Source organism: Clupea harengus, chromosome 13 (assembly GCF_900700415.2).
Source record: "Clupea harengus chromosome 13, Ch_v2.0.2, whole genome shotgun sequence".
Classification (NCBI taxonomy): Eukaryota; Metazoa; Chordata; class Actinopteri; order Clupeiformes; family Clupeidae; genus Clupea; species Clupea harengus.
Window position 1 is genome coordinate 28,930,250 of NC_045164.1, and position 53,990 is coordinate 28,984,239.

The 53,990-nt window shown below is 40.4% G+C and overlaps 3 protein-coding genes across 3 annotated transcripts; all 3 read right to left on the bottom strand.

Annotated features, from left to right (window-relative positions):
- Positions 1–7,161: 7,161 nt before the first annotated feature.
- LOC122133439 (zinc finger protein 135-like) lies at positions 7,162–8,575 on the bottom strand. The gene has a single exon (XM_042709660.1). It carries the CDS (start codon positions 8,496–8,498, stop codon positions 7,347–7,349), a length of 1,152 nt encoding a protein of 383 aa, XP_042565594.1. The 5' UTR covers positions 8,499–8,575; the 3' UTR covers positions 7,162–7,346.
- An 11,503-nt stretch (positions 8,576–20,078) lies between these two features.
- On the bottom strand, positions 20,079–24,421 carry LOC116223147. The gene is made up of 2 exons (XM_031578731.2): positions 24,340–24,421; positions 20,079–24,187 (listed from the first exon to the last, which is right to left on the bottom strand). The coding sequence occupies exon 2, from the start codon at positions 23,833–23,835 to the stop codon at positions 20,188–20,190; it is 3,648 nt and encodes a 1,215-aa protein (XP_031434591.1). The 5' UTR covers positions 23,836–24,187; positions 24,340–24,421; the 3' UTR covers positions 20,079–20,187.
- A 25,675-nt stretch (positions 24,422–50,096) lies between these two features.
- LOC122133442 (zinc finger protein 3-like) lies at positions 50,097–52,001 on the bottom strand (the record flags this gene model as incomplete). Its single annotated transcript, XM_042709664.1, has 2 exons — positions 50,097–51,363; positions 51,790–52,001. Coding segments are annotated over 2 exons (606 nt in total), but the record flags the coding sequence as incomplete, so codon positions are not given.
- Between the last annotated feature and the right edge of the window lie 1,989 nt (positions 52,002–53,990).

Consider the following 53,990-nt stretch of genomic DNA (forward strand, 5'->3'; position numbering starts at 1 on the left):
AGAACTACAGTGTAGTTGTACTGTTGGCGATTTACACTTCTACAGTATGCTTCCAAAGAATGACACACATAATCATTCCGAGCATCCCAGTACCAGTCAGTTCAGTTTTGTTTTGTAAAGGAAATCCAGTCTAACATTCCTTCAATGCACGGAAAATATAGTTAAATAAAGAACTACAGTAGAGTTGTATTTTTGTTGAATTACACTCATAGAGTATCTATACAAGCATCCTAGTGTTAAACCTAACAAAACTGAATTACACACATGCAGTATCCATCCAGAACATCCCGGTGTCTACCTAACAACGGTGAGTTCAGTATCCATCCAGAGCATCCCAGTTCCTATCTTACAAAGGTGAGATCAGTATCCATACAAAGCATCCCAGTGTCTACCTTACCTTGGTGAGTTCAGTATCCACCCAGAGCATCCCAGTGTGTACCATACGATGGTGGGTTCAGACTCCCCTAGGTTTTGTTAATATAGTGCATCTTCTGTCTGACCTATTAGCTTCCTGGATTCAAGCCTAACCAATCAGGAGCTTTTGGAATGCAAATTAGAATGACAGAGGAGAGGCTTGGTCAGGGTTCAACCTGACAACACAAAGTAGGGTAGATGGGTCATTCCTGGATGTGTGAACTGAAAGGTGTTTGGGAAGGGCGGGGTAGTTGGGGCGGGTTGGAGGTGTGAACTAAAAGGTCATGGGGGTAGGTGGGGTGGGCTGGTAAACTGAAGAAACCCTCCATTGCTCTTCAAAGCTTTTCATACTGTATGTTTGTGTGTGCATTTAGGTAGGCCTATATGTATGTGTGTGGGAATGAATGTAAGTTTTCTAATAGTTTATAACTTGATATGAGGACAGAGGATATTATAAGACCTTTATATAAGCATCCAATCTTCATTAAAGCTTTGTGTGTTTGTGTGTGTGTCAATTCTGAATACTTTTTATTTGTTTTTTGTTATGACTGTGAACGGCAGTGGAATATCGTGCTCAACTACAATCTGCACTCCTATTATTAGGTACCCTACATTAAGGACACAACATAAATGAATACAATTCACATGAGTCAATTTACAGAACTTTGTTTCTTTTTTTCGTAGAACGTCCCATAAACAAACAGGAAAAGACTCTTATCCACATACCCATACAACAGCATACATTCAATTATAAACCTGCAGGTAAATAAGCCATAGAGACACCATAGACCCAATTAATGGGTGCCTATGTCTCATACAGACCCCTCGGTAGCCTGACCATCAGTGATTCAGTACCGGTGAAGAAAACATCACAATTAAACAGAACTAAAATAATAGATTATGATGAAGTACACACAGGGTCATATCCTGGCACCAGTATCCCAGATATTTAGCCCTGTTAACACTGGACACTTTTAATTTGTTAGTTTTCTTTGAATGTTGGAGACAGTGGAGTATCTTGCCCTGCTAGAATGTCTGCACTCCTATGCTTAAGTACCCTACATTAATAATAGAACAGAAATAAATACAGTAAACATCATTAAAAAGGGCATTTTGGCAGTATTCTCACTGAAAACAGGAACAGACTTGTACCTACATAGAGATTCATCAGCAAACAATAAGAGATAACATACACATTCAGTTAAGTGCAGAGCCTGTTTTCTCGAGGTAGTCATGTTTTTTTGTGTCTACCCTTTTCAATGACAATACTGTATTCCCTCCCGCCCTCCCCATGTCCTCTTTCTTTCTTTCTTCCCCGTCTCTGACACTCAACACATCTTTGAGCTGTAGACAATCTTCATATGAGGTGCTGTTTAGGCCATCAATCTCGAGTGCTCGCACAAACACTACTTTTTTTTGTACAAGCGCTAACTGCTGCTTGTCAATTACATGTTGTACACACCCAAACACAAATCCCCCCCACCCCACACATTTTTGTACTCAATTTTTATTTCAATCTCTACCACATCACACGTTTCAAATATGAAGAAATAATACTTCATTATGTACTTCACATTTAGTTTAAAACTCATAAAATCCAAAATATTACAGTAAGTGATACTCGGGTTAGCAGCATTTCATACGTCCCCATCAGTAGCTTGATCATCAGTGATTCATTGATACATCTATATATAATATGGCAGCACATCATATGAATGGATCCTCTGGTACTTCTTGAGATGAGACATTCGGCGAAAGGCCTTTCCACACTAAGAACACTGATGTGTTTTTTCAGTCTTTGCATATATCAAGTATTTTTGTAAGGTTTTTGTGCGATAAGCCTGTTCTCCTGCTTGCGTCCTCTGATGAACAGTCCTTCATTTCTTACATCGCTTAGAATGAATATGTAACAAACAGCTCATAGTAGCCCATGGTAAAGACATTCCCATAGTATCTCTCAAAAATCTGTCCTTTAGTTCGACTAAAGCACAAGTTGAAGTCAACAAACTAAAATTCATGCCCTTAAATGTTAAAAGTAAAAAGGTGATGGATTTATTCTTCTTTAATTTCCATCAAGAAATTACTTTTCTTCTTTGCAGGTCAAGGTTGCTGGTAATTGGTCGGTGTATATTTCAGTCATTGCATATATCAAGTATTTTTGTAAACTTTTTCTCCGATAAGCCTGTTCTCTTGTGTGTGTCCTCTGAGCATCATTGCATCATTGAGTTTTAATGGCGTCGGCCTTTGTACAGAAATCCTTTTTATTTGTTTATGTTTTGACTGTGGGTGGGAATGGAATGCTCAGCTGAAGTAGAATTGAAGGGCCTTTTCATCGTGTTACTGACTTTAAGAATACAACAGGAATAAACACAGAACACAGAATGATAAAAAAAGCTTTATTTGTGGTGGTGATCTTACTAAACAAACAGGAACAGACTTTTATCTACATATAGGTTCACCAGCAAACATAATATAAACATGGAGGTAAATAGGCCATACAGCCACCAAAATAATGATTGGGAGCCTACATTTCATTCACACCCATCAGTAACCTTATAATCACTTACAAATGTGAGTTCAGTAATCTGACTCCACTCTGTGCTGTTAATATAATGCACCTTCTATCTAACCCATTAGCTTCTTGAAATCAAACCTAACCAACCAGCTGCAGGAGCTTTCTGGAATCTAAACTTGCAAGCCAAAGGATTATGGTTAGGAATTCCATATGTATGAGCACTGTTTACACGTCTGATGGTCCTCAGGTGGGCTTGGTCATAGCTCAGCCTGCAGAAATTGCAGAGAGAAGGAGTGTAGTAGGGGGGTGGGGGTGTGAACTGAAAACTGATGTGGAATTAGAAGACAGGTGGGTTTGGGAACTCTATTGAAGTTACCCAGCTATAGAAACCCTCTTCTTCAGTTTACATATATTTCATGATGGATCCAGCAATTCACCTAATTTAAAGCTTTATTTTTTGCAGTAATCCCACTAAAATCACAGACACAGACTTACCAGCAGACATTACAATATAGCCATGCAGGTAGCAGAGTAACACAGACATCACATGCATGAATGGGTGTCTACATTTCATACGTCCCCATAAGTAGCTTGATTATCAGTGGTTCATGGATACACCTGTATTCAGCCATGTGTTCCTGCCCAGTGACTACTGACGTTACCCAGCTATAGAAAGCCTCTTCTTCAGTCTGCACCAGGTTATTAATCCAACCTACATCAGAGAACATATCACAAACATCAACACTGTCAACTGTTACAGCTTTCAGCATAATTAGCGAATATGCCAACATTCATGCTGCTATATTAATGAGATGATGAGACGCTGTGTCATGATTTATTGTAATAAAGACTGAATTTACATAATTACATCAGTTTTCCTAAATGGAGGTTTCAGAGAGAGATAGTTTCTACACCTGTGAAAGAGAGAGAGAGAGAGAGAGAGAGATAAAGAAAGATAAAGAGAGAAAGAGATAGAGAGAGAAGGCGAGAGAGAGAGAGAGAAAGAGAGAGAGAGGTTTTCCATCAGCCACATGGTTTTTCTTTGTTTTTGAGTTGTTGAATTTTTTCATTTAGTTACATTGGAGATACAGGAGAGTCCAGGTTATTCTAGTTTGTGTAGTTCATCAGTCAATGGTTCTTGAGCAGGATCTAATTTATTTTCCCTGTAAAGGTTTTTAAAAACAATATCATATTTTCAATTTGAATATTTGCTGTGAGGTTCACCCTCATATTGAGAGAGATTTTTCACAGAAATTTGAGAGTTTGGAGAGAATGAGGAGAGGTGTTTGTTTATTGTTTCAGATGATGTTTCAGGGTTGTTGTTCTTTTTTAGACATGATAAGACTTGGATCTGTGACTGCATGAGCTACTGCACTACTGCTGAGAGGGGAGCAGTAGGCAGTGGTGGACAGTAACGAAGTAGATGTAATTCGTTCCTGTACTTAAGTAACATATAGATGTATCTGTACTTAACTCAAGTATTTCTATTTGGTGAGACTTTATACTTTGACTGCACTACATTTCAAAGTGAAAATTCGTACTTTTTACTCCATTACATTTAGTCAAACCACATCGTTCCTTTTTGCCAAAGCGAATCAAATAATGAGAGGTCAAAGCGAGTGCACAATCACACCAATCAGGGCTCAGCGCGCGATTTGCTCTGCTCTGCTCGTTCGGTTTTGTCAGTTTCGTTTATTCGTTGAGCGCAAGCTATGTTGAATTCGTTACAACGCCACTGCAGCATGTTGAGGATGTTTTATGCTCATGCTTACTTAATGCTACATGAATGATGGAAATGATGGAAGAAACAGCTGACACTTACTTGCCTGAACACCCTTGGCCTTATTTGGGCGAACTTTTTGAATTGGAAGAAAGGAAGGACTCATTTTATTTTAAGTGTCTTTTCTGCCTCCAGCCCTTTAGTGTGGTGGAGCAGCCATCATTTCAAGATCTCTTGCAAGATCTTCAGCCCAATGCCTCCCTGATGTCAAGGACCACCTTGCGACGCAAGATAGAGTGTTTTGTTTTGACTTTCGTCTGTGTTTGTACCTAGGGTTGTGTAGGGAATATCACTACTATCACTAGTCTTCAGCACAAACTAGTATAACACCACATTCTCTGATTTTGTGGAACTAGTTCCTGTAATGATATTTATCATTCTTTGAAACATAAATCAGGATTTATGAGTTTAAGGGTAACACAGACATACAGATATGATATAGTAAATGAACTTATGTTTTACTCTACATTTTTTAGAATTAAATGTGCAACTAAGTTACAAATAAATGTAAAATTAAATAATTGTTCTCTAGTGCTGTTATTTCATAACCACTTGGTCTTACCTAATGGCAATAGATAGCTTTCAATGTTTTGTGCTTATACTCTTTTTAATAGACAAATGTAAGACACTATTTAAAGAGTGGCATTAGTATTTTCACCTTATATCAGTTGATTGAGCAGGAGCTTTGATGTGAAAATGATAAAAGGCCATTAGAACCATAATTCATTAAGGTACTTTTACTTTTAATACTTAAGTATATATGAAGGCAAATACTTTTATGCTTCTACTTTCAAAGTGCATACTTCCACTTTTACTGGAGTAATATTTTACACAAGGTATCTATACTTTCACTTAAGTACGTAGTTAGTGTACTTCGTCCACCACTGGCAGTAGGTGAATCTACCCAGAGAGTCACCTGTCCTTCCACCATAAGGAATTAACAGACCCAGGCTTTTACAGAGCTGCAGTAAGTGTTTGAAATTTCTGTTTACAATACTGTCATTGCTCTCAAGTGGTCATTTAAGATGTTTGCTTTGATTTATCTTTAATTCTTACTTTAAGATTACAACAGGCGTAAACCCTATTCATGTGAACAAAAATGATCAAGGAATGATCATCTTTCTTCTCTTTATATTTTTCTAAACGCAGAGCAAATGTCCTGTTTCTGAAAAGTAGGTCTCCCTGATGTTGTTGTAGTTATTACATTCTGTCAGGAAAAGACACTCATCATCCACCCCATTAATACAGTGAGTGCAGAGCCTGTTTTCTCGAGGTAGTCATGTTTTTTTGTGTCTACCCTTTTCAATGACAATACTGTATTCCCTCCCGCCCTCCCCATGTCCTCTTTCTTTCTTTCTTCCCCGTCTCTGACACTCAACACATCTTTGAGCTGTAGACAATCTTCATATGAGGTGCTGTTTAGGCCATCAATCTCGGGTGCTCGCACAAACACTACTTTTTTTAAATAATAATAATAATTTATTTTATTTGTAATGCACTCTTCATTCAAAAGAATCTCAGAGTGCCAACATATTAAAAACTAACTATAATAATACAATAAAATAAAAATGAATTAACATAAGCATAATAGAAAACTTTTTAACATTTTAACATACGATTTAACACAAGGCCAGAAATGCCTTCCTGAATAAAAATGTTTTTAGTCCAGCTTTAAAGGAGTCCAGCATCTGCGTTGCCCTTAGGTGGTCAGGGAGGCTGTTCCATAAGCGTGGCGCTGCCGAGCAAAAGGCCCGGTCGCCCATGGTGCGGAGCTTTGTTTTGGGGACGCGGTGGAGCGAGCTGTTTGAAGACCTGAGGGTGCAGGTGGAGGTTTGGGGAGTAATTAATTCTTGCAGGTAGGGAGGTGCATGCCCATTTATGCATGTATGGGTGAGTATAAGGACTTTGTAGTCAATCCGGAAAGAGACAGGGAGCCAGTGTAGTGAGTGTAATATTGGTGTTATGTGCTCATATTTCCGGACCCTCATCAGGATCCTGGCAGCGCTGTTTTGGATGTATTGCAGCTTCTGGATGTTCTTGCCAATGATCCCATAGAAAAGCGAATTACAATAGTCCAGACTTGAGGAGATAAAGGCGTGGACAAGCTTCTCTGCATCTGATAGGGTTAAAGTGGGCGGAGTTTGGAGATGTTTCTTAGATGATAAAAGGAGGTTTTGCACAGGTGTTTTATATGGTCATTAAAGGTCAGGTGAGGGTCAAACCTAACTCCGAGATTAGTGACTGTGGAGGAGAGGGGGATGACCTGGCTGTCGAAGGTGAGATGAGTTAAGGAGGATGACTGAACCTGGTGTGGAGTGCCAACAAGAAGGGCTTCGGTTTTGCTACTGTTTAGCTGGAGAAAGTTGTTGCTCATCCATGCCTTTATCTCCCCAAGACAGGCGGTGAGACATGACATGGCTGCAGTGGGGCTTGGGGCAGTTTTGATATAAAGCTGTGTGTCGTTAGCATAACAGTGGAAAGACATCCCATGTCTGCTGATGACATGACCGAGGGGTAGCATGTAAATAATGAAGAGGACAAGCGCTAACTGCTGCTTGTCAACTACATGTTGTACACACCAAAACACAAATCCCCCCCACCCCACATATACTGTACATACTTGAAAAAACACTCAAATCATTTTTGATTTGGCTTTTCCCCAGTATGGATCCTCTGGTGTCTGATGAGACTAGTCAAATGGGTAAAGGTCTTTCCACACTGAGAACACTGATGTGGCTTTTCCCCAGTATGTGTCATCTGGTGGATGGTAAATTCACTGCTACTCCTGAAACCCTTTCCACATGTAGTACACTGATATGGCTTTTCCCCAGTGTGGATCATCAGGTGTGCCTTGAGACTACCCATTTGAGTAAAGGTCTTTCCACACTGAAAACACTGGTGTGGCTTTTCCCCAGTGTGGATCATCAGGTGTGTCTTGAGACTACCCATTTGACTAAAAGTCTTTCCACACTGAGAACACTGGTGTGGCTTTTCCCCAGTATGTGTCATCTGGTGGATGGTAAGTGCACTGCTACTTTTGAAACCCTTCCCACATGTAGTACACTGATATGGCTTTTCCCCAGTGTGGATCATCAGGTGTGTCTTGAGATGAGACATTTTACTAAAAGACTTTCCACACTGAGAACAATGATGTGGCTTTTCCCCAGTGTGGATCCTCTGGTGTATCTTGAGAGTACCCATTTGACGAAAAGTCTTTCCACACTGAGAACAATGATATGGTTTCCCCCCAGTATGTGCCATCTGGTGGATGGTAAGTTCACTGCTACTTTTGAAACCCTTCCCACACTGAGAACAATGGTATGGCTTTTCCCCAGTGTGAATCATCTGGTGTTTCTTGAGACTACCCATTTGAGTAAAAGTCTTTCCACACTGAGAACAATGATATGACTTTTCTCCACTATGGACCCTCTGGTGTTTCTTGAGACTACCCATTTGACTAAAAGTCTTTCCACACTGAGAACAATGGTATGGCTTTTCTCCAGTATGTGTCATCTGGTGGATTCTAAGTGTATTGCTTCTCCTGAAACCCTTTCCACATGTAGTACACTGATATGGCTTTTCCCCAGTGTGGATCATCTGGTGTTTCTTGAGACTACCCATTTGACTAAAAGTCTTTCCACACTGAGAACACTGATGTGGCTTTTCTCCAGTATGTGTCATCTGGTGGATTCTAAGTTTATTGCTACTCCTGAAACCCTTTCCACATGTAGTACACTGATATGGCTTTTCTCCAGTGTGGATCATCTGGTGTCTCTTCAGTTCACCCATTTGACTAAAAGCCTTTCCACACTGAGAACACTGATGGGGCTTTTCTCCTGTGTGTGTTCGTTGATGAATTGCAAGAGCGGAAGGTGCAGCAAAGGTTTTGAAACATTGGGGACATTCATGTTGTTTCTTCCTTGCGTTCGATTGCTGATGTCTGATGACATTCTTTCTTCTTTCCTCTGTACTCCTTTTGCTAGAATGGATCCTTTGAACGTCTCCTATAACATAATAAGACAGTTTTTAAATAATATCCTCACTCTACTTCATTTGTTACATTAGCACTACAACACTGAAAACACATGTATTGTATTTTTTGTAATGTGTTTTTCAATGACTGGCTATTTGCTAGAATAGTACTTGGAAGTCCTTTAGGATAAAATTATCCACTTACAGACTGCACTGTAAATGTAAGCAGAGATTCAGAGACATGTAGAGATCTGGAGACAAAATGATGGCAGACATTTTAAATGTTTTAAATTTAACATACTCCAAATGATTTCCCATAATTAAGGTACTCCCATGGTATCTCTATTCTCTCAATAGGTCTTACATTTCATTAGGTTAGGCACAAGATAAAGCCAGGGGGGTTTATTTTTGTTTTTCAATACATTTGTAACTAACCTTAGTTCCAATGGGTTGAAATATTAATACATCTTTTATTATTGTCATTATCATATTAAATTGTATGCCAGTTATCCAGCTGATGTTACAGTCTCTTCAATTTTACTCCTTAAATTATAATTGGTAGAAACCCTTGGGGTGCCTGTGCAGCTTCATATTGACACAAGTTCACATTTACAGATATTAACACACGCTAGCAGCAACCAGATGTTTCCTTAAGCTAGAGACAAATAGTTAAAAAGTTCCCTTGCAGCTTCATATTAGCATGATGTCATATTCAATTCATTTTAACTATCACATTGTTCTAGTTTTTCATGATACAAACTAATGTGCAACTTACCTGTAGGAGTAGAGTCATGGTGACCATATTCTCTCAAATCAGATGTTTCCTCCTGTTTAATTTCCACTGGTGAATACTCATCTTCTTTGTGGGTCAAGATTGGTGATGTGTATATTTCAGTCTTACAGTCAGCTTCAAGTCCAGGCTTTTCTTCCACTTTCGGAATTGCAGAAAGATACTCCTGCAGGAAATCATCAAATTCTTCTTCTTTGATCTCTTCCTTCACTGACATGAGCAGTTGTGATGTTTCAGTATGTCCTGACATTTCAGACTTCAGTTCTGTTTTTCAAAGAAAATCAAGTCAAACCCTCATTCAATTCAAGGCATTTGCATATAGAGAACATGTGCAACAAAAGAACTACAGTGTAGTTGTACTGTTGGCGATTTACACTTCTACAGTATGCTTCCAAAGAATGACACACATAATCATTCCGAGCATCCCAGTACCAGTCAGTTCAGTTCTGTTTTGTAAAGGAAATCCAGTCTAACATTCCTTCAATGCACGGAAAATATAGTTAAATAAAGAACTACAGTAGAGTTGTATTTTTGTTGAATTACACTCATAGAGTATCTATCCAAGCATCCCAGTGTTAAACCTAACAAAACTGAATTACAAACATACAGTATCTATCAAGATTATCCCAGTGTCTACCTTACGAAGGTGAGTTCAGTATCCATAATACAATTATATAATACAAGGTTAGAATAAGGTCACCACACACACACACACACACACACACACACATGATGAATTGCAAGAGCGAAAGGTGCAGCAAAGGTTTTGAAACACTGGGAGCATTCATGTTTTTTCTTCCGTGTGTTGAATTGCTGATGTCTGATGACTTTCTTTCTTCTTTCCCCTGTACTCCTTTTGCTAGAATAGATCCTTTGAACGTGTCCTATTACATAGAAAATATTTTTACAATATTATCCTGGATTCTCGATCCTCAATATTCTCAATTTGTTAGATTAACACAACAGCACTGAAAAAAATATATTTTTGACTGACTGGCTATTTGCTAAAATAGTATGACACATAGTATGATCACTTGGAAGACAAAATGATAGCCGGCATTTTAAATGTCGTGATTTTCCTAAAACAATTGCCTGTCATTTCTTCAGTCATGATATTTATTGATAATTTCAAAAGATGACTTTTCGCACACTAATAACAATATATGTCAATTATGTAACACAAGAGGAATAAATGACATAGGCACATTTTTTAACATGCCTATGTGACTTAAGCAATTTGAATGTGAAGATGGTTCCTTAAGCTAGAGACAGATAGTTATAAAGCTACAATAGGTAGAAACCCTTCAGGTGCCAGTGCAGCTTCATATTAACATGATGTCATATTCACTTCATATTTACTATCATATTTTTCAAGTTTTTCATGATACAAACTAATGTGCAACTTACTTGTAGGAGTAGAGTCACCTTGACCATACTCTCTCAAATCGGAGTTTTCTTCCTGTTTAATTTCCAATGGTGAATACTCTTCTTCTTTGTGGGTCAAGGTTGGTGATGTGTATATTTCAGTCTTACAGTCAAGTTCCAGTTCAGGCTTTTCTTCCACTTTCTGAATTCCAGACAGATACTCTCGCCTAGGTCATCAAATTCTTCTTCTTTGATTTCCTCCTTCACTGACATGAGAAGTTTTGATGGTTCAGTAGATCCTGACATTTCAGACTTCAGTTCTGTTTTTCAGAAATCCTTTCCTTCAATGCAAGGCTAATATAGTGAACATGTGCAAACAAAGAACTACAGTGTAGTTGGAAACTTACACTTCAGTTCTGTTTGGCAAAGGAAATCCTGTCTTACATTCCTTCAATGTAAGGATGATGCAGTTAAACAAAGAACTACAGTATAGTTGTATTGTTGTTGAATTACACACATACAGTATCCATCCGGAGCATCCCAGTGTCTACCTTACAAAGGTGAGTTCAGTATCCATCCAGAGCATCCCAGTGTCTACCTTACAAAGGTGAGTTCAGTATCCATCCAGAGCATCCCAGTGTCTACCTTACAAATGTGAGTTCAGACTCCCCTATGTGGTGTTTATATAGGGCTTCTTCTGTCTGACCCATTAGCTTCCTGGATTCAAGCCTAACCAATCAGCAGCAAGGGCTGGGAAAGGGATTATGGGAAGGAATTCCATGTCTATGAACACCGTTTACACCTCTGATGGTCCTGACATGACCATAGCTCAACCTGCTGAAACTACACAAAGGGGTATAGTAGGGGGTGGGGTGGATGTGTGAACTGAGAGGTGATGGGTAGAAAAGAGTAGGGGGAGTGGGGTGGTAAAAGCCTTTATTTTTGGCAGCAATCCCACTTAAAACACAGGAACAGACTCAAACCTACATAGAGATTTACCAACAAACATTCTAAATTCAAATATGCAGGTGGCATCATAAGAATAAATGGGTGCCTACTTTTCAAACAGAGGCAGACATGTTCTGTTCATCAATGATTCATGGACTTTTGAAGTTACCAAACTATAGAAAACAGATATCAAATGAATGGATGTCTACACTTCAAAAACAAACCGACACACAGGGGCAATCCACTGATTTTTACTAAATATGTATGGGATTAGAACGCACCTTCAGTTTATAGACCTTTACATGAGGGACACTCATACATGTGGTGTCTTCCTTTCCTGCAGAACAGTCTAGACTATCCAGATCTTTAATCATTTTATATGATAATACATATCATACTTTTTTTTATTTAAGTCCATATATGAAGTGGGGCAAAGATTGTACCTTATGACATTGTATCTCATCTTAAAAAACTGGCAGGAAAGATATCTTGTCATCATTGTGTAGGAGAGAACTGTGGTGGTGGAATACTTCATGAGTTAGTGATTAGAAAAAATGTGAGCTCAGTGCCTAACATAAATAATTTTTGTATTAATTCTTAATTGTTTTATTCACTGAAGTCTCCTCACTGAATCAATGGATGAAAAATGTTAAACTGAGCTGAGCTGAGGTGAGGTGACCAGAGGTGACCTGTGTGCACAGTTGACCACAACTTTTAAAACAAGCCATTAATAAATGTCTATGCAGGGGCGGTTTTAGGCACGGGCGACCCGGGCAGCCGCCCGGGGCGGCACTTTTTCATAAAACGTGGGGGGCGGCAAGAGCACTTTAAAAAAAAAAATCATCTGGGCCACGAAGCGGTTTTCTATTATCTATCATATCACTGTGTGTGGAATTGGCAAATTGGCGCCCCCTGCAGCTGCCGTGGACAGATCCTGAGTGAGAAGGGAGAAGGGGGAAGGGGAGAGGGCGCGGGGTACAGTTCACCTCTGGGTCTCTTTCTTCCAAATAACGCACATTCATAACATTATAATTACAGGCCTATAATTCCTGCACGTTTTCGTTTTTCTGAATTGTGTGAAATGGCTAATACAAATAGGTAATACAGAACGATTATGTGGTCACCAAGGGCAAGGTGAATTGGTGGAAGGACATCACTGACTGCTTCAACAGCTCAGAGGGAGTTTCGCCCGGGGCGTAATTCCATGTAGAACCGCCACTGTGTCTATGTTTCACCCAATGTCAGCATAAATTCACTTATCTGGCTGGTTATGAAAGATTTTCTCAAACCGAACGGAGCCCTGTAAAATGTATGGTTGAAAACATGGCATTGATCAAAATCTATAATATTTCAGCTGATGTCAGCAATAAGTTTACATATCTGGCTGCTTATGAAAGTTTTTCACAAACCATTTGCTCACATTGTGCCTAACATTACGACCCACTCTATGGACACTTATCCGCTATATTTTGCTTAAGTAAATGAAGGGACAACCAACACTGTGGATTATTTACATTCCAGCTGACTTTCTGTTGTGTATGGATACATTAAAAGTGACAAGGAATGTCTGAAATGTAGCATAGCTAGTTGGCTTAATCAGTTCCAGCTGAGAGCCTTTTAGACACTACAGCACAGGTCAGTTATGAACTTTACCATTCAAAATGAAAGTCACATACATTTTTATCAACAGATAGCCCATAAACAGTTATGTAGCAAATGACAGCTTTGCCAAGCTACTAGCATGTTGAACCACTTTGTGTGGATTCCAATTTTTCCCTATTTTTACCATTGGAGCAGACACACACACAGACACAAACACACTTACACAGGAATACACACAGACACACACATACTCATGTACACACACATTGTTCCTGACTAGTAAAAGTAATCTCCAGGCTGTTCTTTGTATATCTGAACTCCTCCACCCAGCTGGTCATTGGTAAAAATATTTTTTTCATACAAAGCTGCAGTACTTAGCCAATGTGGCACCCCAAGCCACTCCTTAACCACCTTATTCATGACTCTCTCAAATTTCTCCACTCTGAAATGGCAACTTCATATACAGTCAAAGACCACCTTAGGCATGGTAAAAGCCCAAACTGTAAGCCCCTCAATTTCAGTTTACCAAGCAAGACGGTGTTATCACTAGTGCTGATCGCCTAAACACCTTCTCAGGTGTGGACAATCAATCAACTTATGCCCATTTACCACCCAGAGGCTGTTGCACTGCCACTGCAAAACCAGTGGGGGTGCAGAGGGGCCTAACAACGCTCACAAGTGATCAGTGTTTCCTTGATGCTCCCTAAAAGCTGGGTCGGAATTTGCACAGAAAGAGTATTTTCATTATTTTTTGTTTTTCAGGCTGGATGATTTTGATAGGGTGCAGTGTGTCTCTTTTCTTGTGTACTGCACTGGTGGGGTCTTTCTCTAGTATGTATTTTCTGATGTACCTTGAGACTAGATATTCTATTAAAGGCCTTCCTACACTGAAGACACTGATAAGGCTTTTCCGCTGTATGCGTGATCTGATGAGTGGTTGGATGTGACCTACTCTAGCATGTATTTTCTGATGTGTCTGGAGATTGCCCTTGGTATTAAAGCACTTCCTACACTAAGAACACAGATGTTTCTTTTCCCCTGTATGGATCTTCGGGTGTGATTGAGATGAGATGTGTCATGAGATGTGGATGGTAAGCGCTTTGTTACTCCCTGAACCATTCTCATCTACACTGATATGGCTCTGTATGGATCTTCTGGTGTGATTTGAGATGACCCAAATATGTAATAGTATGTAACTTGATAAGAGGATTAGAACTATATTTTCCCCAGTTAACATTTTCAGTCTGTGTGGAACTCCTTAAAAAAAACACATGAAAATGAGGTGCAGTGTAAACTCTACCAGGTAAAGCATGAATGGGTCTCTCTCTCTCTCGGCATGTGTGTGTTTGTGTGTTTGTGTGTTTGTGAGTTTGCGCAAGTGTGCATGGAGGGGAGAGGGGTTTCAAACAGTGAAATAGTATTTATGCTTGAAATAACATTCCTACCTCAAACAACAGGTTTTAAATGGCTAGGAGCCCTTACACCACAACCTCGTGTTATTTAGTTTCACACCGGAGTTAATGAATGAATGCTTTCGGTACACGGATGAGGTCAATACATGGGTTTGTTTTATAAAATTAGATAAAATACTGTTATATGGTTATATAAAAGTTTGCTAACTGGTGTCTTTTGGTGATATTGTTGACAATGTCTTTCTTTGATGACTTTTCCTACAGTTTTTTTCATTTTGACAGGGTGTTCAGTCTCAGACCACAGAGCTACATAGTTCTACAAGATGATACCAAAAGTAGTTGTGTCACAGAGTACCGTGCCAATAGGGATTGTGGATCATTTGTGTTTTACTATATTTTATTCATTTCTAGCAAAAGCATTTGTGTAATTTATAAGTTTTTAAGACAATCTATACAAGCTATCCTAGAAAACAAAAAAACAACAAAAACAGCAATAACAATATTATTATGGCTTATCAGCTCATTTCAGCCATTCTAGAATGTTATTGAAATGAAAATGAGTTATCATGAATAATCCTGCACTAATGTCTCAGAGCAGAAAACATCATTAAAGAAAATGTGCTGACTTATATATTCTACTCACTCAAATGACCCTTCAATATACATGAATTAGTGAATTCATGAACTAATATGGAAGGTTTAACTTCTGCACAATGTATACGGTAAATAATAAAAGTTGCAATGTTGGGAGGAAATGCAGTAAAATGCTGATTTTGTGGAATCGTACAAAACTGGGGCTGACGTGTGACCTGATGGACAGTGAGTGCTGAGCTCCTTCTAAATCTCTTCCCACTTGTATCACACTGATACGGCAAGTCTCGTTGTGGATTCTCTGTGTCTCTTCAGATGACATGTTTGATTATATGCTCATATCAGCCATACTAGAATGTTATTCAAATTAAAATGAGTTATCATGAGTAATCCTGTAATATTATTTCAAGAAAACTGAGCAGAAAACATGACTAAAGAAAATGTGCTGACTTTGCGATATTCTACTCACTCAAATGACCCATCAAGATGTTACTTTGTGTGCAATTAAAGTTGCAATATCAGGGGGAATGCAGTAAATTGCTGATTCTACGGAATCGTACGAAACTGGAACTGATGTGTGACCTAATCTCTCTCTGTGGATGGTAAGTTCTTTGCTACTCCTGAAACCCTTCCCACATGTAGTACACTGATATGGCTTTCCCCCAGTATGTGTCAGCTGGTGGATGGTAAGTGATTCATTACTCCTGAAACCTTTCCCACATGTAGTACACTGATATGGCTTTTCCCCAGTATGGATCATCTGGTGTGTCTTGAGCTTAGACATTCGTCTAAAGGCCTTTCCACACAGAGAACAATGATATGGCTTTTCCCCAGTGTGGATCCTCAGGTGTCTCTTGAGATCACCCGTCCGAATAAAGGTCATTCCACACTGAGGACAATGATTTAGCTTATCCCCAGTATGGATCATCTGGTGTGTCTTGAGATTAGACATTTGGCTGAAAGTTTTTCCACACTGAGAACATTGATGGGGCTTTTCTCCTGTGTGTGTTCGTTGATGTTACAAGTTACAAGTTACAAGTCTTTTATTGTCAGATGCACAGAATGACACAGGGTCAGACTGGGCACTGAAATTCTTAGGACAAGGCACCACACAACAACCTACCATAGCATAACATAGCAAACATAATATAACATAACATAATATGGGGAATGCAGTAAATTGCTGATTCTACGTAATCGTACGAAACTGGAACGTACACATACACTCTGTACAAGTACTCTGAACATAATTTACATGTTGTAACAACCCGGCTCTTAGGCTTGTTACAAGAAACCAACAACACAAAAGTTTATCCGAAACGCCAAAGGTTTGATTTACAAAGTTCCAAAGTTTCAATCAAAGTTATCAAAGTTCACACAATCAAAGTTCTCATAATCAAAGTTCTCACAATCAAAGTTCTCACAAAGTTATCCATCAAAGTTCTCAAACAAAGTTCGTTCTCTTGCTCTTAGTTCCCCCGAAGTCAGGAAGTGCCGGTCCTTTATAGTGGAGGGACACGCCCGCCCAGGTGGTTAATCACTGGCACCTGGAAGACAGATTCAACACCCACACACGTATGCACTCAATTTACACACATTCGTTGGTGGAAGGAAGAGACAAAACAAGCAGAGCCGACGAGCCCAAAAGGGTTCGTCACACATGTAATAACATATAATAACATTACTAAATATACAAGATAAATATACAATACAATATGCTAAAACATATACCAACCTATACATATAATACTAACATATATACATATAACCAGGGCTGTAGTGGAGGGTAAACGCACGTAAACGCCGTTTACGCACCTCTGGAATTTTGGAAATAGCGTTTACGCACCTCTAAATAGCGTTTACGCACCTCTAAGTGGCATTTACGCACCTCAAAGTTCCCTGCGCCTTGTATTCTGCCGTTGGAATAATCTGAAATAAATTTGGTGTCATTTTAAATCACCTAAAACTAAATTTCATATTGTTGAACATATAAACACCGTAATCTGAATAATTTTCATCTGCGCTGTATTATGGTCTGTGGCCCTCCAATCAGTGCCTTGCAGCTGTGGCGGCGACACCAATCAGGATCCAGGAAGTATGTAAACACATACACGTTGTGGATTAGCCTGCCTGACTACCCGTTCGGAATGAATTCATTAGCCATGGATATCAGGCGATTTTTGAAGAGACCATCAAGTGCTTTCACTCACACAGATGCCCGCAAAGTAAGGCTGAAGAAGATCAATTCACATTTTAAAACGTTGTTTTGGTTCGAACAACATCGTATTAAGACAGGGACAAACACTTACGCATATCGCTGCAGATAAGGCTATTTCATTGAAAATTGTAGATATATTCTTTGCAAGCCAGTTAGACATAGCTAAGTGAAATGTTTTAGCTATAGAATCTTCGCGGTCAATGTCAAATATAAGTGTAGAAGAAGAGCAACAGCAGAACAAGCATAAACCCAACCAGTGGGCTCTCGCACGCTCCCTTCATTGAGGCAGAGGTACTGTTTGCCTCCCCTTCGAGGCTTTTTGTCAGATCAGCAAGACTAAATTGATTCTACGCATGCGCTCAACCCAGTTTGTGAGGGATTGAGCAATCTGAGATGAGGCACAGCTCGTCGCTGCCTAACCGTCTCGCTGTCTCCTATCTGTTTGAACAGGACATGCGCAAATTCAGCGATTTTAATTAAAATATTAATATTTATTTGATCGTTTTTTACTTTCATGATGACAGGTGAGGCTCTGCCTCCACTGACCGCATGTCCTATATGGCCTATATGCTTAATCAATACGTTATTTGAAGGCATGAAAGGTGTAGAGTAGCCTGTAAGCGAAATACACTGGAAACATAGATTATTTGAAGTCAGTTCTCAATGTGAAAAAAACATGCCTGTTCAATCCAACACAGTATGTGAAGTCCTGGCTGGTAAAGCACAGGAAAGCCAAGATCCCCAGAACACGCCCCTGCAAGGCAGGTTTCTCCACAGGGGAAGTGTTTAATTGCAGCATGGTTTCTTTTTATATTAAACTTTTCAGGTGTATCACCCTGGGCCTGTTTCCCGAGGTCCTATAGAGGTCCTTTCTTTTGTCTCCCCCACCACCCCCTTCATTTTTGTGAGGCCTACACATACTTTTCTTTACTGTTTTCTTGAAATTTAATAAACTACAAACTCATCTATTCACTGTCATTGATTTAATGTGACTTTAACTGATGTGACGCTTTGTGTTGCGTTGCTTCGCGTCGTGTTGCTTCGCGTCGTGTTGCATCGCGTCGTGTTGCATCGCGTCGTGTTGCATCGCGTTGTGTTGCATTGTGTCGTGTTGCATCGCGTCGAGGTCTGTCTGATCCCAAAATTCATAGTTTACCCACCTCTAATTTTACCACTACATCACTGCATATAACATATAATACACATATAGTAACATATAACAAACTAAACTACAGACAAATGGGAGTAGCAGGTAGTGCAATAATTCTGAGAAATATGTATTTGTCGTGTAAGAGACAGTATGTAAGTGTAAGTACAAGCAGTGATTTGAAAGTGACAGTGTATGTAAGTGACGAGTGCAAAAGTGTCGATAGTGTGTCAATGTCCAGTTAGCAGCCTGATGGCTCTCGGGAAAAAACTGTTCTCCAGTCTGTGTGTGCGAGACCGGATACTACGGTACCGCCTTCCAGAAGGCAGCAGGGTGAAAAGTCTGAAGGCTGGATGATAGCAGTCCTTTAGGATCCTGCCAGTTTTCCTGAGGCATCGTGTACGGTATGTGTCCTGCAGGGCTGGGAGCTCCTTACCGATGATGAACTCCGCAGTCCTGACCACACTACGTAGGGCCTTGCGGTCCTTGGCTGTGCAGCTCCCATACCACACTGTGATGCACCCAGTCAGGATGCTTTCTATTGTGCATCTGTAGAAATTGGTGAGGATGACTGAATCCATGCCAAACTTCTTCAGTCTCCTCAGGAAGAAGAGGCGCTTCCGGGCCCACTTTGACCACCTTTTCTGTGTGAGCAGACCAGGTGAGGTCGTTACTGATGTTGACCCCGAGGAACCTGAAGCAGCTGACCATTTCCACTGCAGAACCGTTGTCAAGTTATCAGGGGATTTTTTAACTTCTGCCCAAACTTGAAAAAGGCCTTGGCCATCAACAGGGTTAAAATGGTAACGACTCAGACGGTTTCTTCATTCTTCTTTGTTTTATTTGAGTTAAAATACTTCTTTTCAGCAAACACGTCTTTTCAGGTTGAAAACCTTTACAAGAAACAAAACATAAAACACAGCACTTACAAACTGCCCTCCATCAAATACACAAACAACAACAGTGCATGTAAACTACCACAAAACTCAAACACTAAAGCACACTTTTGCAATAGATTACCAGATAACATCAAACATTGTCTTACCAGTAGCATCCCTGGTAGTGGCCAGCAAGTTAAGTCCCCCATTAGCAGTCACCATATGCTTTACAAACACTCACACTACCTGTGCTTAAGTGACTTGACTTCCTGTATTTCCTGTCATGAGGACCACTTCCTGCTTCACAATAAAAGTTGTATTTTCAAAACAAAAGTCCCTTCCCGGTTACAATCTGACAGCACACCTCCCACTTGAGCTCCTGGTGCCAGAACCCAAGGAGGTCACGTCACTCTTCTCTGGGGTGCCGCTCTCCTTACAAGAGATTCGGGCCTGCCAATTGACACCACTTCTTCCAGAACTTATTCACCTCCGACTGGATCACTCTCAGCCTTTTGTAGGGGTAACCCTCAAACTGGAAGTCTCCTGGGTCTCCTCTCAAGCTCGCCCCAGCAGGAGAGAGTTTGGAGTGATATACTCCATGCAATCCTCTTGACTTTGTGCTCTCGCATCTACAGGCCTCTCATTGGCCATATTGGCCGCCATATACACAAAGGTCTGGAATCCTCCCCATGTGAAGACTCCATTACCACCTACGTTCTGGAGGGCTCTCTTTACAGTCCGCACTGCTGCTTTAGCTGCTCCATTTCTATGAGGTGAGTCTGCAGGATGGATCTTCCAGGACCATTTTGTGCCATTCTTGGCCACCTTTTCCTCCACTCCTGACCTTTCCAGATTCTCCAGGAACCGATAGAGGTCTTCAAGGGCAGGTTTGGCCCCGACAAAGTTGGTGCCTGGGTCAGACCATACCTTGCTGGGGTGTCCCCTCAGTGATGTAAATCGTTGATAAGCAAGCAGAAATCCTTCTGCGGACATGTCACTGACAATGTCAGCATGAATGGCTCTGGATGCCATGCAACTGAACACGATACCCCACACCTTCAGCCTCACTCTCTTCTTCACCTCATCTTTCACTTCATATAACCCCTCTTCTTTTGAGGGTGATGCCTCCCACTTTGATTTCTTTGGGGTCTGGTCTTTAAGGCCTAGCCAGCTATCAGCAGCCTGTCTTACCCAAGCAACGACATTCACCAGCCTGGACAAGCAGCTAAATCTCTTGACCTCCAAAAGATTTTTGAAGGCTGAGTTTGAAAGTGCTACTCTCAGCACAACTTCACCCTGTCTCATTTCTGGATCAGTTTCCGATGCATCAGGGCAGACAATCAGGTGGGTTGGGTCAGTATCATTTTTTTCAACAGAGTCTTCAGCTTTGGTGTGGTCCTGGGTGGTGACCCCTCGGCATCTCTTCACTTGACCTCTTGTCATTACTGCTGAAAAGGCCTTCCTCTGCAGCTTACTGATGCTGTCCCTGGCGTCAGTTACCACTTCCTCAGCGGACTGACTTGGCAGGACAAATGTTTTGTGCGTCTCAGAGGGCGTCCTCGTTGTGGTGTCTGCTACTCCCCTTTCCTGCCTCCCACTTTGCGTAGACTGGACCCATGGCTTCAGAGAAAATCCACCTGCTTGTAGAATTTCCTCAATCTCCTTGGTCACTTCGCTCAGTCTGTTTGAATTATTGTGGGATGTTAGGACATCATCCATGTAGCTGTCTTCCTCCAGTACCCTTCGCGCCTCCTTGCACTCAAGGACGTCACGGTGAGTTGCAGCTGTATGCCTAGCTTCACCGATGGTGTCTTGCATGTGAACTGTCTTGGTCATTAAGGGGACCTCAGCAGGGATCTCCTCATATTTGATGGCAGCTGTTCTCATAGAACGAGCAAAGTGTGTCTTTGACTCATGTGCCGTCATGTTTACTTGCTCAAACAGATCAGGGTGCGCTCCGCCCACTGTCTTTCCAAGAGGGCTCTCCCACAAGACGAGATCTCCAACAACTTTCACCCTTTGTGGGGCAAGTCTCCCTTCTCTGTGACTTATGAGCAACTCAATCTGCTCAGGTCTCCTCAGCTCCTCAGGTTCAACTTCTGGGAAGAATCTCGTCAGCTCTTCAGGCTTGACAGCTCGGTGAACTTTGGCGATCTCCTTCAGCCCATAACAGATTAGTTCATGGGCCCTCTCAGTTCCCTTGGAGGTTTTGATTCGAACTCTGAGGAGGTATCTTCTTGTGGCTACTTTGGTAGCCATTCCACCCACTCCATGCACAATTAGTGTGATCTTCTCACTCCTAAGATTCAATCTTTTGGCTGCTTTATGAGTAATGTAGTTGGTGTCTGAAGCCAGATCCACCAGGGCTCCGATTTTTTGACCTGCATTAGCGGTCACTTCCATTAACATCATAATGACGGGAAGTTCTCTCAATCCACTTTCTTTGAGGAGGCTCACCTGGTTCTTAGCTGGACAGCTGACGTTCGACGAATTATTGGTGAAGGCCTTCCTGCACCTCTCAGCTAACTCGGGGGTAAGTTCACCCAAGAATCTCTTCTGTTCCTCAGTTAAGTTCTTTTTGTCTCTGTCATCTGTTTGAGGTTTCTTAAGTTCACGCCTCTTGCTGTTCCCTCTTGGACAGAGAAAGAAGTGGTGATCTGAGGAGCCTCTCTTTTTGCAGTCTACATTCCTGCACAGGTAAGTGTCTCTACAGCCGTCATCATACTCATGACACCCTAAGCACTCCCTGCATGCACCAATCCTTTCCACAGCAGCTTCCTTTTCTGATAACTTCAGAGCCCTGAACTTTTTGCAGAAGAAAATCCTGTCCTTATGTTTCTCATCCCCACAGATAATGCATCCATCCTCAGCATCTTCACCCTTTGTGGCTTGAGTTGAGGCATATTTCTTGTTAAATGTCCTTTCTGCTTTATCTGAACTCTCTGGCTTGTCTGTGATTTGTAGGTGCTCTAGCCTCTCGAAGATCTCCTCTTGCTTCTTCAGAAAAGCTAATAGCATGTCAAAGTGCTTATCTTCAGTGACATCATTGCTAGGATCCACCATGAACATCAGCCAGTCCTTCTTCAAACCCTCCGGAAGCTTGCTCTCTAAAGACCTCACCACCAGTGGGTTTTTGATGGCGCCGGTACTTCCTAGGTCTGTGAGGTCAGCGAGAGCTTTTCCAATGGTCTGAATAAGGTCTACTACTTTTCTCGGCTGATTTCCTCTGACTGGCTGAATCTTCTCGAGCTCATCAACAATTTCTAGAGCAATGGCACATTTGTTACCATACCTATTTGCCAGCACTCTGAAGACATCATCAGCTGTGCTGTAAGTCGACAAGCGGAGATCTTTCACAATCTTTTCTTCCACACTATCAAGAAGCTGAATCTTTTTTACCTCTGGCGAACCGGTAGGCTCTCCCTGCTTCTGAAGGCTTTCCCAGTCTGTCCTCCAGCGGTGGAAGTCTCTTTTGCAGCCGCTAAACGTGGGCAGTTTGGTTGGTTTAATTCTCACTACTGGTATTGTCGGTCCAGTGTGTTCTTGTTTCACGCCAGTGCCTTGCTTCTCCACAGATATTCTCCGGGCTCTGGCAAATTCACCTTTTCTCATGTCTAGCTCATTGTAAGCTACTCTCAGCTCCCTGCTTCGCTTTCGAAAGTCTCTTTCCTCTGCTGCAGGAATCCATGACTCCCAGGCTGCGAATGCGTCAGATGTTTCTTTAATCAACTTTCCCACTACATTATGTTGGATTTCAAATCCTTCACAGTAACTGCTTTCCACAGGTAGTCCATATGTATGCCTACAGGCTTTTTCTGCTTCTTCAAAAGCAGCCTCTAGCATCTCTGATCCATATCTGCTCCAGAGGTTGGTTTGAACAATCTGCTTTACGTCATTGAACTTTTGCTCACATTCACTGCCGTATTTACTTAGGTCTGCATCTTGCTCCAGACTTAGCACACCATCTTTACCATCTTCTTTGGCTGCTAGCTCTGCTTCTAACCCAGTCCTGTAGTCATCGTTGGCCTCAATAACTTTCCTTGAATCGGCAGAGAGCTTTGCAAATTCTTGTCTGAGTTCTAACTCAGTTAAATAGCCTGCTTTCCGACTGAGATAGTTAGCTTGCTTGGTTAAGGAGGTCTTTGCAACCATCCTGTATTTCTTAAGCTGATCCAGTGTGTTGCCGAGAGCTTCGGCTGCCATCTTGAATGTGATTTCTCTTTAACTCCCAACTTATTTATTTAGGTTAACTGATTGGGTTCCCAATGCCTCTTGAATAGCCTTGCTGTCTAGCAACTCTCCTCTGCATCCACACTCTGGACTCACTGAAGCCGTTAATCTTCTAGTCTTGATGCAGCTCTTTGGTTATCAATCAGCCTTGGTTTTCAACTGTCAAGTTATCAGGGGATTTTTTAACTTCTGCCCAAACTTGAAAAAGGCCTTGGCCATCAACAGGGTTAAAATGGTAACGACTCAGACGGTTTCTTCATTCTTCTTTGTTTTATTTGAGTTAAAATACTTCTTTTCAGCAAACACGTCTTTTCAGGTTGAAAACCTTTACAAGAAACAAAACATAAAACACAGCACTCACAAACTGCCCTCCATCAAATACACAAACAACAACAGTGCATGTAAACTACCACAAAACTCAAACACTAAAGCACACTTTTGCAATAGATTACCAGATAACATCAAACATTGTCTTACCAGTAGCATCCCTGGTAGTGGCCAGCAAGTACAGTCCCCCATTAGCAGTCACCATATGCTTTACAAACACTCACACTGCCTGTGCTTAAGTGACTTGACTTCCTGTATTTCCTGTCATGAGGACCACTTCCTGCTTCACAATAAAAGTTGTATTTTCAAAACAAAAGTCCCTTCCCGGTTACAATCTGACAGCACAACCGTTGATATGCAGGGGTGCGTACTCCTCCACCTGCCGTCTCCTAAAGTCCACAATCATCTCCTTTGTCTTGCTGATGTTGAGAGAAAGAGGCTATTATCCTGACACCATGTAGTCAGGGTAGCAACCTCCTCTCTGTAGGCTGACTCATCCTTGCCAGTGATGAGGCCCACAATGGTTGTGTCATCAGCAAACTTGACAATGAGGTTGGAGCTGTGCGTAGCTACACAGTCATGTGTGAACAAGGAGAACAGGAGGGGGCTGAGCACACAGCCCTGGTGGGTGCCTGTGTTGGTGATTACTGTAGATGAGGTGCGGTCACCGATTCTCACTACCTGTGGCCTCCCCGTCAGGCAGTCGAAGACCCATTTGCATAGGGAGGTGCTTAGTCCCAGGTCTACGAGCTTCGAGACGAGTCTGATGGATTGCAAGAGCGGAAGCTAGAGCAAAGGTTTTGAAACACTGGGAGCATTCATGTCTGTCCTTCCTTGTGTTCGATTGCTGATGTATGATGACTTCTCTCTACTTTCCTCTGTACTCCTTTTGCTTGAATGGATCCTTTGAACGTCTCCTATATTATTAAAAAATATTTTTTAAATAATATCCTCTTTCTCCTCTATTTGTAACATTAGCACTAGAACACTGAAAACTATTTATTTTAGATTGACTGGCTATTTGCTAGAATAGCATATCACTTGGAAGTCCCTTAGGCTAAAAGTGATCACCCTGAGACTGCACTGTTAATGTAAGCAGAGATACAGGCACATGAGTTAGAGATCTGGAGACAAAATGATGGCAGGAATTTTAAATGTCTTACATTTTAAAGACTGCAAATGATATCCTATAATTAAGGTCTTTCCATGGTATCTCTATTCTCTCAATAGTTCTCACATTTAATTGAGTAAAGCAGAAGATAAAGCCAGGGGGTTTTAACTTGTTTTTTAAATCAACTTTGATTCAACCTTAAACAGTAAAAATGTCTGTTCCAATAACATGACATATTTTTATATACATATTTTTTTTTTTTAAATATCCCATCAGTTATCTAGCTGATGTTACATTGTACTCAATTTAACACATTCAATTATAATAGAAAAGGGTAGAAGCCCTCAGGGTGCCTGTGCAGCTTCTTATTGACACAAGTTAGCCTTCACAGATATTAACATGAGTTAATATTAACACATGCTAGCAGCTGCCAAATTTGAAGATGGTTCCCTATGCTAGAGACAGATAGGAGTTAAAAATCTACCGCAGGCAGAAACCCTCTGGGTGCCCTTGAAGCTTCATAGTAACATGATTACATATTCACTGCATATTAACTATTATTATTATTAGTATTAACTACACACACAAAAGTTACAGAGCTTGAGAAAAGATAACGGTAAACACTTTCTCTCTTTCAAATGTAACAATAATATTATCCCTTGATTAAGGTAGTATGCATATTATGTCTACTCTCTGTACAGATCTCACGTTTCATTGAATTAAGTACAAATTAATTCCAGGTGGTGCAATTCATATTTTTTTGTTTTGTTTCTCATGATACAAAATAATCTGCAACTTACTTGTAGGTCTAGAAGCAACGAGATCATATTTTAAACCAGATTCATCTTCCTGTTTAATATCCATCAGTGAAGACTTTTCTTCTTTGCAGGTCAAGGTTGGTGATCTTTTTGTTTCAGTCTTACACTCATGTTTCAGTCCAGGCACTTCCACTTTTTTACTTGCAGACAGATAGTCTTGCAGGAAATCATCAAATTCTTCTTCTTTTACCTCCTCCTTCACTGACATGAGCAGTTGTGGTGGTTCTGTAGATCCTGTTTCTCAAAGAAAATGCACAAAAGAACTACAGTTTAGTTGAACTGTTGGAGACTTACACTTCTACAATACGCTTCCAAAGAATTGCACACTTACTCCTTCAGAACATCCCAGTGCCAGTCAATTCAGCTCTGTTTTGCAAAAGGAAATCCAGTCCAACATTCCTCCAATATAAGGATGATTTGTTAAACAAAGAACTACAATATAGTTGTACTGTTGTTGCAATATACAAAAACACACATGCAGTATCCACTCAGAGCATCCCAGTGTCTACCTTACAACGGTGAGTTCAGTATCCATCCAGAGCATCCCAGTGTCTACCTTACAATGGTGAGTTCAGTCTCCCCTATGTGGTGTTAATATAGTGCATCCTCTGTCTGATCCATCAGCTTCTTGGATTCAAGCCTAACCAATCAGCTGCTGGAGCTTTTGGAATGCAAATTAGAATGACAAAGGAGTATGGGAAGGAATTTGCAGTGTTCACGTGTGATGGTCCTCAAGTGGGCGTGATCAGGGTTCAACCTGCAGACAACACAAAGGAGGGTAGATGGGCCATTGCTGGATGTGTGAACTAAAAGGTGATTTGGTAGGGAAGGCTATATGGGGGTGGGCTGGGGGTGTGAACTAAAAGGTCATGGGGTAGGTGGGAGATGGGCTGGTAAACTGAAGAAACCCTCCATTTTTCCTCAAAGCTTTTGAAACTGTATGTTTGTGTGTGTATTTATAAAGACATATGTGTTTATGTGTGTGAATGCAAGTATGTTTCATAATAGTTTATAACTTGATATGAGGACAGAGGATTACAAAAGTATGAGACCTGCATATAAGCTTCCAAACTTTCTTAAAGCTTTGTGTGTTTTTGTGTGTATTAATTCAGAAGACTTTTTATTTGTGCTTTGCTCTGACTGTGAATGATAGTGGAATATTTTGCTCAACTGCAATGTCTGCACTCCTATGATTAGGTACCCTACATTAAGAACACAACAGTCAATTCACAGAACTTTCCTTTTTTTTCGTAGAACGTCCCAAAAACAAACAGGAAAATACTTTTATCCACATACCCATACACCAGCATATATACAATTATAAACCTGCAGGTAAAGAAGCCATATAGACACCATATACCCAATTAATGGGTGCCTACAGTACCAGTCAAAAGTTTGGACACACCTTCTCATTCAATGGTTTTTCTTTATTTTTAATTTGTTCTACATTGTAGATTAATATTGAAGACATCCAAACTATGAAGGAACACATATGGAATTATGTGGTAAACTAAAAAATACTCAAAAAACCAGAATATATTTTAGATTTTAGATTCTTAGATCTTTTTAGAAGTAGCCACCTTTTGCTTTGATGACAGCTTTTCACACTCTTGGCATTCTTTCAATCAGCTTCATGAGGTAGTCACCTGGAATGGTTTTCCAACAGTCTTGAAGGAGTTCCCAGAGGTGCTGAGCACTTGTGGCTGCTTTGCCTTCACTCTGTGGTCCAACTCCCAGACCATCTCAACTGGGTTTAGGTTGGGTGATTGTGGAGGCCAGGTCATCTGATTTCCACTGGTTTAATGTCCATTCCTAGTGTTTCTTGGCCCAAGCAAGTCTCTTCTTCTTGTTGTTCATCCTCAGTAGTGGTTTCTTTGCAGCAATTCCACCATGAAGGCCTGATTCACGCAGTCTCCTCTGAACAGTTGATGTTGAGATGTGTCTGCTACTTGAACTCTGCAAAGCATTTATGTGGGCTCTAATCTGAGGTGCAGTTAATTGGCGGTTTCTGAGGCTGGTAACTCTAATGAACTTATCTTCTGCAGCAGAGGTAACTCTTGGTCTTCCTGTCCTGGGGCGGTCCTCATGAGAGCCAGTTTCATCATAGCGTTTGATGGTTTTTGCTACTGCACTGGATACATTCAAAGTTCTTGAAATCTTCCGGCTTGACTGACCTTCCTGTCTTAAAGTAATGATTGACTGTTGTTTCTCTTTACTTAGTTGAGTGGTTCTTGCCATAATATGGATTAGAACTGTAGTCAAATCAAATCAAATCAAATCAAATCAAATCAAACTTTATTTGTACGGCGCATTTCATACAAGGAAGTAACACAATGCGCCTCACAGTAGGAAAGAAAAGGGGGGGGGGTTTACAAACACTTGTAAAAAAAAAAACACACAGATTTTCAAGAGATAAATGAATAAAATAAAATAAACGTACTAACCGCACTGGCACCGTAAAGGACTACTCAGCACGGTCATCGTCAAACTAAGCTGCTGGGGGGGGGGGGGGGGGGGGGGGGGTTACAAACACTTGTAAAGAGACACAGATAAGTAAATAAATAAATAAATGTTACATTAATGTTAAATAAATACATTTTACAAGTTACAAAACACTTATAAAAAGACAAAGATTTTGCCAGAGATAAATGAACAGGAAATTACGTACTAACCGCACTGGCACCATAAAGGACTGCTCAGCACAGTTATCGTCAAACTAAGAGACAGCTGCTGGGGGGGGGGGGGGGTACAAATACTTGAAAAGAGACAGAAATAAGTAAATAAATAAATGTTCCATAAATGTTAAATACATTTTACAGTGAGTGATAAGCGAGATCAAAGAGGTATGTCTTAAGTGCATGTTTAAAGGTTTCAACCGTTTCGGCCATTCTTAGGTATTCTGGCAGAGTGTTCCAAAGGTTGGGGGCATAGAAACTAAAAGCTGCTTCCCCATGTCTCTTTGTCCTGGCTTTTGGAACTGTTAGAAGTTCAGTGCCGGAGGACCTCAGGGATCTACTGGGTGTGTACCTTGAGAGCATGTCTGTTATATATTCAGGTGCATGACTATGGAGTGATTTATAGACTAGTAGGAGAACCTTGAAATCTATTCTAAAACTAACAGGTAGCCAGTGCAGTGATTTTAATACTGGTGTGATGTGCGCTCTCCGTCTTGTTTTAGTGAGGACTCGCGCTGCTGCATTCTGTATTGTTTGTAGTTGACTAATGGCTTTTTTTGGTAGACCAGACAAAAGCGAGTTACAGTAGTCTAGCCTGCTCGTGATAAACGCGTGCATCAGTCTTTCGGTGTCAGCCTGAGCGAGAAACGGTTGCACCTTAGCAATGTTTCTTAAGTGATAAAAAGATGTTTTAATTATATTTTTGATATGGGTTTCAAAATTGAGATCTGAGTCAAGTATGACGCCTAGGTTTCTGGCTTGGTGCTTGGTGTTAAGTGCTAGTGTTTTTAAGTGTGCAGTTAGTTTCTCTCTCTCGTTTTTTTCACCAATGACTAATACCTCTGTTTTATCTTGGTTTAGCTGGAGAAAGTTTTGTGACATCCATACATTTATATCAGAAATGCAATTTACCAAACAATCAATAGAGCTGTAGTTGTTGGGTGTTACAGAAATATAGAGCTGGGTGTCATCTGCATAGCTATGATAGTCGATGTTGTGCCTCCTAGTTACACTACCAAGGGGTAGCATGTATAGACTGAAAAGTAAGGGCCCTAAAATGGATCCTTGAGGGACCCCACAGGTCATACAAATGTTTTTTGAGCTGTGGTCTCCGAGGGCGACAAAGTATTCCCGGCCAGTTAGATAGGTCCTAAACCAGTTTAGGACCGGACCAGTGAGGCCAACCCAATTTTCAAGTCTATCAATAAGGATATTGTGATCAACAGTATCAAAGGCTGCGCTCAGATCCAGAAGGGCCAAGACAGATAGTTTTTTGGAGTCAGCATTAATCCTGAGATCATTTACAACCTTGACTAATGCCGTTTCTGTGCTATGATTGGAGCGAAAACCAGATTGGAAGGTGTCAAATGCAGTTAGCATCTAGGAAATTATTTAACTGTTTAAAGAAAATTTTTTCCAGGATTTTGCTTAGAAAGGGAAGGTTAGAGATGGGTCTAAAATTGTTTGGGTCTAAGATTTGGCTCGATTACAGACTGAAATTGATTTAGCGTAGACCCAAATATCATCCCACTCATTGTCATTGATTGTAACAGAAAGTTCGCTCTCCCACTTTTCTTTAAGCTCTTGCAAAGCCACAGTTGCCAGATTACGCATAGCTCCGTAGAGTAGACTGATAGACAATCTCCAAGGTGTTGCAAACAGTACTTTCTCAAGATGAGATGCACCAGGGTTATCAATTAGGGTTGTACTGTGCAATATATAATGTCTTATCTGTAAATAACGAAAGAAGCTCTGTCTGGGGATATTATTCAATTCAATTCAATTCAATTCAATTTTATTTATATAGCGCCATAACAATACAATTGTCTCTAGGCGCTTTACAGAGCCCAGAGCCTGAAACCCCCTTAGTGCAAGCACAATGGCAACACGGGCAAGAAAAAACTCCCTGTTAGTCAGGAAGGAACCTTAAGCAGAACCACGGCACATAAGGGGGAACCCATCTGCTTGAGGTTGGCCGGGTGGAGATAGGAAGGGGGGAAGGGGGGAGGGTTGTGTGGCAGAAGGGGAAGGGAAACAACAGGTGTTGTACATAGCCTGCATTTGGTAGATGTACATAATATATATACAGACATCCAGTGGTAAACACATGATACAGACAAGACCAGTTTAGTGGATATACACTGTGCTGATAGGGTTACTATTACAGGGGTAAGGGGAGTAGGAACAGAGAAACATGTCGATGGTGGCAATAACATATATTGTATATAAATGCTAGCATAGGGTATGAGGTAGAGTAAGTGTACGGCAGTGCGGTGGCGGTGGGTGCAATTGGTCAAGGGTTTCTGCAGGTAGACCGGGTAGAGAGACTACAGCAGCATCCCATGGCGAAGATAGTCTAGATTAGGAGAGAAAGAAAAAGAACAGAGTGAGTGGGTTATTATAGGCATTAGCAATGTGATAAGAAAGGAGAGGGCTGCCTGGCTGGGTGTATGGGGATTTTATTTAGTATTTAGTTGGCTGGTGACAGTCGCAATACGCGCCGTGTGCTGTACCCGGGATCTTCCGCACTCCTTCACGGTACAACATACGCTGTCTGTAGCCCAGTTATGTTGATTAGGGGGGTATTGCATGTGTTTTAGATGTGTTTAGCTATTCTGGCATTTAGCATTCAGTTTGGTTTGGCATTTAGTTTGGTTTAGCATTAGTTTTGTTTAGTTATGCTGCCATTTAGCAATTAGTTTGGTTTGGTACATATGGAGATTTTAGTCGTAAGCTTTGTTAGGGTTGCAGGGTACAACATACGCTGTCTGTAGCCCAGTGTTGTATATATATATTTTTAATTCTTGTGTGTTCAGTTATGTCTAGTTATGCTTGCTGACTGGCTGGCCCAGCAGGTGATGGGTTTGTTGACGCAATTACTTATGGCTATAGGATGCACTGAAGAGGAATGTCTTTAGTCTCGATTTGAATATAGGTAGGGTGTCTGCATCTCGAATGGAGGCAGGGAGATTGTTCCAGAGGAGGGGGGCTCGGTAGCTAAAGGCTCTGCCTCCTACTGTGGTTTTTGATATTCTTGGAATTACAAGGAGGCCTGCACTCTGGGAACGGAGCGGTCTTAGAGGGCAGTAGGGGACAACTAGTTCCTTAAGGTAGTTTGGAGCCAGGTCATTTAGGGCTTTGTATGTTAGCAGGAGTACTTTGAAATCAATTCTACTTTTGACAGGGAGCCAATGCAGAGAGGCAAGTACAGGTGAGATGTGCTCATATTTTTTAGTTCTGGTGAGTGTACGGGCAGCAGCGTTCTGTATAAGTTGGAGGCTCTTTATTGAGTTGATGCTGCATCCGGACAGGAGAGCATTGCAGTAATCTAGTCGGGAAGTGATAAATGCGTGGATTAGTTTTTCTGCATCTTGGAGGGATAGGACTTTTCTAATTTTGGCAATAAGATTTTACATCTTGCAGGCAAGTTTCTATCTTGGGTAAATGTACAATTTCATCAGGTTTCATGGATAGGTAGAGTTGGGTGTCATCAGCATAGCAGTGGAAGTTAATGCCATGGTTCCTTATGACAGCACCTATGGGTAGCATGTAAAGGGAAAAGAGCAGTGGTCCGAGGACAGAGCCTTGGGAAACACCGTAGCTTACTCTAGTGTGATTGGATGACTTCTCATGGACGTGAACGAATTGATGGCGATCAGAGAGGTAAGATCTAAACCAAGATAAGGCACAGCCTTTGATGCCAACATGATGTTCAAGTCTCTGTAATAGGATATGGTGATCTATAGTGTCGAAGGCGGCACTAAGGTCTAGGAGAACTAGTATTGAGGTGCACCCATGATCGGATGCGATTAGTAGGTCATTCAGGACTTTGACTAAGGCCGTTTCAGTGCTGTGGTGGGCTCTAAAGCCAGATTGGAGGGTTTCTTCGATTTTGTTTTGGTGTAGAAAGGAAGTAAGTTGCTTAGCTACTATTTTTTCAAGTATTTTTGACAAGAAGGGGAGGTTAGATATGGGTCTATAGTTAGCTAGATTATCAGGATTATATTTCTCAACCACTTGGTTAAATGACATTAATGTATTATCAGAAATTAGGTCTTTCAACACATAAATGCCACAATCCTGCCACTGTCTGAAGCCAGCATCAAGAAGTCCTGGTTGGAAATCGGGGTTGTTCAAAATAGGAGTGAAAACTGATGTTAGTTTTGACCTCCCCTCAAGTCTACGTGTTAGTCGCCAAGCCTTAATTGTGTTGAGAGTAACAATATTGTTATTGCATGACCTAACAGTTTGAAAACTCTTAACAAACAACAGGTTCTTCAGTGGATATTTTGATAGGGAGGTTTCCACATCCAGCCAAACAGAGGCTGTCTCATTTACGATCCAATCATATATATATCGCAAATGAGCACAAAGCTGGTACTTTCTCAAATTTGGTAAATCTTATCCACCTTCAGAGCTTGGCAGTTGTAAGGTAGCCATCTTTAGCTTTGGTCTACGTTTGCTCCATATAAATGCACTAAGCCAACCATTTAGTTTTTTCAAGACTCCATTTGAAAACAAAACTGGGATCATTTGGATAGGTTAAAGCAATCTAGGCAATATGTTCATCTTAATAAGAGCTATACGACCTAGCCAGGAGACTGGCAAAGAGTTCCAACGCTCCAAATCTAGCCTCACCTTCTCAAACAATGGAACAAAGTTAGCCTCATACATTCGCTCAAATGTAGGGGTTATGAATATACCTAAATAGATAAAGCCCCCTGGGGACCACTTAAAGGGGAAAAAAGGCAGTGTTGTAGGTATTGAGCTTAGGCTCCCTAGCGGCATGGCCTCTGATTTTGTCAAATTAATTTTATATCCAGAAAATTTGCTAAATAAACCAACAACATCAAGTAACACAGGTATTGATGTTTCTGGACTTGAAATATAAATTAAGACATCGTCGGCATAAAGGCTTACTTATGATGTACATTGTCTATTTGTAAGCCCTGGATGGAGGGTATTGTCCTTATGGCCTCTGCCAATGGTTCAATGGCAAACAAAAGGGGGGACAATGGGCAGCCCTGCCTTGTTCCACTTTTAATTTGTTAGTTTTCTTTGATTGTGGGAGGCAGTGGAGTATCTTGCCCTGCTAGAATGTCTGCACTCCTATGCTTAAGTAACCTACATTAATAATAGAACAGAAATAAATACAGTAAACATCATTAAAAAGGGCATTTTGGCAGTACTCTCACTGGAAACACAGGAACAGACTCGTACCTACATAGAGATTTACTGGCAAACAATAAGAGATAACATACACATTCAGTTAAAGAAGCCATATAGACACCATGAGAATATGAATGGGAGCCTACATTTCATACACACCCATCTGTAGCTTGATCATCAGTGACTCATGTAAACACCTGCATTCAGCCATGTGTTCTTCCTCAGAGATTACTGAAGTTACCCAGCTACAGAAACCCCCTTATTCAGTCTGCAGAAGGCTAAAGATCCAAACTACATTTCTCACTCTACTGAAGTTACCCAGCTATAGAAACACTCATCTTCATGCATGTATTTCATGATGGTTCTTGAAACTATCCATTGGTGCTTCTACAGTAACACCTTACCTGAAACCCCCTTCATCAGACTAACGTAACATATGTTTTATAACATATAAATATTTAAATGTTTTACACTTTACTTTCCTGTCTTGTTCTCTTTTGTTGGAGTCTTTTGGTGAAAAAGCCTTTTCCCTAAATGTTTACCTTGCTTGGAAGTCGCTTAGAATGAATGTGTAACAAACAGCTCATAGTAGCCCATGGTAAAGACATTCCCAAACTCTCAAAAATCTGTCATTTAGTTTGAGTAAAGCACAAGTTGAAGTCAACAAACTAAAATCCATGCCTTTAAATGTTAATAAAAAGGTGATGGATTTCTTCTTCTTTAATTTCCATAAATAAATTACTTTTCTTCTTTGCAGGTCAAGGTTGCTGATAATTGGTCGGTGTATATTTTAGTCATTGCATATATCAAGTATTTTTGTAAACTTTTTCTCCGATAAGCCTGTTCTCTTGTGCGTGTCCTCTGAGCATCATTGCATCATTGAGTTTTAATGGTGTTGGCCTTTGTACAGAAATCCTTTTTATTTGTTTATGTTTTGACTGTGGGTGGCAATGGAATGCTCAGCTGAAGTAGAATTTAGGGGCCTTTTCATCATGTTACTTACTTTAAGAATACAACAGGAATAAACACAGAACACAGAATGATAAAAAAAAGCTTTATTTGTGGTGGTGATCTTATTAAACAAACAGGAACAGACTTTTATCTACATATAGGTTCACCAGCATACATAATATAAATATGGAGGTAAATAGGCCATATAGCCACCATGAGAATGATTGGGAGCCTACATTTCATTCACACCCATCAGTAACCTTATCATCACATACAAATGTGAGTTCAGTAATCTGACTCCACTCTGTGCTGTTAATATAATGCATCTTCTATCTAACCCATTAGCTTCTTGAAATCAAACCTAACGAATCAGCTGCAGGAGCTTTCTGGAATCTAAACTAGCAAGCCAAAGGATTATGGTTAGGAATTCCATATGTATGAGCACTGTTTACATGTCTGATGGTCCTCAGGTGGGCTTGGTCATAGCTCAGCCTGCAGAAATTGCAGAGAGAAGGAGTGTAGTAGGGGGGTGGGGGTGTGAACTGAAAACTGATGTGGAATTAGAAGACAGGTGGGATTGGGAACTCTATTGAAGTTACCCAGCTATAGAAACCCTCTTCTTCAGTTTACATATATTTCATGATGGATCCAGCAATTCACCTAATTTAAAGCTTTATTTTTGCAGTAATCCCACTAAAATCACAGACACAGACTTACCAGCAGACATTACAATATAACCATGCAGGTAGCAGAGTAACACAGACATCACATGCATGAATGGGTGTCTACATTTCATACGTCCCCATAAGTAGCTTGATTATCAGTGGTTCATGGATACACCTGTATTCAGCCATGTGTTCCTGCCCAGTGACTACTCACGTTACCCACCTAAAGAAACCCTCTTCTTCTGTCTGCATCAGGTTATTAATCCAACCTACATCACAGAACATATCACAAACATCAACACTGTCAACTGTTACAGCTTTCAGCATAATTAGCGAATATGCCAACATTCATGCTGCTATATTAATGAGATGATGAGACGCTGTGTCATAATTTATTGTAATAAAGACCGAATTTACATAATTACATCAGTTTTCTTAAATGGAGGTTTCAGAGAGAGATAGTTTCTACACCTGTGAAAGAGAGAGAGAAAGAGAGATAGAGAGAGAGAGAAGGAGAGAGAGAGAGACAGAGAGAGGTTTTCCATCAGCCACATGCTTTTTCTTTGTTTTTGAGTTGTTTCATTTTTTCATTTAGTTAAATTGGAGATACAGGAGAGTCCAGGTTATTCTAGTTTGTGTAATTCATCAGTCAATGGTTCTTGAGCAGGATCTAATTTATTTTCCCTGTAGAGGTTTTTAAAAACAATATCATATTTTCAATTTGTATACTTGCTATGAGGTTCACCCTCATATTGAGAGATTTTTCACAGAAATATGAGAGTTTGGAGAGAATGAGGAGAGGTGTTTGTTTATTGTTTCAGATGATGTTTCAGGATTGTTGTTCTTTTTTAGACATGATAAGACTTGGATCTGTGACTGCATGAGCTACTGCACTACTGCTGAGAGGGGAGCAGTAGGCAGTGGTGGACCGTAACGAAGTAGATGTAATTCGTTCCTGTACTTAAGTAACATATAGATGTATCTGTACTTAAGTAGTACATTTCAAAGTGAAAATTCGTACTTTTTACTCCATTACATTTAGTCAAACCACATCGTTCCTTTTTGCCAAAACGAATCAAATAATGAAGGTAATAATGAGGTCAAAGCGAGTGCACAATCACACCAATTAGGGCTCAGCACGCGATTTTCTCTGCTCTGCTCTTTCGGTTTTGTCAGTTTCGTTCGTTCGTTGAGCGCGAGCTACGTTGAATTCGTTACAACGCCGCTGCAGCATTTTTTTTTATATTTGATTTATTTGTAGACATTTCAAAACAAGACTTAAAGGGGCCATATTATGAAAATTCCACTTTTTTAGTGCTTCTACACGTTCATTTGGGTATCTGGCGTGTCTACCAACCCAAAAACGCTGGAAAAAAACCATTGGCGATCTTTGTTATGGTCAGAAACGTCATGATTGAGTCTGCGAATGAGATTCCCGTTTTATTGGCCTGTCACAAGACATTGGGAGGTTCCCTACATGGCCTTGGCCCATCCCCCACACTCATTACATATTTGCCAGAGCGCAAGCCATTATTGCAAAGCTCGGATATTCTTTGAATAGCTAGCTAGCTAGCAGCATGAAGCAAACTAAGTACTCAAGATGCGCTGTGGTGGGCTGGCCAGATCTCTACATCACGTTCCAGCCTCAGAAGACACAAGCGAAATGGATTGAATTCATATTTGAAGGCAATGTCCCTGAATGAACTTCAGGCGAGGGAAATGTAAGTATTTTTAAAAATAATTCTGTTACTTGCCCATTCAGTGTGGTGGTTAACGACGTTAGCATGTTGTAGGGGGACTAATTCAAACAGCGATTTATGAACCGTGTTATTTTAGTGGTGGTTAATTGATACAATCGTAAATGAGTGCTGTGTCTTATCTCCTGAGCAAGCAAGAGTGTCAATATGGGCTAACGAGTTGTAGCTAAAGCCCATAGAAAAGAGCTATACAGCTCGCTAGCTATTAGCACTCTAGCTTGCTCAGGAGAGTTTAGCTGCAGAGAGAAGACACAGCAATTATTCACGATTGTATCAATTGTACATCTAGGTTTCTTTGGCGTCTGTTGTCACGTCCAACAGCACAACATATCACGGGCATTTAGAACTTTGTGTGGGTTGTGGCCGTAAACAGCTCGCTAGCTATTAGATAGCTATTAGATTGCTCAAGGCAGTATCATAGCTAATAATACTAGTTGATAACCAACGGATAATAATGTATCGCTAAAATGTATGATTCCCGTTGTTAAGGTTAGAGAATTCTCGCACCAAAAAGGCATCATTCATAAACGACTTGATAAGCAGCTTAGACTCACCTGCAGTTACCAAAACAGTTTGTCAATGTGGGGCATTTGAGGGTTTTGTGTATAGTACAGCACAAGTTAAAAATACTGTTCACTGTATGATTATTTCATAATGATTCATGAGAAAAATGCCGGGTTGGTAGTATGCCAATGTTATTGTACCTACTTTTCTGTGTTGTGAAACTGATATTAGGTGTAATGGAATACAACATTTCTTCAAATGCTAGAGATGTATTGGCTTTTAGTTCATGTTTCATGCATTGCAGTGCAAGGATAATGGTCAGTGAGATGACATTTTATTTACAGTATGGAGTATTTTCCTTTTATTACATTCAGGAAAAAACATGAATAACATTGCTGCTCTTGTGGTTAAGGAAGAACATCTGAACAGTGTCCTAGGCTACATCATGTGGCCTGTCAGACAGATCCTCCAAAGCACCATCTGGAGCAGAAGAGCAGGACCACCCAGATTCTCCGTCCCAGAAAGCCCCAAAGACCTGCTAACAAAGCTTCTGTACACCAAATACCTGTAACGTCTGAGCAAAGTTTACATTGTATTTAGAGAATAGATGGTGACACACATCTATTGAGTCTTCCTTTGTTAACATTATGGCTACTGATGGCACAAATTGTGATTTTGTAATCAATGTTTTTATTATAATTGGTCTTTTTTGTTTTTATTACCCATGTACTAGCCAGTACATTTAATAACTATGTTTAAAAAGCTCTGTGGCATTCTTTGAAGCAAGTCTATAGAAACAGTTTTGGTATGTAACATGTCAACAGTTGACACATGCAAGATGAGCAGTAAGCAAAGTAAGACAGAGGGAAGATGAATTTATTGTATTTTCTTCCCCAGTTATATTTGTATTGCAGAAATCACTGATGACTCATATGCATAAAAAACAAAACAACTTACTGCTATATTCCCCTTAGACATAAGGCCCATAGTCTGCTCTATAGATGTTGAATGCATTCTGTAGTGAGAACACATTCAATCACACAGCTAAAAGTCCCGGATGAATGCACGTTGGTTGGTTTGGAAGCTGCAGTAGTCTTCTTGTTACCTTGAATATTGAAAGTGTAAGTATCATGGAATATAAAACAAGATGACTGCATAATTACCATGTCATTCACAAATAATTTTACCTGTGGCATCACCCTGCAGCATCCATTCTCAGGCTCTGTAGGCATTTGCTCACACTTGGCACAATTACGCCTGTATAGATAAAGGGTTTTAAAAAGTGACAACATTGCAGGTGAAGTGTATTTGAATGTTGTGTTACAATTACAGACACAAGTTGACAAATACAACGATATAATGAGAAACAATGTTTGAACGCTAATAAACGGAGGTAAACACGTTACGTTATGTTCTACATCTGTGTTAGTGCCATTTTCCACATTGTAATTTAGACTCAGATTAAGATATTATTTTGTTTAGATTCATATTTAGTGATTGCTCATTATAATGATTGCATAATTGTATTTTATAGTTTTGCATTTCAGTTTAATATATGTTTAGTGTACATGCAATGCTTAGAATAACCAGATATGCATGGGACATAAGAGTTGCTTTGGAGTGCGCGTGGTAGTGAGCTACGACGTAGTCTGCTCGACATTGATGGAATGTATAAGAACTGCCATTTATTTCATTGTTCAGTATTCAGTAAGGACGGAGCGAAACACTGTTTTCCCGAAACACTTTCTCTAAACACGCGTAGAGACTCGTTCTTTCCGTCTAGAGTGGTTAAGTGAATGAATATGTTGAAAATTAATTCCTGATAACAAGAAGGGAACTTTAGCCACTACAACCTGCTTGGTCCATTACTGTTGTCAGATAACATTTTACTTTCCAGCTGGAGCTTTACTCGTGTAGCAGGCATAATGGCGTTCCCCGTTACTTGCATTTACATAAACACTTTTCACAAACAGTAACTTACATAAACACACTGTATTTGTGACATACTCGTACATGCACACACTATTATCTAGCATTGCGATGTTCTCGTCACCGACTAGACCGTATGACCTTAGCCAAAGTAAAAAACAAGTGAGTGACAAAGTGTACTTACCATTCAGAAACGTCCTGTTGTACCCTAAATTCTCGAACTTGTTTGGGAGCCTCTTCTTGTTCAGGGTCTGAACAATCTCGTATCCAGTCGCCATATTTTACTAAACTAAACTTGGTAAGAATGAGTAGCTAAAAACTAAAAGGTTAGAATGATTAGCCCAAAACCGTAGAGGAGGGGGGAGGAGGGCGGGGGGAGGGATTAGCTGGCTCATTAGCATAAGCGCTCAAAACAGCTCGCTGACAGAATGGCTGGGTTTGGCAGGGTAAAAAGGATGCCATTAATAATGATCCTTGTGGTATTTTGACCAAAATATGTTACAGACATTTCATTAAGAACCCAAGGAACCATATCAACTTGTGGTAAAATGGGCATACGATGGGTCCTTTAACTCTTTGGTGACGGTCCCTTTAAATTTCGGTCACTCATGACTGGTCACGTATTTTGTTGCATTCTTGTTCTATTTCACTCAATCTTCGTTCCCATGGTACTGAAAATGTTGTTTACAGTTGTCCAATCACAAAAGAGTATTTGATTTGAATACCCAGTCTCAAATACCATTGGTTTAGAGATGTTTTATAGAAAAATATTTTTGACGTCATTTTCAACATGGCGTTTGCAAGCAAAGTCTACACGCTCGATCAAGCGGTTCATCTATGTTTACAAACGGACAATGAAGAGGACAAAGATGCAGATAGTTCCACTGGTGGGATGAGCAGTGGAGAAGAGGAAGAACTTGATCATCTATTAATGAATGATTGTGATAATGATCAAGAATTGAGGTTAGATGCGTCTATGTTCACTCCTAAACGACACGCTGTATCCTTACATTACAATTTCCGATCTTTTGCGCCATCAATATATATCAATATATACATCTTTTTAGTAACACTAAACGTTATAACATTATATTATTATTTGGAATTGGTTATTGGAAGTTATTAGACGTTTTCTTGATAACCTATGTGTTTCCAGTGTTTGACGTTTGACGTGAATGACGTTACATTCATGGATTCGTTCGTGTCATATGTCCCGCATTTAGATCGCGATACACATTATTTTTCATACAATGCTATCACTTCTGTCTCATAGTTATTTTGTTTATCTTGATCAACCAAAATAAATGATTATATATTTCTATACTTGCATTTGTGTTGTTATTTCTCGTATATAACTTTGTAGTTTGCTATTTATTATGATATTTCATCCTAAACATTCTTCTTATATCTATCATGTGGTGGATGATATTCACCTTGATCATTGCATGGCAAATCATAGATCAGTAAAGAGACAAAGTAATTGCAACTTTGTCAAAGATCAATACATAAAACATGAATATTGATATATATCAACATTCATGTTTTATGTTGCTAATTTTCATTGCAGTGTTCAAGGTGAATATCATCCACCACAAGTCAAGTTCAGGGAGTGATTCGGAAAATTATCTTGGGTCACCTCTGCAAAAACGTGGCAGAGGACAACCACATGGCAGAGGACAGCCACGTAGAAAAAGGGCTAGGGGTAGAGGAAGGGGTACCAGCAGAAGTGATAGGGCCAGAGGTAAATGTGTAGCACCTGGTCCTGTTGATGTAAATAAAAGCTACGATGACCGACACTACAAATATTCTGCCTCCCTTTGCTCCACGCCGCCCACCAGGAAACCATTTTCCCAATCATACCCTGCGTGGAATAATGACCACAGCGTTGGACTTTTTCAGGCTCTTCTTCACCGTTGAGATTATGAATGACATATGTACATATACCAACGATTATGGCTGGAATTTGGTGGTAGGCAAGCCCTATTATGGCAATAAGCAAGGAGCCTGGAGCGAGACCAACCCTGCAGAGTTAGGCAAGCTTATCGCTCTTTTAATTTACATGGGTCTAGTAAAGGTGAGCTCATTTCACAGGTATTGGAGTATCAAGTCACTTTATCATGGCCTCTGGGCGCGTCAAATTATGTCAAGGGATAGATTCAAAGCCCTTATGGCATCTATACACATTGTTGACCCTGGACAAGAGAAGGATGGAGACAAATTGCGCAAAGTGGCAGATTTTGTTGCACAATTCAAATCAAAGTGCCAGTCCTTATATCCTTATACCCACACAAAACATCTCGATTGATGAGAGGATGGTGAAATCAAAACATAGATCAGGAATTAGGCAGTACATAAAAAACAAACCGACTAAATTTGGCATCAAGCTTTGGGTTCTTGCTGATAGCTGCAATGGGTACACTTGTGATTTCGATATATATGCTGGCAAAAATGGTGGTCAGGTTATTGGACCAAATGGCCTGGGGTATGATGTTGTAATGAGACTTATCAACCCACTTCTAAATCAAGGGTATCATTTATTTTTTGATAACTTTTATACGTCAGTTTTACTGATAAAAGATTTATTTATACTGGGAACACCTGCCTGTGGTACAACATGTCAGAACAGACGAGGATTTCCCTTGTCTATGAAAAATGGAAAGCAATGGGCACGGAAAAAGGCTAGGGGAAGCATGAGGTGGAAGAGAGATGGTTGCTGTCTTGCTATCCAATGGAAAGATAACAAGGCAGTAACCATCTTATCTTCCATAAATAATGCGAATGATTGCACGATTGTTTCCAGGAAGGAAAGAGTTGGAACTACCTGGTCCACCATTAATGTCAAGCAGCCAAAGGTCATTGAAATATATAATCAACACATGAATGGGGATGACTTGTCGGATCAAAGACTGGCATCCAACAATGTCCTTCGCCGCTGCATGAGGTGGTGGAAAACATTGTTTTTTCATTGCATTGACATTGCTGTCGTAAACAGCTTCATACTGTTCCAACTACACCGTGCTGAAAACCCAGACAATCTCAAAAGACCTACAAATTACACACTCTTAGATTTTAGAGAAGAGCTGGTAAGGGGACTTGCAGGCCTTGAAGAGTTTGGAACTCCCCCAGTACACAGGCCTCCATCTAGAGATCCCAATTGTTTTGAGACCGAACACATGCCTACATTTGGCCCGGAGAGAAAGAACTGCAAAGTCTGTTATCAGACCCTAAAGAAGGAAATTAGAGTATTTTCTTATAGCAGTGCTAAGTGTTGTCAAGTCTACCTTCATTGCACTGCAGAAAAAAATTGTTTTAAAGTTTGGCACAGTAAGGACTACCACAAATAAGTCACTCTTGACTGCCATGTTTGTTTATTGAAGTAACCATATGTTAAATGTGGCATATAAAATTATTGTTGTTCTAATTTGTTGTTCAATGTTGTTCATGTTGTTCAAATGTTCTATAGTGACATGTTTTATATCTATTTAGGCAAATAAATTGTTGTTACAACAAGATACATGAAAATATGTTTTTTTGGGGGAAAAATTGTGTTTTTTCGGAGATTATAGGATGCGTGAAAGGAGATGAAGATTTTGTCAAATTGACTCCAAATTTGGCAGGAAGATTCCTTACAGTATATACTAAAACTTTGCTTTTGCACAATTGCAGTCATTAAAACATGATGGCAACCACAGCAGATTACACCTACATTTTGTGTTTTATTTCAGAAATATCGCTGCATAAATTAGCATAAATAATTTTTTTAATAAAGTGATAATATTTTTTCCATCTATTCTACATTGATTCTACATTCATCACCCTTTAAAATGAATCATAATATATGGTGTTATAGGCAATATTTGCGGAGATATCCAAGATTTACAAAAAGTCACTAAAAATGGTCAATTTTGGGGCAGTCACCAAAGAGTTAAATGTACAATAGTCCTCACAGATAAGTGAGAGGATAACACATCAGACAGCCAAATGGTGAGGATACACATTACAGCCCCCCACCCCTCTCCCCCCTTCCCAAAACAAATATACAACTAAAGCAATTTGAGACACAGACAGAAAAGAAAATTATAAAAGCAAACAAAAAAACACAACACCAACAATAACTGGCTGTTAAACGCTTGCAGTGGCAGATAATATTGTAGAAAATATGCTTATACTCATTCTTACCATCCCACCTTCTCTGACCTTCAACTCTCTCACTCACACACACACACACACACACACATATGCACATCCACTTGCATTAATTGAGCAAAGTAAAGACTATAAATAAGGAGACAAAAACATATACATAACAATAACTTATAATACAAAAAAATATACATACATAATAATAATAAAAATAGTACTGCTGCATGCTGCTAATATGTGCTACCAATAAGCTAGTTAAAACAGGGCACTGGTGCGTTGTTGGGGTGAATCAATCGATGGTGGCGATATCTAGTTGGATAGACTTGAGGTGATCTAAGAAGGGTTCCCAGACCTTACAGAACTTAGAAGAGGTGCCTCGCAAAGAGTACTTAATTTTTTCTAGTGTCATAAAATGAAGGGCATCTCTAAGCCATTGAGAGTGGGAGGGGGGCTGTTTTTTTTTCCAATGTAGCAAGATAACACGCCTCGCTAAAAGTGAGAGAAAGGCCACAAGTTCACAGAAGTAAGATGGTAGTGAGTTCCCAGAAGGTAGGACACCAAACAGGGCAACTAATGGTGAGGGACAGATATTGGTAGAAGTGACAGCTGAAAGAGTGTCAAAGACACCCTTCCAGAACGGCGCAAGTACAGGACAAGCCCAGAACATGTGTGATATGGTACCTTTCCGGTAAGGGTTAATTTTGAGGATTATTTGTCTATAAGCGTGGGAGACGGTATGGTGGGAAAATTGGGAAAACGGTTACGTACAAAATCTCTTATCTGCAAATACCTGAAAAAGTGCCAGACCAGGTATAGATTGCAATGTAAATTGTTGTTTATATTGTGTCCAGATTTTAAGACAGTTCTTCACAACAACACTGTCTGAATGCACATATGATGAAATAGTTGTGGGGAAGCACAGGAGGGACATCAGAGAAGATGAACCACATGAGGCCTCCTCAACCTGTAACCAGGGTGGGGGTTGGTCATTCGTGCAACAGCAGTGTAACAAGGCTCTAATGTTTGTTGCCCAGTAATAGAGTAAGAAGTTGGGGAGGGCTAGACCACCCAACTCCTTAGGTTTTTGTAAAGTGTCTTTTTTAATTCTAGGGGGCTTCTTGTTCCATAAAAATTGGGAGATTGTGTGGTCAAGTGAGTGAAAGAAACATTTAGTAAGGAAAATGGGTATACATTGGAAGAGATATAGAAATTTCGGGAGCACATTCATTTTAACACAGTTTATCCGCCCTGCGAGAGAGAGAGGCAAAAGAGACCACCGCTGAAGTGAGTCAGTCTTGCCAGAAGAGGGGAGAAATTAAATTTATATAAGTCTGAGTATTTTTTGGTTATACAAACACCTAGGTACTTAAAATGTTCAAGAGATGTTTTGAAAGGTAAGTCAGACAATGGATATGCCAAGGCTGCAGCATTGATCGGCATTAGTTCACTTTTTTGGAAATTTAGTTTGTAGCCTGAAATTTGACCAAACTCCTCCAGTAAATTTAAGACAAGAGGGAAAGCTCTGTCTAAGTCAGAGACAAAGAGTAAGAGGTCATCTGCATACAGGGACACTTTATGTTCGACGCCACCCCTCATAATACCTGGTATCTGACTTGACCTTAGGGCCACCGCCAATGGTTCAATGGCAATGGCGAACAAGAGTGGAGAGAGTGGACACCCCTGACGGGTCCCACGCTTGAGGGGGAAGTAGTCAGAATAATCATTGTTTGTACGAACACAAGCTTGGGGGGACGTATACAAAAGCCTAATCCATGATATGAAGGAATTACCAAAGCCAAAACGTTTTAACAAAGAGAACAGATTCTGAGAGAACAGGGCCATTCTACACGGTCAAATGCCTTCTCTGCATCCATGGAGATAACCACCTCAGGGGTGTCGGAGGGTGTCGGTGCATAAACAATATCAAATAAACGTCTAACATTATGAAAAGAATGTCGGTCTTTAACAAACCCTGTTTGGTCAGTACCTACAATAGTTGGTAGTAAAGTCTCCAAACGCCTAGCCAACATTTTGGCCAAGAGTTTGACATCTGCACATAGCAGAGAGATGGGGCGGTAGTTACCACAAAAAAGTGGGTCTTTGTCCTTTTTTAAAAGGAGAGAAATAGTGGCCTGTCTTAACGTGGGGGGAAGATTGCCATTTTGCATAGATTGAACATGTTAAGTAAAATTGGAGCTAATTGATCTGAGAATGTTTTATGAAACTCCGCCGGCAGGCCGTCTGGCCCACAAATTTTACCACTCTGCATCAGCATTAAAGCACTACTGAGTTCACCAATCGAAAAGGGTTCATCCAGTCTAGATGATGTTGCGCTGTCAATTGAGGGAATCTCTAAAGAGTTAAAAAAGCCGTCATCATTTTCCTCATCAGCCACGCATTCAGAAGTGTATAATTTGGCATAGAAGTCTCTGAAATGGTTGTTAATTACCTGTGGGTCAATAGTTGTCCCATCAGTAGAACTGATCTGAGTTATATGTCGTGATGAAGATGCTTGTCGGAGTTGGTGTGCAAGCAGTTTACTAGGTTTATCTCCAAACTCATAATATTTATGACGCGATTTTAACAGTGACTCTGCAGCTTCGTTGGAAACCAGGAGATCAAATTCAGCCTTTTTCATGAGTAATTCTTTTGAAAGATCTGCATTGGGTGAGTCCACACATTTAGACTGAAGTTCTGATATATCTCTAGCAAGTAAGATATTATCTCTCCTCTCAGGTAAGCTTTGCATGCCTCCCAGATGGATGCTGCCGATGTATCTGGGTTAACATTAGTAGAGATAAAAAGATCAATGCGGTTCTTAATAGTCAAAACAAAGTTTGGGTCAGAAAGCAATAAAGAATTAAAGCGCCAGGGGGAGCGTTTCACAGATCTACCAGGAAGAGAGATTGTAGGAACATGAACTGACAGATGGTAGGAGTTTGCTATCAATGAGAAAGTAATCAATACGGGAGAATGTGCCATGGACAGGAGAAAAGAAAGAAAACTGTTTGGTACTAGGGTTGAGAAAGCGCCATGCATCTGCAACTGCATATTGCTCCATAAACATCTGAATTACTTTTGATGATTTAGATAAACCAGAGGGCTTATTGGATGATCGATCAAGTGAAGGGTCAAGACAGCAATTGAAATCACCAGCAAGAATGAGTTGGTGGGAGTTCAAGTCAGAGAGAGAGAGAAAAAAACGTTTTTGAAAAAATTATCATTGTCCCAGTTTGGGCCATACACATTTGCCAAAATCAGGTTATGACCTCCTATTTTGCCTGTGATGATGACATAGCGCCCATTTGTGTCAGACACTACTTTGGTCACGGAGAATGGCACTGATTTGTGAATAAGAATTGCAACCCCCCTGGCTTTACTTGAAAAAGAGGAGTGAAAGAGTTGGCCCACCCACCCCCCTCCGGAGTTTAAGGTGATCTGAAGGCAGAAGGTGAGTTTCTTGTAAAAAGGCTATTTTAGTGTTTAAATGTGTAAGATGGTTAAACACTTTGTTGCGTTTGACAGGGGAGTTCATACCCTTAACATTCCAACTAACAAATCTTAAAGCTCCACCCGGTGTACGCAGGGTATTTGTGTTCGCCATCATATGATAGGGTATTTTTGGGGGTGTGTACGAATGACACTCATTAATTCGTTCACCAGAAACAACGCCTGTTCCCATCCCAGCACCAGAGATGAGAGGTAAAACACTTGACTTAATTGAGCACATAAGCAGAATGCACGCAGGATAAAAGAAAATACACATAATGTCACGATCTGAGCCAGATCCATGTTTTCTATGTCATGTGCCCCATGTCTTGTGTGTGTGCGCGCGCTCTCTCTCTCTCTCCCCGCTTCAGGTTTGCCATGCTTAACTCACTGACTCTTCCAGGTGCCTGGTCGAACACACCTGTGGCTAATTGGACCTCATCTCTTCCCTGTGCCTGGCCTAACACTCCTGTTGCTAATGAAGCCTCGTTTCTTCCCTGTGCCTGGTCACACACCTGTGTCTAATTGGACCTCATCAGTGCCACGCAGCAACATGGAACACTCTGATTCTCTGATCAGCATATTTTCCACACTTTCTAACGTCAACGCGCTGCTCCCACAGTAATGGAAGAAAATATATATAAAAAAAATAACTCATGTTTCTGATTGTGCTAATGTAACAAATAAAACAGAAAACAGTTGCAACAGGTATAAACAGGCTTAGATTAAGCAATTGCGTGCAAGCCAAGCACAAACCTCGTCAGAAACCCAAACCAACGAACCTAGCATAAAACAGTATAACGGCTGCATAGAAGGCTACGCAAGTGCACAATCACACCAATCAGGGCTCAGCGCGCGATTTGCTCTGCTCTGCTCGTTCGGTTTTGTCGTTTATTCGTTGAGCGCAAGCTATGTTGAATTCGTTACAACGCTGCTGCAGCATTTTGAGGATGTTTTATGCTCATGCTTACTTAACGCTACATAAATGATGGAAATGATGGAAGAAACGGCTGACACTTACTTGCCTGAACACCCTTGGCCTTATTTGGGCGAACTTTTTGAATTGTAAGAAAGGAAGAAGGACTAATTTTATTTTGAGTGTCTTCTCTGCCTCCTTTTAATACTTAAGTATATATGAAGGCAAATACTTTTATACTTCTACTTAAGTGGAAATTCAAAGTGCATACTTCCACTTTTACTGGAGTAATATTTTACACAAGGTATCTATACTTTCACTTAAGTACGTAGTTAGTGTACTTCGTCCACCACTGGCAGTAGGTGAATCTACCCAGAGAGTCACCTGTCCTTCCACCATAAGGAATGAACAGACCCAGGCTTTTACAGAGCTGCAGTAAGGGTTTGATATTTCTGTTTACAATACTGTCATTGCTCTCAAGTGGTCATTCAAGATGTTTGCTTTGATTTATCTTTAATTCTTACTTTAAGATTACAACAGGCGTAAACCCTATTCATGTGAACAATAATGATCAAGGAATGATCATCTTTCTTCTCTTTATATTTTTCTAAACCCAGAGCAAATGTCCTGTTTCTGAAAAGTAGGTCTCCCTGATGTAGTTATTACATTCGGTCAGGAAAAGACACTCATCATCCACCCCATTAATACAGTGAGTGCAGAGCCTGTTTTCTCGAGGTAGTCATGTTTTTTTGTGTCTACCCTTTTCAATGACAATACTGTATTCCCTCCCGCCCTCCCCATGTCCTCTTTCTTTCTTTCTTCCCCGTCTCTGACACTCAACACATCTTTGAGCTGTAGATAATCTCCACATGAGGTGCTGTTTAGGCCATCAATCTCGGGTGCTCGCACAAACACTACTTTTTTTTGTACAAGCGCTAACTGCTGCTTGTCAATTACATGTTGTACACACCCAAACACAAATCCCCCCCACCCCACACATTTTTGTACTCAATTTTTATTTCAATCTCTACCACATCACACGTTTCAAATATGAAGAAATAATACTTCATTATGTACTTCACATTTAGTTTAAAACTCATAAAATCCAAAATATTACAGTAAGTGATACTCCATCATGTGTTAGCAGGGCAGCATTTCATACGTCCCCATCAGTAGCTTGATCATCAGTGATTCATGGATACATCTATATATAATATGGCAGCACATCATATGAATGGATCCTCTGGTACTTCTTGAGATGAGACGTTCGGCTAAAGACCTTTCCACACTAAGAACACTGATGTGTTTTTTCAGTCTTTGCATATATCAAGTATTTTTGTAAGGTTTTTGTCCGATAAGCCTGTTCTCCTGCTTGCGTCCTCTGATGAACATTGCGCTTTTTTGTGTACTGCATGGATGAGGCCTTTAGGATGTATTTTCTGATTTACCTTGAGACTAGATATTCTATTAAATGCCTTTCCACACTGAAGACACTGATAAGGCTGATAGGTGAAAATTCACCCTAGTTACCTCAGGACTCCGGAGCTGCATATAAGTATATTTATTAGACAAACAACAATTGCAATCGGGCTCACTCCCAGCACAAGGCTGAAAGTGAAGCCATGATAAACACATCGCACAAGGTTTATATAGACAGAAGTTTAGCGTTCAGCAGAGATAACCACGTGGTGGATTTCTGACGTCCGAGGCACGGATGGAAGTTTTGCACAAGGTCGGAAGAAGCACAGTTCGACCCTTCTTATCACTTCTGGTCTAAACATGCTCTTGTACATATGCAGACTAAGTAGCACCTAATATTCTAAGTTACACACACTGTTACTATACCATCAACTTAAAGAAATGGCAAACATAACATAAACGAGCCAAGAGAAATGGTGACGGTGAAATTTGATATATTTATCAACTTAAGAATTAAAGGAAAAACATGGTGGCGGTGAAAATAAGGAATAACAAAACAGAAAACAAACCCTCACACAGTCTGCTTAGAAATCAAAAAGGGGAAACTAAACTCCCGTTCAAACAAAAAGGACAAAGGAGTGTGGTGAGTCTTCCGAGAATCTTCCTACTCTGAACTTAAACTAAACTTAAAGCGTGCCAAACCCACCACCATACACCACCAGTTCTACAATAGACATAAAGCACTAACCCCAACCGGGTAGATTGCGTTCAAAACGAACGCTGACAACAAACAAGGATGACAAACAAAGATAACGCAGGCGCTAGCAGAGCGCCGAGCAGCAGGCCCAACGCAGTTTCGACTTCGAACAGAAGTGGAGAAGGGGTGTGGCTGGAACGACAGGGTGAGAGCCAGCGAGCCAGAGAGAGCGATGGAATGAACTGGGCGACTTTTATAGGCGAAGGACAACCCACAAACACAGCCCAATTAGACGCCAGGTCACCTGTAGAGGGGGACAGAGAGAGCGGTAGGGAGAACAAACGCACAATACGGCTCCCCACGTAACACACACGCAGAAACACAGAAAAGCCATGTTCCTGCTTACATAAGTACATGATTCATATAAGGAATATATTAATACAAGGCACTTGAGTCATATATTCTTAAGTAATTAACAATGTTTGGAAATTATCTCTATCAGAGGCTTTCCCCCTTCATCCGTGATCTGATGGGTGGTTAGATGTGAGCTACTCTAGTATGTACTTTCTGATGTGTCTTGAGATTGCCTTTGGTAGTAAAGCACTTTAAACACTGAGAACACTGATGTAGCTTTTCCCCAGTGTGGATTCTCTGGTGTGTCTTGAGACTACACATGTGACTAAAGGCCTTTCCACACTGAGAACAATGATATGGCTTTCCTCCACTACGGACCCTCTGGTGTGTCTTGAGAGTTGACATTGACCTAAAAGCCATTCCACACAGAGAACATTGATGGGGCTTTTCTCCACTATGGACCCTCTGGTGTGTCTTGAGATGACCCATTTGACTAAAAGCCTTTCCACACTGAGAACACTGATGGGGCTTTTCTCCTGTGTGTGTTCGTTGATGAATTGCAAGAGCGGACGGTGCAGCAAAGGTTTTGAAACATTGGGGACATTCATGTTGTTTCTTCCTTGCGTTCGATTGCTGCTGTATGATGACTATCTTACTTCTTTTCCCAGTGTGGATTCTCTGGTGTGTCTTGAGACTACACAAGTGACTAAAGGCCTTTCCACACTGAGAACACTGATATGGCTTTTCCCCAGTATGGATCCTCTGGTGTGTCTTGAGATCACCCATCTGATTAAAGGCCTTTCCACACTGAGAACACTGATGGGGCTTTTCTCCTGTGTGTGTTCGTTGATGAATTGCAAGAGCGGACGGTGTAGCAAAGGTTTTGAAACATTGGGGACATTCATGTTGTTTCTTCCTTGCGTTCGATTGCTGCTGTATGATGACTATCTTACTTCTTTTCCCAGTGTGGATTCTCTGGTGTGTCTTGAGACTACACAAGTGACTAAAGGCCTTTCCACACTGAGAACACTGATATGGCTTTTCCCCAGTATGGATCCTCTGGTGTTTCTTGAGATCACCCATCTGACTAAAGGCCTTTCCACACTGAGAACATTGATGGGGCTTTTCTCCAGTATGGATCCTCTGATGTGTCTTGAGATGAGACATGCGCCTAAAAGTCTTTCCACACTGAGAACAATGATGGGGCTTTTCTCCTGTGTGTGTTCGTTGATGAATTGCAAGAGCGGAAGGTGCAGCAAAGGTTTTGAAACATTGGGGACATTCATGTTGTTTCTTCCTTGTGTTCGACTGCTGATGTCTGATGATTTTCTTTCTTCTTTTCGATTGCTGCTGTATGATGACTATCTTACTTCTATCCCCTATCTTTCTTCTTTTCCTTTTGCTTGAATGGATCCTTTGAACGTCTCCTATAACATTAGAAAATATTTTTAAAATAATATCCTCTTTCTCCTATTTGTAATATTAGCACAAGAACACTGAAAACAATGTATTTTTGATTGACTGGCTATTTGCTAGAATAGTATATCACTTGAAAGTCCCTTATGCTGGAAGTGAACACCCAGAGACTGCAATGTAAATGTAGGCAGAGATTCAGGCATATGAGTTAGAGATCTGGAGACAAAATGAGGGCATTTAAAATGTCTTAAATGTTAAAGCCTGCAAATTATATCCCATCATTAAGGTATTCCCATGGTATATCTATTCTCTCAATAGGTCTCACATTTCATTGAGTAAAGCAGAAAATAAAGCCAGGGGGTTTTAACTTTTGTTGCATGCTTTTTAAATCCATTTTATTGATTGGTTAGTCCCACAGAGCTTGTCAAATCAAGCTACGCGAGTTACGTGACTTTGAGGTTAGAAAAACAAACATGGCGTCCGCAAGTAAGCGACACCTCAGTGAGCAACAGCGATTTTCAGGACAGGCAGAGGCAGCATTTCTAATGAATGATGAGTGACCAAGAAAGCAATGTACACAGTGGTATTGGATGGATTTCTAGTGGAGAAAAGTTTGAATTTCACCAAGGATTGGAAGGAGAAAGCGCCAGAGAAAAGTACTCTCCGACTCCGTTACTATCACAAGGTATGTTTCATCGTAAATACACCCAACAAGTAGTCACTGCAATGCATGCTTTCCACATTTGTTTCTCGGAGTAAATAATAAACTTTATCAAACCTTTGTATTTAGTTTTGTATTCGGCTATCAACTTGACTAGATTTGTAGATTTATAAGACATATGAGGGCGAACATTCACATGTGTTTCGTTTACCGCAAAGCTGTAGTACGCACCTTGTACTAATAGCAAGCAACATGTTACTGGGTTTTCATTTTGGCGTTTGAAAGGCATAAGCAAGCAGGGACTTACAAGAAATTTTGAAGAAAAGATGAAGGAGTATTTATTTTTCTTTCAAGATCATTTTCTAACCTAATTCATGAACAATTTTGACAGTAACTTATGGTTTTAGTGTAGTTAGTTAGTGTAGTTCTGTCAATATTTCGTTGTTGATTTGAGACTTCAAGGTTTTGTGTACTTGTAATTTCACGCCTGTACAATAATATATATATATATATATGTGTATGTATATATATATATATATATATATATGAGTGTAAAAGAAGAATCGAAAATGAACTGTTCCTTTTTCTGATCAATTGATTTTCAGCTTAGGTAATGGCAATATTAGCCACGAGGAGAGCAGCGGTGAGGGTGCTCCTGAAAATCTGGCAGCCAACCCAAGACCAGCGAGAGGGAGAGGGGCAAGAGGCTGACAAGCCAGGAGAGTTGGACCTTTTTATATATTGACGAATTCCAGATCTGGGCTTACTCTTCACCATTCGCTCATCAACGGACACATACTCTTGTAGGAAATCATCAAATTCTTCTTCTTTTATCTCCTCCTTCACTGACATTAGCAGCTGTGATGGTTCAGTACATCCTGACATGTTGGACTTCACTTCTGTTTTGCAAAATAAATCCATTCAAACTATCATTCAATGCAAGGATAATATAGTGAACATGTGCAAACAAAAAACTAGAGTATAGTTGTACTGCTGGTGAATTACACATACAGTAAACTTCCAGACCATCCCAGTGGCCAGCCTTAACAACGTGAGTTCAGTAATCTCTCTGAGGAGTTACTAAAATACTTGTTTCATACTGTATGGTTGTGTGTGTGTGTGTGTGT

Excerpts from the sequence above, each read along its gene's own strand:
- LOC122133439 (XM_042709660.1), bottom strand. The coding sequence starts at position 8,498 with ATGGGTGAACTGAAGAGACACCAGATGATCCACACTGGAGAAAAGCCA.
- LOC116223147 (XM_031578731.2), bottom strand. The coding sequence starts at position 23,835 with ATGGCAGCCGAAGCTCTCGGCAACACACTGGATCAGCTTAAGAAATAC.